Below are 72,089 nucleotides of genomic sequence, written 5' to 3'. Positions count from 1 at the left end.
TAAAATGTCAATTTCCACTGAATTTACTTCGGGAAAAAAATCCATTTGGTTGGGCTTAGAAAGTAAAAATTCACTAACAATTATGATATGACATTTTTTGAAATCTATAGCAAAGAATAATATAAAAGGAATTCACAGAGTATTAAAAATTTATATTCTGCCTTTGCTGTGAGAATATGTTCAAGAAAGCCTTTTATGCAGAATCAAGTAAAGTTTCTTTAAGAGATTAATTTCAGATGCCCCTGAAGAGTTGTAAAATTCCAGGTTGTGTGGAATATATTTCCACCTTCTGGCAAACCCTAATCTGAGTCTCAGGTTGGTGCCCTAACTCACCTCCTGTGCACACTCTTAAACCTGATATCCGAAATCTGTTTGCCTGCCAACCATCACAAAATCCACAAGCTGAAGGAAGGGCTGCTTCACACTGATGGGCACTGCAGCTGTGCTTGGGAAAGACACCTCAAAGCAAGTCTGTTCCAAGTACCACCATCTCACCTCATTGCAGGCTGCCTTTCAATTTCTTCTCATTGGCAGTTACTATCACGGGGTTTTTCTGCTGGACTAACACACTGCTCCCAGCACACAAGTTGGGTAATGACTGTTCAGGCAATAAAAAGACCTATAATCTCCTTAAAATTGCTAGCAGGTATCTTAAAAACAGCAAGCTCATGACTATGGAGAACAAAATAAGACTTAAACTTTACTGATCACTGAAGAAGAATGAGCAGCCTTAAACAGGGAGTTGCCAGCAATCATGATAAAAGCAGTATGATACAGTGAGGCAGTACCCCAAATTCTCTGATTCTTGTTGTCTCTTCCCTATCCTTTGGTAACAAAGTAAGATACCTCCTGCTTATTCACTGATAGATGGCTCCACTTGCACTGATTTTTTGAATGCAGTCATCTATTAGCATCCAGCACAGCGGATGTGGCAAACATAGTCACATTGGTGTGTATCACTAATGACATCATCTGGAGATTGTCACATTTGCTGGGTATCCATAATGAGCTCAATGCAAAGGATCCAAGCTCACAGTCAGATTTTGAATGAAAAGCATGAGACTCAGTGTGCCACCAAGACACTAAATGTAGCTGTCTAGATGTGGTTGTCTACATTTGAGCAAGACGTCTAAGCTCTCATTACAGTCAGTTGATATCTAGGGTGTGATTTACCTGCCTACACTCCAGCCACTTGCGATGCTGCCTGTGGTACCCACCTGGCTCTGTTGCCAGTCAAGGAGGTGTGGGTCTCCCAAAGGTCTTTTCATATATAGTAAGAAGCCTTGTGTAAACACCTCTGTGTAGGTACTCGAATCTAGGTGTCTCAGTTCAGAGCGAGAATGTCCTTGCCAGCAGTCTTGGTGACAGTGACATAAATAATAGATGCAGGGTAAAAAATTTCTCTTCAGCTGGAATTCATGCATAGTCACTATACCTGCTTAACCAAACATAAATATTCTTACATTCAGGTAGTATTCTCAAATTCATTATTTTCTTTGACACTTTTTTCTAGTTAACCCTCTATAATGGAAACTGTTAAGAGTCCAGCCCTCTGAAGTGATAACAAATAACTTCATGCACAGCTGATGTGTACCATGAAGGTCTTCAATTGTGTCTTCCCAGGACATTTGGTTTCTAGTCCTGATGAGGCCTTTGAATATTATTCTGAGAAGTGTTACTCTGTTTACATACTTGAGTTTCAGTTCTACTATTTAATATAATGAGACATTTCAAGGAAGTGTCAAGGAAAAAAAAAGGAAAAAATAGGTTTTATGTCCTCAACTTGAGGGTTTAGAGCACCCCCTATTCTTTTTATTTTTATATTGTAAATCTTTATGATTGAAACTTTGGATCTCACATTCACTGATTAAAAGAATGGTCACATTTGCAGGCACTATCTAAGCTCTTGATTACCAGAACCATAGCTACCTTCGCTCACTAAGACAACGTGATTAACTTCATCTGAGCTGATGAGTTGGGTAGTTCTCAGCCAGTCATTTCACAGCTAGTCACAGAGTGCTGAAATTAGCTGTTAGGGTAGGTCCAGACAAGCTGTGGCTCAAAGCAGGATCATCAGAATATGCAAAGGATTCAGTCTATGTCTTTCCACTCCTCTCTTTGCTGCCTTGAAAAAGTAAAGTAAGCTTCATATAGTGTAGCCCAATCAAAGGATAAAAGGTCTTTCTGTTGGGTGATGCTTAACACCCTAAGGTGCATAAGATGAAGTTATGCAAGGTGGCTGGACCAATTATGAGACCATCTGGGGACAGTCTTATTACTTCCTTGGCAAAATTAGCAGCACATTGTGTTAACGCTACTGAGAAACTGATGAAAAAAGCTGTCATTCAGACAAATTACTCTGTGCCCCTCCTTGTTCAGTTCTGTTTGTCACTGCTCCATCTGGCAACGGCCATCGGTATGGTACAGGTAGGTCTAGATGCAATAGTACTTCTTCTGCTGATAAATGAAAATAAGGCTTCTGCAGTTACATAGACCATACTCATAAATGTGACTGTTGCATGTGTGGTTTCTGAGGTGCAAATATCATGTATTCTTCCCCATCTGAACAGATTCCTTCCAGTTTGTTAAACATCTTCCCTCTGGAGCACAGAAAGCGGTTAGGAAACTTTGGTTTGCTGCAGTAGTAATGGTGTTTGTGTTTTGATGTTTGCATGAGAATTATATTAGGAAGCTTATTTTTTCATCTTAATTTTGAGTTAAATAAAGTTTTATTGTCTTTCCACTGGTGTCCTAAGGAAGAATTTGGCTCAATGTTTTTAACCTTGGGGTTAATTCACATACTCTGGTTTCAACTGGGAAATGTGAAATCCTTGATTACTCCAAGGCTTCTCAGAATTGACCAGTCTATGAAGACATTAAGCCTTCGGCCTTTACTTGCACTGAATGACACTTTGTGGGTTGACTAGTATTACTGAAACGTATGACCCAGATGTTTAGGCATTTGCTTCCTGTTGATTGCAGGGCTGCAATGCAGCTATGAACATTTTATCCATCTGGGCTAAGTGAAGGGACATTCCACAGAGTTTCTGAGGGATGTAGGACCAGAGCCAGCTGGAAACAAAAGGATAATAGTGTCATTAATAATGGCTTAAAGGCGTTGATTTCTAATAACAGCTTTTATATATATTACAAATCGTGAAATATCACCAAGAGGGGAACATGTTTGAAAAACATTAAAAACTATTTAGAAGAAATATAATACTTGCTTATCTAGGGATCTTGTTTTGTCTTGTTACCTTTTACGTGATGGGGTTATGGTAATTGTAATGGGACTGCAATAACTCCTAGTAGTCCCTCTTTGCTACCTCCTATGAAAGTTCTTGAAAAGAGTGGTCCTTGAATAATAATCTTGTTAATGAAACACTCCAAAGGAGAACAGCTGCCAAGAATGGTGTCTATATTCTTGACATTATAGAGCAGGGGAGAAAGCTCACTTTTTGGCTGGGATTGACTAGAGAAGCAATATTATATCTTCATGCAAATCATAAGGAGTCATCACCAAATGGGAATGTTTCCAGTACTCTCCTGCACAGATCTGTATAGCCAATATACACAGTGATTTAGAAACCAGTGAAACTAAATAAACAATAATGGCAGGTCAGTTGGACCACCGCAGTTTCACACAACTTGGTGAGCTGGGCCTGTCAGAAGAGTGTGTTTTAATACAGTCAAATGCAAGGTCATATATGTAGGAACAAATAGTGCAGGCAAGAAATTGGACTCCTAAGAGGGATTCATCTCACCTAACTTCAGATGCCTGAAATGCGTCTGTTAACGTCTCAGCTGGTCATGCTAAATTCCCTTTATAGTCAGTAGATAGAAATAGCCACCTCCAGAGTGCAATTCACCAAGCTTAAGCTAGTTGTCTAAGTTCTACCAATTACTCCTAAAAGTGTTTATTGGCTTTCACTGATTAATTGTAGGCATCTGGCCTCCCTTTATAGTCTGCCATGGGTAGATTCTCCCTACACATGCTTCAGGAAACCAGTATTCTCTTTGCTGTTGATCAGAGTAATTAACCATAAAAGAACACAGACAAGAGTGGGCTCACAGCATCTTTAATTACTGGCATGTTGTAGATGCTGTGAGATCCTAGTCCCTTTGGTAATTATTTATTATTATTATTATTATTGGCAGTATTAATATTGGTATAATTTGTCTTAAGCTTAGTGAGGAAGCTCGTAGAATAGGAACATGGTTTTGTCTTTTTGGAGGCTCACTAAGTTAGGCTTTTGAATCATATGCATCTTAAGAGGAGGGCTTTGTTGACATGGGAGCAAATCTCAATCTCCAAATGTAGGAAGCAACAGGTTAGAAGATGTGATGAGGTGGATGTTAATGGGATCGCAGCTGTTCTTATTCTGCAACAGGGACTTAGGAGTTTGGGAAACAATTGTCATCGTCCACTTGTAAAGTACTACCACATGTCTTTTCCTCTAAGGCCTTGGAGGAGAGGTCTTGATATGAGCTTTGTGAGTCAGCAATGGTAGTCACTCCTGCTCTACAGAGTATACTAATGAATTCAGAAATGCCATGCTGGTTTATATAATCTCTAACATAGAAAAAATATTAGTAACATGCTATTAAACCATGAAACAGAAATCATTTTGGCTGCCTAATAAAATCCTGACAAGTTCAAGAACCTGTTCCTTTTCAGTCCTGATACTGTGCCCAGGACTTTTAGGGTAGGTTTCTTTCAGCAGGTAACACAGCAGGAGCATCTCAGAAAATATTCCATGCAATAGTGAGTGTATTAAGGAAGTAAATGGCACAATCAAGTGGTTTCCCTATTGTTTTCTTGCTCACAGCTTTTCTGGCTCAGCTAATAATGTAAATGTTATTGATATTGTTTGTGCATTACCATTCCTGCACAGGCCATTTGCTCTAATTTTTCAAGATTTTGTAGCAGTTAATCTAACAGTTTATACTTCATCAGAATTCCCATTAAGATGTATGTGTGTGATATCTGAATAATGATTAAAGAATTGGGCATGCATATGAGAAAGCTGATGAGTTGCTACTTGTGGTAATAACACTTGCTGTTCTTTTATCCTCAGCCACACAGCATTAGATGTTGCTTTTACAAAAAGTCTTGTCTTTGTCAAGCAGGAGATAATCTCGAACCTCTTTTTTTAACCATCTGTTCTTTGCTGAAGCTTTGTGAGGTGCCCCGATGTCCTTGTTCTGGCTCTCCTTTCAATGCTCTGAATTCCTCTCACATCTTTAGGCTTCAAAGAAAAGCACATGGGGCTACATGGTGTACATTTGTCAGCCCTATTTCTTAGGTGTTCTTTCTGCTCTTGCCTCTGATGTTTCTGTTTGCTTTTCTGCAATATAAAAAGAGGGAGACTTACAGGGTTATCAACTGCAAGAATACTTAGTCCATAGACATACTTACTATATCTCAGATTTAGAGGACTGTTTCTTCTGGGAATAATTCAGTCCTCCACACATTGGAGAAGCTGTTTTCAGATCCTGGTAATCAGAACTAGATCAATTCAATTAATGCCTAAACAATATTGCTGATATTTCTCCTGTATTAGCCCTCGGAAGGCCAAAAAAAAGTTCCCACTGCTATAAGACCTGCTGTGTTAAGGTGGGTGACAGAAAATGTTTTTTCCCATTGCTTAATTGAATGCCAGCACTGTTGAGAACTGATAGCAGCAGCTGCCAGCAGAAGCCATTTGTAGAACACAATGGCAAGTTTTATCAAGCCTGCAAAATCAGAAGCTATGATATGTAATGAGAATCTTGAAAAAGTATATCAACAATGATACAAAATCCATACCAGCGTTGTGGCAGGTAGGAGGCTTGTCCAATGGACAGCGATTGTAGGAAATGGTATAACACTGTCCAGTTGAAAAATGCAAACTTTATGACTTAGACCTTACACTTCATAGCATCCAAACTTTGCACCCTGGAACAGCCTGAGTGTTATTAATATGGAAAATCTGACTCATGACTGTCTGAGGTCCCAAAACAAGGTTTGGAATGAAACCTGTATTTATTTAAGGATATATTTCTTGGCAGCATTAGAGGAACATTACCACAGATTCTCTGCTTTCATGCTAATTTCTACAGTAACAATAGTTTTAGGTCAGAGTTCATACTGAACTTTTTAAAGGAAAAGCAAATTAAACTCCCTTTTAAAATGAATACCTCTTAAATATTCACAGAGTTATATCTTCCTTGCTAGGAAACTTTTAATAGTTTACAAAAATTGTAACAATTTAGTGCTAGATCACGCATCTGTGAGCAGCACAGGTTGTACTTGCAGTATGGGAGACTGCTGTGGAAAGCAGCAGCTTGAAAAAAAGACTCAGTTGATTAAGGAGCAGTCAGTGTGATATAATGGCTGAGAGAGTTAACATGCATAGGGAACATATGACTGGAGTACAGGTCTGGTATGGCTACTCTGTAGGGAAGCAATGAGGTGTGGGGAACCCAGGGTCCATTTTGTGTCCAAGAACTCCAAGGAGATGCACTTGGTCAAGGAATCCATGAATGACCTGGAGTGTGACTCCAGTGAGACTTTTTTTAAAGTAAGAATCATAATAAACTCTCCCTATTTATCTTAACCAAGAGAAATTTTAAGGACAACTTGATAACAGACTTTAAGTGTTCCCATTGGGATGAAGTCAGATCAGTTCAGAGGGAGAATATTCAATCCATTCTTAGAAGTGAGGAGAAGAGAATATTGGAAGTCAAAGGGGGGAAGTCTTTGGAAAATCCTGAGATCTGTATTATTGCAGGACTGTGTCAAAAAAACCTTTTTCGGCCTTACAATATGTGAATGTAGCCTCCCCCCCCCGCCCCTTTCAATTAACAGATTTGCTGTTGCTCTTTAAAGAAAAATTGAGTTCTGTTTTTCAAATCTAGTAGCACTGCGTTGAAATTGAGTCAGCATTAAATTTAGACACTGATACTTTCTGCCTTTTAGATACTGAGACTTTCATCTTGTTTTCATGAAATACTTACCAACATAAAGGTATTTAGGAATAAAAGCTCTGTGTAACATATTCCATCCTGAATAAGCATGTTAGCACATAGGATAACTCATGGATAATTGCTCTTCATAGCTCTATCTGCAGACATGTCTGGAAAACTTTTTACTTCAGTTTAACATTGTGAAGTTGTCTGTAAATGTAGACTTATATTTTAGCTATATATTCATATTCAGTGAAGGGTTCAAGTTGAAAAGTGTAGTGCAGTCCACCTCTTCCTGATCTTTCCTGGCATTTTCAGTCTATGCCAGGTTCCACAGTGCCAGTGAAAATGTTAGGGTCAATCTGGAACAGTGCTGGGGAATCAGTCCTGCATGGGTCTGGTTCTGACCTGCCACTTGCAACAATGTCCAGTTGTACTTTTGTAAAGCTGGTGAGTAGTGGCTGAACATTGAGTTACAGCAGAGCTTTGATTTCTAGAAATGAAAAGATAAGTTAGAAGGTGAGAAGTTAATTTGAATGCTTAACTTATATCCATCTGACAGTAGAGTGCTGTTCACAAGGAGTTTGGCCCAAAACATCTTTGGATTGTCATAGAAATCACAAAGTTTAAAGGAAATGTGGTTTTTTTTTTTCTTACTCGCTACTTACATTTTAAGTCTTTTGAACTAATTCTTTTTGCAACCATGAACATTAGAATTTGTTCTTAATAAAGTAAGGCATAAAAGAATGGGGAATTTAAGAAAAACTTCAACACTGCTAATAAAAATTCTAAGTGTCATCAATACCTAAACAAGGTCAAGTCAAGGCTCTGCTCTCTGCTCTTTATTTTTCAGAGAATCAGTACTTCCCATTCTGTACTGTCTTATGAAGTACTATGCCATCTGTCTACCTCAGCATCTTATTGGAATCTATATAATCACTTAAAGATGAACAGGGAAGATGTTTTGGGTCCAATGGCATTATACAAACAAATTAGCAGGAGCTTGTGATGTTCACAAAACCAGAATTTCTCTATAAGGTTTTAATATGAAAAGCTAATACAGCCCCTTCCATCCCACAGCTAAAAGGCAGAATGCCTTCCTCATTAATCAGGCTTCTCTTCAGCTTAATAATACTTAGCTGTCACATAATGCTTTGCATCCCTCAAGCACTGTACTAAAATTAAGGATCCTATTTAGTAGTTAGACATGTAACTACCTGCTAAGGGAGTGCTGATGATAGCAATCATAAGTACAAGTGTTTTCACGTTTTTAAAAAAAAGGAGGAAAAAAACAAGGAAAAAAAAGAAAGATGCTTAAAATAGTCCCCACAATTTTAGAGGACTCTTATTTTTTCCTCTTCTACAGTGATTAGATATCATGTTGATAAATGCCTTGGTACCTCTGAAGAAAAATAGACCATCAGTATGTGGTAATTTTGTCTGAGCTTCTAGGAATATCACATCTGAAAAAGCAACAGGGCAATAGTTTTTATGTAGTCATTTCTCTTATTCTTGTCTGGGTCATTTAGTGATTTTTGCTATGTCTATATTATTAGGTAATGTGGAAAAATAAGATCTATAGAAGTGACAGTTGATGTTTAGGGCCTGACATCCACAATATGCACATTTCAGAGGTTTTATATTAGGACTAAACTGGTCCCATGACCTGAGTGCCCTTTACAGCTGGGGTGTATTAAGTACACTCCCAGAAGCACATCCTCCAGTTTAGTTTCATCGAGAAGGAATCCAGGTCATGCACTCTGAGACCACTCCATGGTGCAAATCAAAGCACAGCGAATAGAGATAATAGGAAATTTGCTTCAAAATCTCACTCTTCCACTGAACTGAAACACTAACGTAGGCATCCCTCTGGGACTCGGGTGGAACGTACTCTAACTCAACAGAAGATCCTGTTCTGGCACACACTGAGGAGCCCATGTATCACTTTGAAGAACTGGCTGGCTTGTTTTCAGGGAAAAGGAATATTCATCTTTCATTACAGTTTGTAAATAAAACTAGAAACAGAGGTGGGAGAGCTAGACTAAAAGACATTGATTTAATAAAGTGTTTAAGCATGCACAGTTCCTAGAAGTCACGTTATTTACTTCTTCGCTGAATCTGAGCCCCTGAAAGTTCATGTTTTAAAAGACTGGGCTATCTACAATACTGTTCTCCTGTGGTAGTTCTCAAATATCAATTCCTGCTGTGAATTTCGCCATATGTTGCCATATGGATGCCAACATGGAACCTGCTAGGCCACTGTGCTGCTGCACAGCTTTCCCCAGAGTAAGGCAGAGCCACCCACTGCAGTAGATGGCTGTGTAACAGTCTGCCCCCAGCACGAGGTCTCCAGTCCTAATTTAAGTGAGAGTGAGATCAGGTTTTGAACTAAAGCATGATTAACAGCTATTTCAGAGTGCTAACAATAGCAGTTCTAACTTTGGGTAAAAGCCAGATTTGAATGGTGTGTTTAAGGCCCATCTCCAGCAGGAGTCCCCAGGGGTCTTTAGACTCTATAGACATCTATCTAGGCAAGAGTTGTTGATCATTGACCAGTACATCATGAGAATTGTTCACAGCCAGAAATGCGCATATGAGGGAAAGCCTGAAAAAAAATATATAATTATTGACAATAAATATAGGCAGCCACCAAAAAGAGAGAAAAGTAATTTAATGTTATGATATGATAAAGTTGCCTTGAGTTATAGGAGCCTGGAAATCTCACAAGCTGTTCCTGAGGAAGAAGCTTCTTTCTCATTGTTTTGTTTAAAACCTGGTAAATATTCTGAGGCAGGGGGCTTCCATCCTTTAGAAATTTATAGATTTGTTCACAGTTTATAAGCCTATAACTTTGCATGGTCTCATCCATACAAATGTTCAATCCCTTTTTGAGTCATGCTGAGCTCCTGGCTGTGTTGCTGCCTCATGAGAAGATGTTCTATAGGCCAAGCAGGAAAACCACATTTCCTTTTACTGGTTCTACATCTGCTGCTTTTCTGTTTCCCCAGATGTCCCCCTGTTATGACAAACTAATGGAGAAAGTACACAGGAGTGTTCAATTTACCACCTGACTGCTCCTCATTAGTTTGCATGTCTCTATTTTGCACCTTCTTATTTATCTTATCTTTATCTAACAGTGAAATAAACAGCCACATTTATTTTTCATTTTTTCTCAGTTCTTGAGAGTCATTTCCTCTGGAACCACCTTTTCTCTGTTGTGTCATCTTGCTGCAGGACAACCAGAACTCAACACATGACTTCAGGTAAGACACGTACCTCCACACAGTCTATCATCCTTACAGGCCACCATGATATAACCCCACAGAAGCTCCTAATCCCAGCATAGGTCTCCTGGCTCAAACAACCTTCATCTTCCTCTCAGGGTGCTCTATCAGTGTTATCTCTGGCCTCAGTATCTTCTTTCCTTCACACAGCCCCAGCCCTATTATTTTCATACCCTCTTTACCTGCTGTCTTGTTTCTGCTGTGGCTTTAATTAACCTCCTTGGTGCTCTCTGACCATTTTATCAGAAAGGATGAACTGCCAGAGATTTTAGGCCTGTCTCCCCACTACCACACATATACCCTGTTATCTTCATCAGCTGCTAGCTGTTGAATCACTCCACCTGTTTTAGTCCCTGTTTGCAGATTCAGTATTTACTCTTCCTCCCACTTTGCCCAATTTCCTCCCTGTAACTCCTAATAGTAGTCCAAGTCAGTGTTTCTCTTCACACTTGAATGTCCTTCTTCTTGTTTCTGTTTTCCCCATCCTGGTTTTGCTGTTCTGTATTCAAAAAACCTGCTTCTCCCACTATATAACCCAGGTGCCTGAAAGACAGGTACAGAGAGGACAGGATACCTCCCAAGCCCAATACCCATCCCTTTCTGGTACTGCATATACTCAGCTGCTCTGGGGTTATGGCACTGACATCCCTTCTGCCTTATAGCTGGTGAGAAGAATGAACATTGTGGTGTGGGAAGAGGATATAGGGTTCAGACAGCATCAGGAGCTGGAATAGATTCAGGAATATGTCTTATAGTGTGTGTGAAAAACAATTTTCAAAAGTTCTTTTTGGTAAAATTTTCATCGGGATGTAAGCTCTTGCCCCACAGAATAGCTTTATTGCTGCTCAAAGAAAATGTCACTATGATTTTTTAACATGGATCAAATAATGTATTATTTCCTCCAGTTTCAGCCTTGATGCAGGCTGAACTGTTTCTGAAAGAGAGAACAGGTCAAGATCCATTATTAAGAATAAAAAGAGGGACTTACAGTGAAAGATGTCAGACAACCTGGATAGAGGAAAATGTAAAGCACAGCCACAGTATGAAAACTATAAGTCAGAAGTTGAAGTGCTACAAAATTTACAAATTTCTCTTAGAGAAACATTTATTGAATGCAATTACTCAAATTCAATGAAATTATTCAGTTACTCTCCATGAAGCACTTTAACATCACTTGAATTAAACGGAGAGATTTAAAGACTGCCTTTTGATACTTGTTTGTTAAAATCAATATGTTCCTGAGGCAAGTTTAGGTTCTGAGGAAGACGACTTTTACAGTGGAAAGGAATTCCATTAAAACCAGAAAAAAATTACAATCACCTCATCTGTTCTTCATTTTTCCTTATGATAAAAGTTAACAATGACACCAATTCCTTATTCCAAACTTTGCAGTACTGTCCAGGCTGGTCATAAGCCTTTGTGCAAGGATAGGCTGCTTAAAAAGCTTCAGTTTTTACATAATGAACAATGTAGACAGTTTGTCTGTGGTTAGATCATTAATATATTTGAGGAAACAGCAAACTTGAGTATACAGAATGGGTTATGAGAACCAAGAGACTGTGTTCAGTGCAGCCCTGTTCCTCAGAGACAGTGTACTTCTGTTGTAACATAAAAGGCTGATGTTTTTCAGGTGAAAGCATGAATAATAAAATTCTGTGTAGTAAGAAACAGCTTGTATTCTTAGGATTTCCTGGCACTTTCCATATACAATGCTTTGGTAATGTTTTATATTCAGGGCTCACATTGCTCTGCATAGTTCAGTAAATATCCACTGGGTGTTTTTGAGTAGGAGGCTGGAAAAGGGGTTGCTCAGGTTGAATGTTGATATGAATTTCACCTAGTTTTAGATATCTATACTCTAGAGGTTTGTATGTGAAATAATCCTCCTAGGACATGTTTATAGTGAGCGCTTGGACTATTTTAGTAGCCTGTCTTAGAAGTGCCTATTTCTCTGTATAGTACTTAAGATATTCAGTGACTGCAACATGAGATAAAGGCATTCATATGTAGCCAGATGAATGCTCCCTTGGTGCTCTTCCCCTTTAGAGACTCTAGTGTCCTATAATTTTATACATAGACTTGAAATTTGGATTGGAGGGGTCTGGCCTCCAAACCAGATGTGCCATTTGTAATTTTTGAAAACCTGCCCAGTTACAAGCCTTTTGGGAAAAAATGCAATTTACAGATGCTGAGACTTGCTATAACTTCATAATTAAGTCTTTTGAGAGGTCCTGTCTCCTGTACAGTCCTATACTGAGTGTTATTCAGACAGGACTTCTTTTTTTTTCCTCCAGTTTTTGTTGTTATAGACCCAGTCCTGCCTGATTCCCTGTGCTGAGTCTCTTAAAGCTCTCAAAACTGATCCCTGGCAAGCAAGAAAGAAGTTATTTCACTGAAATTAGAAGAGAATTAGTTCTGGTTGGGAATTGCATACCAGCACAAGCAGCCTGTAGGTTGGCAGAGGGATGAAGAAAGAAAGGAAGGTCTGGACTGGCAAAATGAAGCCATTGAGTAGAAGGTGGTAGGCTGGGAAAAGAGGTTTTCCAAGGAGTCTTAATATGGGGGAAGAATTAGAGTTGACGAAGCAGGAAGGGGAATCAGGCTGAGAAGGGTGAGAATGGGAGTAGGATGAAAGAGGGCTTCAATTCTGGTTCCTCCAGGGCAAGAATGAAGGGCAGAGATAGGCCTGGGACGAAACAGAGAGGGACAAAGCTGCAGGCTGATTCCTTCCTGGCAAGGAGAAAATTAATCCTAAACCTCCTCTGTTGTCACCAACTATCTGTGAAACTCATTGGCAAAGTGCGTGCCTCGTTGCCCTCCAGCAGTTTGCAGCCAGAGAAATGGTCTGTTGCTGCCCTCAGTTACTCCAGGTCCTGAAGTGGGGAAGGCTGCAGCAGCAGCACTGTAGTCCTGGCAGGACAGGTAGGACGTGCCTTCTAAGTTAATTTGCTTCCCATTATAATGTTTTCTGAGGAGTAAAGGCTTTTCTTTTCCCTTTAGAGAAATTAAAATCAATTGCACAGAAGTAAGAAAATGATATCATTAACTTATATCAATAAACATATGGCCTTTAGAATTATGGTCATAGTGTATTTTCCCTATTTCATTGATTCTCTCATATGTATTTATACCATTATTGTTGACTATCTGGATTATCACAGCCTAGTGCACTATTGCTTTAAAGCACAGAGTTAATATCTATTGTCCCTAGTAGTTCTTAACTGACAAAAAATCATAAAAAATTGAGCAATGATGATAATATTTGTCACACAGAGATGCATGGAGCTGGATCTTTGCCCCTGCATCTTCCAAAGCTTCTTGGGAAGATTATTTCATTGTTCTTCATAGTTTTAAGAAGTCACTTGTTGAAGTTGAAGATGGAGATCTGCAAATGTGGAAAGAACCACAAAAGGTAGTACAGCTGACAGGCTCTTACCTTGCACCAACATGATTTTGAACCGTGCTCTTGAATCTGCCAAAATGCTTAGTGACTTAAGGCTGGGCTGCAGTCCTGACCACATCTCTGTACATAGATGTTCTCCTTGGAGAATTTGGGCTTCTCTGGACCTCTGAAGGGAGAGTGGGCTGCATCTCTGCACTCCTTCGTGATGACATGTAAGAGGTTTTATGGAATTGCTACATGTACATGTGATCTTAGTGCCATAATGTTTAGGCTTTGATTCTTTTTCTTGTAAACTCTTTGTTCATGTGGGAAAAAACAAACAGACAACCCAAAATGCAAAAAGAACTGGAACAATGAACAAGCCCCTGAGGAGACCAGAGACCAGCAAAGGCAGCAGCCTGATGAAAAGCCTCAAGGACTCTGCTTTGCATTCTGCTCTCATCCTGGGTATCCTAAGGAGACTAGCTGTGAAGGATCCTGGGAAGACGCACCCTGTTTGTGAATGAATAGCAGCTCTTTCCATTTACAGCCGCTTCGGTTCATTTCCCTACATAAGCACAAAAATAACCACTTTGGATCTTTAGTGAAGGGAGGGGGAGGAAAAAAACCTCCCAGAATTAACTCAGGGAAAGAAAGCCAGGTGCCATCTTTGCATTATATCCAAATGAGATGCAGCTGTTTAAATGTAAATATTAAACAAGAGAGAAGAATGCCTTAATTAGCCCTCAGAAGGAGACAGGAAAGCTGTAAGAATGCACCTGACACTAAGCAGTATGAGATAAACTCATTCCAGCTGTCATTGAACTGACTGTTTGAAGGCAGAGCAATGCTATTTTGTGCAAACAATGTAAAATGCTTAGGGAACTGCAATTAGCATCAACATGCATAGTGTAAGTGAATGCAGCCTGCTGGTGTTTACTTGGCTTTGAATTGCTAGGGTTTGGAGTAAAAAAATAAAATTAGCTATGCATTGCACACTGGAGATTTTATTCCAGGCTTTTATGCATTACTGAGAAAAAGGCACAGGAGAGTGAAAAGAAGAGAAACCATCAGTCTGACTTTAAAAGAAGATATGATACTCAAAGGTCATTCTGAGTTTTCTCCTTCCTACTTGAGCAATAAAATGTACAGATTGGATCTATAAGAGAAATTTTCATACAAGTTGTCCATCACATAAATAAACCTGAAATATCCCATGCAGTGTGTCAACATAACGCATCTTGCTAGGTGGAAAAAAATATAGATCTGATATTTAAAAAATAACTTACACAAATAGCAGAATCAAAGTTATTTAATATAATCAAAATCTCTAGTTTATGTATTTATATATAAAGTAATACATATAAATTATCAGTATATAAGTTACTGATTGTATGCCAGTGCATACAAGAAATTGAGATGTATAGAAATATTACTCTACCCAATATATTCTTGTTATAGGACATAGTCTCCTCTCAGTAACCTTGAGTATAAGCCAAAATTTTGTATGTTTTCTATACTCATGGGAGTTCACCTCAATACTCAAGGTTTTCTTATCTAATCTCTCACCGGAATTACTTTATTAAACCTAACATTTCATGCAATGGGACAAAGCTGTACATAAAAGTTCTTTGTTAATTTTTGCCAGATCTTCTGTAAATAAATATCACTTATGGAAAAGTAAAGCCCCAAAGGGATTGAGTCTACAAGTTAAGAGATTTACTTAGTGATTAAAAATCTAAATATAAAGACCTTTGAAAAGAGAAAAAACCAAGCATGTAGATGGCCTTTTTCCAGTATAGTTTAAATCACTCATACCACCTATTTTGATTTAAAACAGGTATATTCCTGATGTTTTGATCCATTAGGTGATACTGAAGCCAAATCTTTTGAAGTTTTTTTGAAGGCTTATGGCTGCAAAAGAGGAACTAATAAGCCTTCTGAGACATCAGCATTGTCAGGATTAGCCCATTTTTGCTTGCTTAGGATAACAGGGGTACAATGCAGGGTAGGTCTATGCTAGCAATCAGAGGCAACTCTGGGAGGACTTGATCTGGCAGGCACAGAGCAACACCAATCAGAAATAATGACTAAATTATACTGGCTCCTGGCCTGTCATTCCAGCTATCTGGTTAATCCTACCTGCTCACGAGACATGCTGTTATAGCTTGCAGCAAGTGTTAGAGTTGTGGCATTTTTTTTCTTTGAAATTTGACAAGCTCTCTCATATATACTGAGATAACAAGCCTGGAATACAAAAAGTCATAGTAGCTATTGTTCATTATCGGATATGTGCACATGATGGGAATGACAAGGCTGGGAACTTTCACTGCAGCACCCACAATTCGGTGCCACATCTACAGGAAACATCCATTTGTAAACACAGCAGCAGACACTGTGGCCCCAAATACAGTATGTAATGATTAATTAATACTCCGGTTGCTGCTTGGTTTGCAGACTTGCCAGACAGACAAGTACTGCAAAGCATCTCTTCTTCTGTGGAGCAGGGTGGCTCACTTCAGGAGAATGAACAGTTACATTTATGAGACCTGATTATTCACATATTTGTACGTGAAATGGATCCTCAGCTAGCAAACTCTTGCTTTTGTGTGCGTGTTGTAAAAAACTTTATATTACCTATTCATAATATTAACAGATCCCCACATGAGGGAGCAATTGATAAGAGATAGGTAACATCAATAGGCATATACAACTGATGGAGGAAATTACATATAGAAAACTGGGGGATTTGAATGTATATGATGTCTCTTGATTGGCATGGAAAAAACGAGGATGCTGAGAGCAGGCACCCTTTAACCCTGTTCCAAATTGTATTATGTTAGTAGTATGTAAAATACTTGCAAACACTAGAGAGAGAAAAAACACTATGTCTAACATTGTAAACTTTCTATTAAAGACTGAATGTGGGAGGGAATTTGGGATCTGGTGTTTTGGGTCATATAGCTGGTTATTGGCAGAGGTAGGAATGGAAATGAGGTCTCCTGACTTCCTGCCAATATACCATGTATACGAATATACTGTATATGCCAATATACCATAGCCAGCATGGACTTCAGCACAGACAGGTATTCCAGTGGAGAAAAAATAGGTTTGAACTGGGATAAAAAGCACCATTAAGAAGAAACTACTGAAGGAAGAACCAGAAGGTACTTACATGAAATAGCCAATAAGCAAAACAGTCACAGTGAAAGATATCATATTGTCCATTTAGGCTGATAGATCTCAGAAAAAAAAAGCCTTTTCCTGATGATGCAGCAGAAAGCAAGAAACTTCCTCCTTCCCAAATTAAACCTAAGAAAGTTTGCTTTTGTTTGAGAATAGCAGCAATTAAGATGGATTGTCTGAAAAGTATATTCTTTTCCTTATTACCACGGATGAATCATTGCAATGACTGCATTGTCTTTCTCTATATTGTCTCCATAAACTAAGAGATCTATACTTACATATTTTTAGTCATTAAAAATGGCCCTGTAGTCCTTCATTAGTTCTTCGTAATATCACCTTCCAAAGGAAAACATTCTCATTATTTTGTAGGAACAACCTCAAGTTTGCCAACTGCTTAGGTTGGTTAGCCACAGGAGTACCCTCCAAACTTCTGTTCAGATGCCCAGTTGTCATGTTCACCCTGAGTGTGCTTGGCCTGGCTTTTTGACAAGGAGCTCCCAGACAGATGCTCATGGATTTTGCAGTCCACCTAGCCAGAACATGATGCCAAATTATATTTTGTGGCTCTTCAGAAGCTGCAGGTCTTGTACCATTCATGTACTGTCATATACTGACTCCCAGCAGCCAGGAAAGATGCCAGCTGTGCCACTGAAGACCTGACTGCTTTGGAAGGATGATGTATTGGTTGTAGCCTGCACATCCAAGACTGTAAAAATGATGCGCTGACTTGCACCTTGATGAGCCTACAAGATTACAATCATACTGTTAAGAAGCGCCCAAACTCCCCTTATGGCTAGCCAAACCTATTTGGATACCCATCTTCTGGAGACCCTCTGCAGGGAGACTGTGGTTGGGTCAATAACTATACATGACCTCTTTTTACAAGGAGGACAAGCTACACACTGTCAGAACACTACTTACTATGAAAGGTGGGTTAGACAGAAGCATGAATGGCCTAGGCCAGCCAACAGACTGCTGTTAGAGGAGATTGAAGTGGTTCCTCTTCCCTAAAGCTGATGGGAGACTGCTGCTATCCAAAAGACCTCTTCTAGCCCATGGTCAGCTATCAGACCTTGGTCCTTGCCAGTAGACAAGGTGCACAGGATAGCATATCTCTGTATACATACGTCACCAAGAGTACAGTTAGCTCTAAGTCCTGCTGACCTCCAGGAGCTGTATATATGCTCTCAGAGTGTTCTGGCCAGAAAGGTTCCACCTGGGCAGGCACACAGACACACACCTGCTCTTTTCCTGGCAGACCTATAAGCTCTCTCCAAAGAAAGTGCATTCTGATCTAGAAGAGTGCTAAAAGATGTTAAAGAAAAGGTGGTTGATCATGCTTACGCAGCTGCACATCTTGTCCTGTGTGGACTGCCCTGCCAGGGGCAGAGTGACACCCCAGACAGGAGAATCCCCAGCCTGTTTAAGGAGAGTTGAAGAAGGTGCCAAGACAAAGTGACTGTGATACCAAAGAAGAGCTGCTACCAGTGACAGCAGCCAGGAATATGCAGGGACAGACAGCAGGCCAAAGAACCCAAATTGACACCTAGCACAGAGGTGACTGCAGCTTCAGACTGTTGTCCACAATGGGAATTTCAGGGAGAAGAGGGCCTGGAAGGAAGGATGGAAGATAAAACCAGTGAGAGGGGCAGGCAAAGGCAGAGGAGGAGCACCCAACAGTAATGTCATGTCATCTAAGGGTGTAGTACGGCTAATTTCTAAATGACACTATTTGCTCTCTGCTGGACTTTGAATGAGTCTTGCTCTAGAGAAAGGGTTTACTCCTATCACAGACCAGGGACAGAGTGACATTACTACTGCACCTTAAGGATCCAAAACTGGTTTGAGCAACCTGGACCAGTCCAGTGTGGGTGCTGTCATGCCATGTTAGATGGGATGCCAAAAGATGCCCTTTTCTGTATCAAAGAAAGTGATAGTTACCAGAGAATCTGTGGCAGATACAGCTGCTGTGCAGCAGAATTGTGGCAGGCAAAATCTGTCAGAAGAGCTGACATCCCCAACAACATTTCATTTGGAGTGCATGTATGAAGCAAAAACGAAGAGCATCGGCCAGGGTTGTGGGGCAGCTCTTGAGGGTGACCTAGAGAGGAGTGTGGATGTAGCTACTGGTAACAGCAGGGTCTCTTACAGAATATTCAGTGAGGTCTTTTCCAAAATAACTACAGTTTTCCACAACAAGATGCAGTCACCATTAGATTTCAGCCTGACAGCTGGGTTTATAAATCAGTTTTCCTCGGCTGCTGTATAATATACTTAGCGGCGATTACTCCTGGCTCCATGGAGTAGTTCATGCTATTATTAAGTAACACTGGACAGATTAATTGCTATTATTTACTTCCTTCTTTGATGAACTTGAGTCCTGTGCTGGCTGATGAATGATGCAGGGGATTATTACAAATGAAACATAAAATGAAAAACATTATATTCACAATTTCAAATCCTGTAAAGAAAAAACACTGACCAGTATTTAATAACGCTGACCAGTATTTAATAACAAGATAAACACTGAAAGATTCCTGCCCACCCTTTGCCTCCCAAAAAAATCTGACAGTTGTCCTAAAGAGAGTTTCCAAACTTGCCTCCATTCTTTGCTCCAGTGAAGGAAGTCGTCGTGCTTCCAGAATTTTTTATGCCACAGTAGAAGACAAGGGGCCAAAATTAGTCCTTTGCATTTCATAAGGAGTGAAGGAACTCTTATCCCAGTTGGCAGTCACAGAGCAAGCACCATTGGCGTCTCTTTCTAAGCAAGGTCTCCCAACACACCTTTAACTTAATACAAAGAGAACAGTCAGAAATGCTGTGGGGATCACTGTTGCTATTGCTTTTAGATAGAAAGAGTTTGTAGGTGTTATCTAGGGTGTAAGTACACTTCCATGCTGTAAATGTAGTGGGCTTTTGACTTTCCTAACTAATAGTTTCTTAAAGAGTAAAAATATTTTTGTCAAGTTTCTGCAGGAGAATGGGTTGGGGGAGTAATGAGGATGTTTGCATTGTGAAGAAGACTTTGTGCTAGTGTTGAGTGAGTTGATATGTCCACATGTGGCAGGTAATGTGGTTAGGTTCTGAAAGTCGTATAACTGTGGTATTGATAAGCTTTTGTACAAATGTAATGAAAATTACTTTTTATTTCATGTAACCAGAGGAGCTAGTTTGGGGATTTTATGGTATTATTTTCTTAACCCTCCACACAGAATTTGAGGTCTCTTTTGCTTTTTGTTATTTCTGTTCTTGAAATTAGTTATTTGAAGAGTGTGAAAGCTCTGATTTTTTTTTTTTTTTTGCCAGTGGGCAAAATACCCTTCATTTGTCCTTTCATTGACTTCCTTGATCTTGGATAAACCTCATAATTCTCTCTGAGACACATTTAGTATTTTTCACAAATTATAGGCTGTATAATAATTGTGACTATTCCCTAAAGCTGTATTTTCAAATGTTATTTAAATTAAAAACATGAAAAAAATGGGGTTTTTTTTGCCACCTTTCTATCCATTCTGTCATCTCCACCTAGACACACGACTGCTGGTTCCATTTCCAGTGCTCTCTCATGCAGGCAGCAGACTGAAAGAGAATAAATATATCATCCACTATTATACATCATTTGACATGCCATTTCAAGCAGTCTGTTTGTCAAAGCAATTCATTTGTTTAGATTTTGGAGGGATAAATGTTTATCCCATAAGGCCTCAATCATACAACCTAGACAACCCCAATTGCCTATTTGACTTGAAATTGTGCATACAGGCAATGGAAAATCTGGTCTTGAGGTGATGGGAAATTGTGATGAAAAAGAGAAAATGACAACATTTCAGGATGTAAGTGAAGTTTTCACTAGAATGTTGACTGCTGAAGATTTTTTGAATGACTGAGACTTGGCTTTGGTAAACCAGGTAGTTTAGTATGAGGACTGGCTACATTTCAGGAAATAAGTACATGAGCTAGAAAAAGACTTCTCTCTCTCTTTTTTTTTTTTTTTTTTGGTGGCAAAACTGCAATATAAACTCTCTTTTCTGTACTGTATTTTGAGATTTTTAAATAGATGAGAAACAAACTCATCTTCTGTGACATTCCCCTTATGTGTGAATACAATTGTGATGTGCTGAAAAAGGTGCTAGTGATGAGCCTACATCTTACATGCTTTTCATCTATTCTCAGAATGTTCTACAAGTGAAGTCAGTACTATTATTTTCTTTATACAGACTAAGGGAAATTGAGGTAAAAAGCAGGGAATTATTGTACTCAGGATTATCCAATAAGCCTTTAGAAAAACCAGGTTTGGAAATAGGTCCTTCTTGAGTTCAAGAAAAACTGAAGTCAATTTAACTGTTAATGAAAATTATTACTGTGGGGCATTTTAAAGGAATGCTCAGAGATACCTCTGAAGATGCTATGCATAGCACAGCCTTCATTGAAGATTACATATTCATTATATGTGCAAACATACACACACACAAGTGTGTGGATATTAGTATATTTTGATGTGTTTTAGTTGGACTGAACTGTTGTTCATGTGTTAGAGAATTTATGTGTAGGCATTTCAAAGGAAGGATTTAACACTATCCAATTTATATCTTAATGAACCAGATAATCACCTAGTATAAATAAACACAAATCTACTGAAATAAAAATCTCAGCCCCCTTCTCAGGTCTGACTGGAAGAGTAGTCAAAGCCTAAAGCTTAAAAATGGCTTAACTCACATTAATTTGTCTTTATCTAACATAGCTTTTTCCTCCTGTATTCTTGGACAGTGTGGAAATCATCAACCTGCCTGTCACCTGGACTTACAGCCCAGGCATGTCACTGACTTATCTGCAAATCTTCAGTGTTCATGCTCAGTTATTTCCTCAAGTTTTTTTTCTGGATAAAGTATCATCTTCACAGCTGAAATTCATCTAGACTAACATGATTTTATTACTCAGTTCTTGCAATATCCTTTTCTTTTGCACTGAATAAATGAGATTTGTCCTCCTGCTATCCATGCAGAATGCTGTTACAGTGATAGCCTGATATTTGGCTATATAGCCCTTCCAATGGCTTACAACTACAGCATTAAAATAGGTAATTTATCCTCACACTCACAATCTTTCACAGACTATGCTTTCCCTGATCTTATGAGTGCCAGGAGGCCAAATTCTCATTGTCAGTCATTTTATGTTGCCAGCCTTCCTTATCCACTGGTTACATTTCCAAATCTTACATATCTTTTCTTCCATTTTTGCCTTTCATGTTTGTAAGCAGCTCCCTTTAAACAAAGCTGCCTCATTATCTTTCTTCCAGTCCCTCCTCCAAAACCTGTAAAGATGCTTACAAAAAACACAACTTTGATTAGATTGCAGCCATGTTATGGCTACTCCCCACCATGCACACCCATGCTGTCCCACTGTTATTCTGTACTCCCTTTTTCCTTTATGCCTTCTTCTTGTCTTCTGTCCAGATGTGTAAATACTTGCAGGCAGAGTCATCTTGCTCTGTTTTTGCACTGCACTGAGATCCTAGTTTATAAGCACAGCTGAGGCACTGCACAGTTGTCTGGCTTTGTCAATTCTAAGGAGAGCAGGATCTGAGCACAGGTGGTATATCTGGCTGCCATGTCACCCTTCCCACCTTCAAAATTTATTGATGGAGGGAAAAAACTTTTGGTGCATAAGGTTTAGTCTCCCCAGGGCAATCTACTCTATGTGAATGATGCCAAGAGCTCATCTTTGAGTTACTTGCAGATGCTGAAGCAATGTCAAGAGAATGTGAACTGTGCAGACCTTTAATGGTCATTTTGTGGGTGCAAGGAATGAAAGGCTGGACCTTTGCCAAAATCAAGTTAATATGTACAGTGCTAGAAAGAGCAACTTAGAGCTTGGGCCATAGGTAATTAGTCTCATTAAGGTTGCTTCCCAGAAACGTACTGATCTTATTTTTCTAACTGAACTCCATACCTTATTCTTGCCTGTATTAGGAGCACCATGACTGTGTCACCAGAATAAGAGACTTATAACAGGCTCACCTTTGTCTATATGTTTTGTAAGCGTTCTTCAGCAGATGTGACTTCTGTTATCTGCTTTAGGCTCTTGTACATATTTTCCAAACAAGCACAAGTATATGACTCCCATTAATTTATAGATAACTGTCAGAGCCGGGAACTCTTCCAACAGACCTTATTATAGATCTGTTTTATCAGCGGAGTTTAAATTAAAACAGCTGTAAAAGTACTAGGATTATTCTCTTTCTCTCTCACAAAGATACAAGCATGTTCTGAACCAAGATCAATAAAGAACCTGACTCAGAGGCTGTGTTACATTTTATGTTAATGTACATCATTGGAAAATGATAGCCCTGCTTCTGCCTGGTTTAGGATAGCCAAGGATTAGGTCTCTGCATCCTTTCAAGGATGAAAAATACTAAAAAAATGCAACGTTTGTTTGGCAGTTCATATCACCCTTTCACAGCACTTTTTTGTCAGATTAAATTTCAAGAGTTAGTAACTGAGTAATGTAAAATCTGTTGAAACAGTCTAGGTTGTTGTGCCTGTGCTGAAATTTCAACAGCTAACAAGGAAATGTATTGTCATGCAAAATCTCTCTCATAACAATTTAATCCAAAAGGTCATTGGAATCAGGAACGCCAGTGCTTTGCTTCAAAGCATGGAAAAAAATTTGAAAAGAAAAAGGAAAGGGACAAAGGGATTTTTGTAAAATGTTTCTTGAACAAAATTTGTGAAGTCAATCCTCTTGCCAGCAAAGAAAGATTAAAAGCTTCTGGAAGCTTCCTAAGCTCTCAGTCAAGTTCATGATACTATTTTGTGCCCTGAAGAAAATTTTAGCCATTTGTTTAAGCAATGAAGTTTCCATCTGTTCTGTCTTGGTTTAAAGAAGCAGTATATTTTCAAAACCTCAAGGCAATGTTTACTGAAAGCATAAAATGTCCCTGAAGTGACATCACAGAAGCAAAATATAGATGGCAGAATTTTAAAGCTCACAATCACAGGAAAATGCAGTTACATCCACACACATGCATAATTATATCTGTATATATAAATAAAGAATAATCAGGGACAGAAAGCGCACTGGATTTACTTTAAAAATAATTGACCAGTTTCAGCTGACTTACCTGGTTAGCAGAGAATCTCTCTAGGTAAGATAAATGAATTTTTACTTTGTGTGACAAGCAAAAGCTCAATTAAACATCAACTTACATGTACTTTATGAAATATTCAAATTATGGATTGCACTACATCTTTACTTAGCATATATGTAATGTGTGCCTAGGCAATTTTGGAACAATAAAGAAAGTCTCAAGATAAATTCTTAAGCGGGTTAATTGAGGCTAATTTTATTTATACTGTATGCCACCTACAGAAATGTTAGTAAAAAGAAACTAAGTGAAGCCTGTCAGTGGAAGTCTCCAGATAACAGATATCAAAATACCTGGGTAGTTTCCTGAGTTTTCAGAATGATGTGAGTGAAGTCTGACTCTCAAACTAACTTTGCTTCCATTATACTAAGAATTATGTAAATTATAATACCTTGTGGCAACGGAAATATAAAAATATGCAGTACCTTCCAAAGTCCCAAGCATTTGGGGATCCATTGAGAGCTGTTCTTGCAGTACGCATTTAGGGATTTGTCTCATCCATCTGAGGGGTTGTGTATCATGCTGCCTCATTTACCAGTAGAAGACAATGGCCCTCTGTATTCTGAATGCAGAGACAGATTTTCTACTTGTTGACAGACATGTAATTTTACTAATTTAGGGCAGAATTCAACCCATCATATTATTATTGGGATACTTAAATAGTAAGCCCCTGATTCCCTTCTTGCATAATAAGCTGAGGACTACCAAGATTTAACCATGACTATGATGACTGAGTCAAATAGTCATGATGCAAAATATAACATCAATAAAAATCACTAAGACAGAAAATCAGATTAAGTGGAGCATTGCACAGGAGCCAGAGGAAAAGCTGAAGAGACTGAATATGAAACTTAAACTCGCACCACTTTTGAAGAACATGTTCAGCTACCATGATAATAATCACAGGGAAGAGATCTATTTCCCAAGTTCATAGTGGGAGTACCTATTTACTCATCTAGGGACAAAATTGGGGGGCAGCAGGGGAGGATATGGAGGCTAGGTGTATGTTTAAAGTAGCTAACTCAGTGTTTAAAGTAGCCTGAAAATTGTGTATGAGGATCCATCACCATTATTGCATTTGCTTATCTTACCAGCGCCCAACTGCATCTTTCCCCATGCCTCAGCTCGATCTGCTCCCTTTACTCAGTCCTTCAGCCTCAGCATCAGTTGTGGTCCTGGATGCTCCTCCTGCTTCCTGCTCCAGGGTCCCCATCCTTCTTCGCTGGGTGCTGCTATGAAGGAGTTAAGCTGTTTTGCTAAATGCTTCTGTTTCCTTTCTCTCCTCTTTTTTTTCTTTAAGAGCAGACCCATGGGAGCAGAGGTTGGAGCTCTCTCCACCTTTTGCAATAGCCCTCCTGGCTCTTTTGCTCCTGGGCAGGCAGCAGTGGGGCAGCCAGCCAGGCGGATAAAAATTCTCCAGAGGGTGAGCTGGAAATAGGCAGTGACCCACTTGCTGTTTCCAATCTGTGTTGCCCAGTTCTCTGATCTGCCACAATCAAGACCATTTAAAGCATTACTAAGTACAGTTAACATATACTGTGTATACACTAGAGGGTATATCCAGCACATTTACAAAGCTGGCATGCAGCTTTAAGCTTAGTCACTATGCCAGCATGCCTAAAAATGTTATGCTCATTCCCTAAACCTTACATCTGTATATTAGCAATTTTATGCATCCTATTGATCTATGCATGCAGATATAAGCCTAAATCCCTAGGCTTACATATTTATATGCTTTGTGAGTGTGCCATGCTGTACCATTACCTGGTTTCTCGATAACTTCCATTAGATTTGTGCTGTACAGCAAAAGTAGTAGATACAGTATTTGAATACAGTATTTTTTAACAAATTACTTTTTAAATCAAGACATTGCAGTTTCTGATCTTTGAGTCCAAATAACATAGAAAGAGTTTGTAGAAACATAGTAACAAGGAATTATATTCACATTTAAACTTACCAGCAACAGTTCTGTTTCTGAAGTTCCCTTGTATTACACATTTTCTCCCATAAAGTTGTATGTTTCCCTATTCGGGGATGTTTTGTGTGTGTGAGGCCTGGGTATGATTTGTTAAGTGTCAGTAATGTTACAAAGAGTATTGATTTTGAAATGTTTCCCATGCAATGCTTGGGATTTTCAGATGAACCATTTGATTTTACTAGTGCAGAGGTCATAGTTCATGTTGTGTTACAGCATCATAAATGAAAGGCTCAGAGAAGTTGCATTAAATTTAACCCATAGTAACCAAGAATGACTCTTTACATCTATCTGTGTCTGTTCAGACAATTAAAAATACTCCAGATATTTGGGAACTGAGGAAGTTTGACATAATTTGTAACCTATCCACTGTACCAGTCATTGAGTTTTGTAAGGCCTTTCTGATACTAACAGCAGGGAGATATCAAAGATGAAGCCATTGCAATTTGAGATAACCCATCAATGACATACAAAGAATTAGTGATAAATATGATACTAAAGATTTTTTCTGTAACAGAAGAAATGAGGTTGAGTAATCACTTATGGTACTATTACTAATCCTAGGAATTGTGAAAAATAAACCATATAAAGAATAAAGCTAAATATTGTAAGGAACTGAAAGAAAGAATGCCTCAAACATTCACCAGAAGTCATGAAGCTAGGAAATACTCCTCCAGGGATGGAGACTACACCACCTCCCTGGGAAACCAGTTCTAGTGTCTGACCAGTCTCACAGCAAAAGAAAAATTCTCTTATGTTTAAATGGAATTTGCTGTGTTTCTGTTTGTGCTTATTTCTCTTGTCCTGTCACGGGGCACCACTGAGAAGACTCTGGCTCCATCTTCTTTACTCCCATCATCAGGTATTTATAAACATCAGTATCAACCCCCTGAGCCTTCTCTTATCCAGGCCAAACAGCCCCAGCTTCAGCCTCTTGAAGGTGTTTCAAGCTCTTAACCATCTGAGGGGACTTTTGCTAGAGTCGATACAGAATGCCCACGTCTCTCTTGTACTGGGGAGTCCAGCACTCGACACAGTACTTCAAATATGTCTCAGCAGTGTTGAGCAGAGGGGAAGGATTACCTCCCTGACCTGGCAATGCTCTGGCTGATACAGCCCAGGAAGCTGTTAGCCTTCTTTTCTGTGAGGGTATATTGTTGGCTCACTGACAACTTGGTGTCCACCAGGATCCCCTGGTCCTTTCCTACAGACATGCTTGCCAGCCAGTTGCCCCTAGCCTGTCCTCATGCTTGGGACTTGGTATTTCTGTTTGTTGAACTTTATGCCTCTCAGCCCATTTCTTCAGCCTCTTGAGATCCCTCTGATTGTCATTATGCCCATCTGGTATATTAGTCGCTCCTCCCAGTTTTGTATCATCTGGAAACTTTCTGAGGGTGCACTGTCCCATCATCCAGGTCAAGGTGTTAAATCAGGCCCCAGTATCAAACTCCGGGTAACACCACTAGTGTATCCCAACTGGACTTTGTGCTGCTGATCACAACCATTTGAGCTCAGCAGTTACTCCAGTTTTCAGTCCACCTCAGTGTCCATTTGTCTAGTCCACAGTTCGTTAGTCAATGAGAATGTGATGGGAAACAGTGTTGAAAGCCTTGTTAAAGTCAAGATAAAAAATATCCACAGCTCTCCTCTCATCCACCAAGTCAGCCATCTCTGCTGAGAAGGCTACCATTTGGTCAGGTATGATTTTCCTTTCAAAAATATGTGCTGACTACCTGCAATCACTTCCTTTAAACGTATGAAAATGGCTTCCAGGAGTATTTGCTCCATCACCTTCTCAGGGATTGAGGTGAGGCTAACTGACCTGTCGTTCCCAAGTTCATCCTTCTTGCCCTTATTGAAGATAAGAGTGACATTTGCTTTCTTCCAGTCCCCAAGAACCTCCCCTGATCACTATGGAATTTTGAAAATAATCCAGAGTGGCCTCGCGATGTCATGGATCAGCAGGGTCAGCACTCCTGGGTGCATCCCATTAGGTCCCATGGACTTGATTATTTTCAGTTTGTTTAAGTGTGCCCCAACCTGATCCTCCTTCACTAAGAGGAGTATTCCTTGCTCCAGACTTCCCCTCTGGCCTCAGGGGCCTGGAATTGTTGATGACCAGTCTTACCAGTAAAGACAGAGGTGTAGTAGGCATTGAGTACCTTGGCCTTTTCCGTGTCCTTTGCCACCACGCCCCCATTTCCACTGAGCAACAAACCCACATTCTTCCTTGTCTTCCTTTTGCTGATGAGGTACTTGTAGAAAACTTTCTTATTGCCCTTCATTCCCTCACCAAATTAAACTGGCAGATAGGCTACTGATTTCCAGCATTGGAAAGCCTTTATATAAAGTTTACTTGTTAAAGAAGCAATTGTATTCCTCCTTTTGATAGAGACCAGGGGTTAGAAGTGATTCTGCTAGGAGTGGACAGAGAGAGTATGGGTGTCTTGGCTCTCTGGTGTAGTCTTGGTAAACATCACTGCAAAATTTTACTTGTGTGAGAGATGTTTTTAGTTTTAACAAACATATGAAGGGAATGGAGTCACAGATGACACTTCTTTTCTTCTTAAAGTAATACTGAAATTTTAAGCCTTTTTTTTTTTTTTTTTTTTTTCTGTTTTTACTCCAGTGACTTCATCAGGAATTCTGAATATTTAAAACTAATTGCATTTGTCTGCATTTCAAAGCAAGTAATTCTTAGTCAGGCAAATGCTGGGTTCTTCAGTGCAAGTCTATCCTTCATGATAAAAAATGGTGCAGAAGTAACTCAGGTAGGTGTATATATTTAGGTAGTTGAACAACTCTCAAAATGGGTGAGAAAAGTCTCCACAGCTAAATAATGTACCGTGCAAGCTGCTATCTCTGAATGGTACTGTGGTGACTGAACACTCTTCTGAAATTAGGTTGGGTATCTTTAATAAAGAGCTTATGGGAAAGCATATGTAGAGAGCTGGTTGCTTCATCCAAAGTATTACTTTGTCTAGGCAGTGAGTAAAGCTTACAGTTTTTCCTTGTCTAGTATTTCAAGTATCTAGACTTTTTCTTTCTAAACATTTCAACATCTCATGCAACTATATTTACCCTCTTGACTATTGCACATTCTCTTCTCATTTTGAACTTGCTTCACTTAGTTACTGAAAAGATAATTTTCATTGTATGCTACCCAAAAAAAAAGTCCAAACCCCCAAGCAGTGAGTCCCTCTTCACTTATGCTTCCCACCATTAAATAAAAGCTATTTATCATTAAAGCCTTCTGTAGCCTGTTGCTGCTCCAGCTATTGTTTTTTGTAGCTGCTGTTGAATCATTGCTCTCATCCTTCCTGCATCTGTCATGCTGCTTCTCATTGATCTGTAATTCAATATACAGTTATCAATGGCTTATTTTCTTGGGAAGTCCTGGGGTCTTCAGGAATAATCTGTCCTAGGACCACTCCTATTCACTGCTTCAAGAAATTACTTATTCAGTGTTTCGCATATTTGTATGATACCAACCTAAAAGGGTTGTAAACTTTTTAAGGGCAGAATCAGAATCCAAATAATATAAACCTGAGAATGTATGAAAATCAACAAAATGAAATTTGCTAAGGGCAAATAGAAAGCATTGGCCTTACGATAGGAGACAATCAAATATATCAGCCTAATGCAAGGAATAACTGCTTCTGTAAGTGTTCAAGGAATGTAGGAATACAAATCATCAGCACAGTGTGTCACTCTGTGTATCATGCAAATGTCACCAAGGCGGTATTAACAGAACTGGTTTATTTAACATGCCAGCTTGTTTGTCTCTCCAGTAGGTGTTCACTTGATCACTCAGCTGGTGTTCTCATCTCTTATACTGCATAAATGTCCCAGAAAACACCTCTGAACTGAGTACTGAAGCTTTTAGCCATTGCAACAACAAAAGTAATGGCAAAGATGGATGAAGAGCATGTAACTCACTGTTTTTTTTTTCCCAGGGTCCCATACAAAATGCATTCTGACACCTCACTTGTAGAAGACCTCTCATTTAATGGATAAACTTTTTAAGGAGTCTTTACAACAGTCTGCTGCTTAAAATCACTGGTAGTGGTATTAAAAATCATCCACCTTGTGAAACCCAGGAGTGATTCTTGGCTCCCAGCTCTGGCTGTGTGCTATGGCTTTGTCCCAAGAACAGACCAGGACAGGACTGGCTATCCACAAGGTCTTCCCCAGCATCTTAGCTTCCTTGCAAAGGCCTTGTAGGGTATGAAACGGGGAGAAGCCATGGTACACCCCAAAGCAGGGACTGGGGCTGCATTACACACTACACAATATATCAAGTTCAGTCTGATTCTCTTTCCTCAGTATGTGTCCTGGATGGGCCTCAATAAAATGCAGTGCTGGGATGAAATACAAGTATGCAGGAACAGTTGTAAGCTGTGAGGCTTGAGGTGTAGTCTAATATCCTATCCCCGAGAGTAACCAATACTGAATGCCTAGGGAAGAGTATAAGAAAAAAAGCTTGGAGAACAGTTACAACCCAGTAACAAATTTCAAAGCATACCACCCAGAAGCAGGAAAAACAGGAAAATTATGATTTTGCAGTAATTATGATTTTGCAGTAATAAGAATATCTTCAGCAAACACAAGCAAAGGAAAAGGAACTCTCCTTTAAAGATCTGACCTGTTAGATCTTAGGGTACCTCTTTCTGTCTGTAATTAGATGAAAACCAGTTCTGCAGCAGTTCCACACATTTATCTCCCATCTGTTTATACTAATAAAAAGTGTACCCGCTAGCTGAGAACTGGCTTTTTTTCCCTTTCAGATCTTCACTCTGCATTCTTCAGTTCAGAACTCACCAGGGGGCTAAGTCAACAATTTTTAACCTTCAGCAGATTCCTCACATGAATCTATGGGTTTCTTCGCAAAGTTTTTCCAGAGTCTAGAACAGGCACCTTCCTTAAAGTTCTTAAAATATCTTAATATATATAATCTATTTTTACCTTTGGACCTTCCAGATTCCTCAGGAAGTTTACTTTTTACATAGGTGTAAAGGCATTCCAAATATGGAATATACCTAGTTTATAACTTCCCTGATAGAGCCAGAAACTTACTATGCAAACTTAAAGAGTAAATTCAGTGGACATTAGCAAAGAAGCATTACATTTAGCTACAGAAAAAGGTTATTGCTTAAAATATTTAAAATATATAAATGAGAAGATGAACAAAACATAAAGCACATTTTTTTCTCACCATCTCCATATCTGGAACTCTGTGGAGAACTCACTGCAATTCTCTAGTTTAAACTCCAGAAAAGGTTCAAGTGCATCTCTATATCATTAAATATATATTCTAATCCTAAACCTTAACTTCCTTTGCTTCTGTAGAGATTTTATTAGCAGCCAACTCATCAGCCTGTTTGTTACACAGTCTGTGCATGTAGAAGACATTCTAACCCAATGAGCCAAAGAGAGTTTTACAACATGAATGTTTAATGCTCCTGGTAAAACTGAACTCTGGTGCTACTACTGCCGTGTTGTGTTTTCCCTCTATTGTTGATCTTCAGATATTATTTCATGAGTTTTATCTCTAGAGATTTTGAAGTTCTAGGCTTTTGGCCATCAGACAAAGTCACTGGCCAGGTCATAGTCTAATCAGAAATACCAAATATTATTGCAAATGAATTTCCTTCATCATCACCTAAAAGGCAAGAGATTAAGTACATTCCTGGTGTAACTTTGGTGAAGAATGCAGTAGTCCTGTAGTGCAGCAGTAGATACTTAGTGCTTTCCTGTAATGCAGAGAAGTCAGGAAAACTAGCAGGAATATGCCCAAACTCCTGTACAGTTTTTGTTTGAACACAACCAAGGAAGGACTTGGTATATTAGCATGTAGCTCATGGCTACCTCTCAAAGCACAGCAATTCTTGTTTTAACACATTAAGATACGGCTATAGAGGCAGGAGGGGGGAGTCTGCTCTTCAGCACAGTCATAAGAAGGAATCAGAGAGTTTGCATACAGTGACAGCCTGCCTTCCCATTTTAGCTCTCCCACCCAGACTGACCAAAGAAAGGAGCCTCTTTGCCCCCCATATTCCTTCGTGCTCTCTCAAGGGAAGTCATGATGTTTGAACCTCTGCTGAGACCATATCTACTGTCAAAGAGCACAAAGAAGAGGCCTTTTTGGTGTCATGCCAACTAGAGCAAATGCTGCCTCAGACTTTCTGAAAGAGGAAACAGATATTATTAGAGCTTACACATTGAAATAAATGGTCAATAAAAATTCATTGGAAGACTGTTTTTACTATCTAGAGTGTAAAAGGTGTTGTGTTTAAATTGTACATTAAAATAAAGCTTGCATAGAATTTCCATTTGTTACAGCAAATTTTGTGACAGATGAAAAAACGTTTTTTCATCAGAGGTTGCATTAATGCAATGTGAATTTTTTCAGTGACACTTTGCCTGTGTACTTACTTGATGGATGGAAGACATTTATTTACAGATGATGCATAACTACCCAACTATCTACGTATCTAACTGCCTTTAACACGTCAACATACAATTGTATTTTTTCATATATATTTCCACTGTGGTACAAGCAGAACTTTCCACAGACCCAGTAAAAAGCCTATAATAAACACATAGCCCCTCATTTTACTTACAAATACTAATTCTCCCAAACCCTTGGGGATCTCTTTCAAAGGCTGAGGCTGGAACTCAGTCCTGATGCTACTGTAGTGGTCTGGGGAAAGGTCTGCTTCAGTCCAGGTGAAGAGAGATTTCCCCTGCCCAGTAAATAACTCACAGGCAGTTCCCAGTCTCTTAAATCCGTTGTCCACCTCAGGCCAAAAGTCTTTCGTGCTGTGGTGATGCAAATAAAAAAATAGTGGCATTAAGAACAAGGAAATGGCACTTTCAATGCTTCTACCAATCACCTCTCATAGTTGCTATCCATAAGGAGGTAATCACTTAAATCAATGATCCTCATGTCATTTCGGACCTCAGAGTTCATAATCAGCCACCCAGACTGCACCTAGAAAAAAATGGGTCTTTATCCACTGAGCACACAGTACCAATTCCCACAGCAATGGTAAGGAACACCACAGAATTGCCACATCACTCCCACCTGGCCAGTGCATGCTCCTGAGCAGCTTTGAGGGTTGCTGTAGATAAAAATTACTGTACTGACTTAATGTACTATAGATTCATAGATTCAGTCAATGAGTTTCTTGCCTTGACTTGGTAATCGGTGCTTTGCATTTAAGGCAAAGAATGTTCTTGTCAGGAGACAGAAAAATGTTCTCCTAATCAATTACACTGTGTGTTCATCAAAAACACCAGGGGACTCAGCTGCATCCTTGGGGAGGAAATTCAAGTACCAAATTTTAGGTGACATTTTTAAATGGCAGGTACAACAACTCACAAATCCCATACTCTCTTATTTACATAAATAATTGGTGTTTAATTAATAACTTGCTGAGAACACCAATCTTGCCTGCATACAGTCCCATATATGCAACCAATATTTTTAAACTGATGGAAAACAAGGAGATGCGATGCTCCTAGATGAAAGATTTGAGCTATTTCTGTCTGAGGTCTGAGTTATCACAGGTGTCAGCCTGAACTGTGGTGAATCTGTGGATGGCGTAACCCCTTCCATCCCCCCTTCCTGGACCTCTCTTATCTGGCAGGGGACATGAAAGGAAAACTGATGAGGCAAGGCAGCATCCGACTGTGCAGAGAGGGTGGCACAGGGCAGCTGGGAAGCAAGATCAGGTATGGGTGCATGTCTGTGAAACAGGCTTAATTTACATTCAAAGATAACACAACTGTCCATGAGCCTCAGCTACTGTGTCCACCCTCCTCAGCTGTCATGGCAGTTGACATGGGTCACTTCAGCTGATGACTCTGATTTTTGCAATTCAGATCATGACGCCCTCTTCCTCTTGATCAACAAAAAGATGGATTTAACTCAAGGTGGATGTTCTTTTGAAACTTTAATGATATCTTCCCTCTTATTGTGTGAGCACAAGATTTTTCTAAGCTATCTCTTAAAAAGAAAAATAAAGCCAATACATATGGAAAAAAAGACATAGACAATCACTGATGAGAGAATTGGAAACACGTACACCCACAGCACCTCCTCAGCTTTGTGGCAGTGTTCTCTAATGTCTGGGTTAACATGTTTTCTGCCATTTCACTTGCACATCTGAAGCCTCAAAGTTTCTTCTTCTCCACAAAGACAGAGATTATAACATAACTCCCAAAAGGGGATTCTACCAATATCATTTGTCTTCCTTAGATTTCTACTTTCCTTCTTCACATTAAACATTTCCCCGGTTGTCCAAGTTTCTAGACTGTTCTCATCTACCATATCCCTTGAGTCAGCTCACAGCTAAGTTATACACACTTGCTGCTTTTAATCTTTCTTTGGTTTTATTTTCTTGGTGCTTGGTGAGAGTAAGTGTTCAGACAAAAGGGTTAGAAGACATTTTTCAAAATATATATTGCACTGTGCCCTGGCTCTGTTCTTTTTTGGTTTTAATGTTATGGGGAGGGAATTACCTACTGCAAACTAGATTGGCTTCTGAAGGGTCTGCCCTTACCTAGTTAAAATGGTAAATTTTTGCACTTTTTCTGGATATTCTGCTCAGTTCTGTTAGAAGGTGAAGCAAATGAACTGAACCTTTGAGTGATGTTGTTACCCTGGAGAAAGTAGGCATCTACAAGCAGGCTTATCTTTCAGTACAAAACAGGGTTTGAAGGAAGCAGTTTTTCACTCATGGGAACTAACAGAAGTAATTAAGACAGTTAAAATATTGAATTTGCTCAACAATATGCCAAGTTGTTTAGGAGTTGACCAGTATAAGCAAAGGTTGCAACTGCAGGCATATGACAGACACAGCTGAAAATTCAAAAAACAGATAGAAAATAGAGCTATATGTTGTCATGACAAGAATTGAAGAAAGAGATATCCTTCCTCCTATGTCTGGAAAAAGAGGCTGAGGACTGTGAGAAGGGAGGCTGTTTCCTCAGTGTATCCACAGAAACAGTCAGCTTGTACAGACAAATAAACAAAATTGTATCAAAAAATTTCCAGGTTTTATCATCAGTTTCTTCTAATGCAAAAAAAAAACCCCAAAACCTGACTCTGAATATTGGCCAGATAGAAAGCACAATATATGTTTTAGAAGAGTAACATAGGAAACACAAATAAACAAGCATGGCAAATTATGCCCAGTGTGTTAGGACTTTCCTATGGCTTTTCTCCACCAGCAGTCCTTCCTTCAGCTGCCCTTCGCTGCTCTGTCAGCCTGACAGAGGCACTGCTTTGACCCATTGCAAAACACACATATGTTAGTTGGCTACCAGTATACATATATTGATTAGCTGACTGCTGCCAGGAAGGTGTACTCAAATTTAATTGCACAGGAGTGTGTCAGAGAGGGCACTAATTTGGATGTCTCTGTTATGCCCTCCTGCTGGTTTTGCTAAAATATGTAAGAAATGATTTATTAATTGCTAAAAGGTACAGGCAAGAATGAGCCCTCTAACGTTCCTGCCATAGTGGATTTTAGGAAGAGTGGTTCATGAGCTCTCCCTAAACTGCCTCTCCCACTGCCACTGACCAAGGCAGTATCCCAGTGGGTAGATGTGCCACTGCTGTGAGCTGGGAGGGGATTTCTTATGTTCTTAAATGTGAGGCATCTGTACCTATCAAATGTGGTTGAAGTCGGCTGACAGCTTTCGAAGTTATGGGGACTGTGGGAGAATTAATAGGAAGAGAGACTGTAAAAGCTTAATTTCCTTAGAAACCAGGCAAAAATATTCCAACCCATTATCTCTTTATGAATTATTTCTGTAAAGATTGCTTTTACATGCTTAAAATACCTAAGCTACCCTGGCAGAAAACTCACATTGTACAGGATTTTCATAAATGTTTTGAGATTATGTCTATTTGCTTGAGAAACACAAGAAAGCAAGAAAGAAGGTACAGATAAATACAGAAACTTTCTTTTACCTAAGTCTAAACAGTGCATTTCTCTGTTTAGTGTGCCAGCTCCTGACATGAAGGTAGAGCACAATTCATAGTTGCTCTGCTCTCACTCCAGATCACTGTGTCTTCACAAGAAGAGCAGTATTGAAAGGGGTCACCTCTGAGGCTGCATCCTCTAGCAGACCTTTCATACACTCCATCACTTGTGGCTAGAAATTGTTAAGAGTCCTTGCAGCGTATCAAGTCTGTAGTGTATACATCTTCCCATGCAGCAATTCCAGAGCATTTATTACTTTAATTCTGAAAGGAATATCACTACTGCAAAGACACCACAGGAAGTAATTGGCTTTTAACCAGTCAGTTTGTGCAGCCTCCAGCCTCCTTTGTGGTGTCTCTGTGGAGGTACGTTGCACTTTTAATTAAACCTCAGGATTCTTTTTTTTTTTTTTTTTTTTTTTTTCTTCTTCTGCTATGACATGAACAAGGTTTGTGGTTTGTAGCAAGGACTAGTATTTTCATATGTTCTTTCAGACGGTTGTGAACCTTAACTCAGGTCAATCAATCAGGGAGTCTATCAAATACATTGAGGTTAACACTGATAAATCCAGACCCTTATTAATTTTATACAATTAACTTCTGTAGAATTTCTTCTTTTTATTCTTATTACTTTAGGACTTTATTTGAAACAGTAGTGGAAATCTAACCAAACCCGAACTCTATTAACCTAGTTATAAGCATGTATCCTCTAGCTTCTTTTAAAAATTGTTAAACATGTTCAATATTATAATAATGCTTGGAGCTTGGGTGATTCTGTATATTAAAAACTGAGAGGTAGGTAATACCAAATTTAAAAGAGAAGATAGATGTACAAAGATTCAGTGGTGAAGGGGAGACACTGGGAAAAGTGGGAAAACATCACCAAAAAGTGATTAGCCTCTGCTGAAAGTTTATAATTACTACCTTTGTATTTTTTCAGACCTGAATTACCACTGACTGGCCTTAGAAAAGGCTCTTTCAAATACACATGTTCAGAAACATTCAGATTCCATATAATATCCAGCCTGCAGAGCAGAGGGCCAGTAGCTCAACTTAATAATTAATGCTGGTTGCAGCGTTTATAAGCTGAGCAGCTCAGCTTCTTATTAGCTATCCTGTGATTTTTCACGACATGCAAATGCTACTTCATTAACAGCAGAGATTTATTCTTGCTTATAGGGCTAATGAAGCTTATGTTTCCCCTTTCAGGAACACTCATGTTAACAAAGTATGAAATTTTTTGGTACAGACGACCACAATGATAGAAATAAAGACATTTCTGTGGTGAGGATAATCAGGGACAGTCCTATGTTCTTCAATGTCTACAGATTAACATTAGATCTGTTTTAGAAGATATGCTGTCTCTCAAATTTAAAGGTCTAAGGGAAAATATTAATGGATGAGGTTTCTTAGCATGACCTTTTTACCTGATAATCAGGGACTGGTAGTCCCTGATAATCTTTATATTTATGAACTGATGCAAAGTTCTTTTTGAATTTAAACAAATGACTACTTGTACATACATATATTTCATCTAAAAAGATGTATGTGCACAAGAAGCAGTTTGACAGAGGTACTGGTCTTTCAAGTTAGTACCTGAAATTTTTCTCTTCTGTGTGTTTGTGTTTAAATATACAGCCTGCCACTACATAATTAACATAAAATTTTGATATTTTAAATTCAAGTATCCCACACTAATCTGGATATTGAACAGGTTTAACAATCACAAAAAGATTTTAGGCATTAACAATTAAATAGATAACATAAATATTAAATGTTTATTATTTCTGTAAAAATTTTAAACAAGTCTTAAAGCTAGATGGAGGCTATTTCTGTATTTATTTTAAATAGGCTTTTAAAATTATGTAAGAATCATAGGAGGAACACTAATATTTAATATTTAAAGAAAAGTGTTAATATTTAAATGCTGAAATATATTTCCTATTTTAAGGCAAAAAAAATAGATCTGTACTAAAATAAACTAAAATAAAGATGAGTAACAAATTAATCAATAACCTCTATTCTAAATATCCTATTGCTACTAAATATTTATTTAATGACTAAAAAAATTAAAATTATATTATATACAAATCAACTTGTGTTTAATTATGGAATTCTTATTAATATTGTTGGAAACCTATTATTTTGTAACTCTCAGCCTTGTACTGGATGTGGTTACAACTTCTACTTAGACTGAAAACTTCCAAAAACATCTCACTTGAAAAGCAAATGATCTGGCAACAGCAGTAACACACAGAAATGCTTTCTTAAATTTCTCATTTTATTTTGATTGTTGAAAAAGTTATATTTTAGATTTTTGGATCTAGCTAAGCAGTACAAAAGAAGCAAAATTAGCTTCCTGGCACACATATTTTGAATTGATCCCTTTTTCGGGGTTTGTTTCTGTTCCTAGTTGTTAGGAGAGTCAAAATGTTTTGGATCTGCAGAACTTGAGCTGGAAAAATGTAATGAGAAGAAGATTTATTATGAGAAAGCCAGCGTGTCTGTCTGTCTTTCTTTCCCTCATTGGTAGGCATTTTCTGAAGCATAAGACCATCTTTTTCATGTCTTGTAGATCATGAGCAGACCAGCCAAAACACACAGGACAGAAAAATCTAACTAATACCTTTTTTTTTTTTTTTTTTTTTTAAAAAAAAATGTTTTCATGCATGTGAATTAAGTCATCATATTCTGGAGGTTTTCTGTTGACTTCAAGTAAATTTGCCAAGCCCTGTCAGTGTCTGTGTATGAATACCCAAAGATCTTTAATGCAGTTTGCCCTTTTATGTTGTCAAAGTCCTTGAAATGCTTCAGTGTAATTACGTGTTTCAGTGAACAGCACAATGCACACAGGTAGGGTATTCATAAATGCTCTTTTTCTCATCTCCCTCTTACTATGGCATCAAAGCTTGAAATCATTCCTACTGAAATTAGGGGAAACTCCCCATGGCTGGAGAGTGTACAGAGAGTGGCTTTATAGGAGCAAAGTCTTGCTTCTGGCATCATGGTGCTGCTCTGAAGGATGCCAGCAGGACATCCAAGGCTCTGGCAGATGCAGGTGGTGGTGGTGGTGGCTGGAGCTGGTTCAGGGCTGAGTCCCCACAGAGCCCCTCTCACCTCTAAAGGCACTGACTCTCATGCCAGCCCCCAGCCTGACCACCGTGGTGGGAGTGCATGGATGGAGGAGGGGTGTGTGGGGGACAGCTCTCCTCTAATGGACCAGGGGTGCAAAGCTGCTGGAGGTGTAGGGTGTGAAGTCTCTTTCTCACCACCTTCAGGCCAATGGATAAGGATCCCACCAAAAAGAAACTTTCTTGATTGCATGTATGAATAGTGTCCCCTGGGTTATACTGTAAACGCGTCTCCTCTAATGTGTAACAGGGAATAATTTCTCATTGTTTACTGACCAGAAGAATGCAGTGCACTCAACTAAGAGTGATGCTGAGCTGATATTCCTTCCAAATGATCACCCAGAAAGAAGAGGATAGGAAATGGAACATATTTATCTTATAAGGAGAAAAGAAAGTTAGTGAAATGTAATAACAGGATAAAAAGAAAATAACGATACATATATAGTTAAGAAGCATACTAAAGTTAAAATACAGTGAGAGAAAATAAATTTAACCCTTTGATCTTTTAACAGATAGACTTTGTTTTCAGTAAAATTTGAATATTTAAAAGATAATATTTCCTAATTAGCTCTTTCTTTAGCCGTTAGTTAGAATATCTACAATTTTCATGCTGGGCAATATAATCTAGTGAGATTCATGTGTCTGATAGTTCTCATTGTGTTACTGAGTGACTTCTGCCCCTGCATGATGCTGTGGTGAAGTCTGCACAGTCTGTGCCCACCTGGAAACCGAATCTAGCAGATGCCAGAGAAAACCCTCCATGGTGTTTTATAACAGGATATTTTGCCTCAGAAAAGGAAGAATGAAGAAGATTTAAGGCAAAGGCTGACACATGGAAATCCTACCGTTGGTAACAGCAGAACAGCCATGCATGTGCTGAGCAGGGAACATGGCACATCCTTCCATTCTGCCTGAGGTGTCCTAACAGAAATGGTCCGCAGAGCAGGAAAAGGAGCCAGGGACTGTGAGGAAGAATTTTAAAAACATTTTTCTCCTATTATTTCTTCCCCTAGACAAAAAAACTGCTGCTCCATGGTGGTTATGAAAAATGGCAGCATATATTATAGAGTGGAGATTTTTCTGCCACCGTTTTCTTTAAATATCATTTTTACATTCATTTATATATGGAGAGGAAACCTGTGTTCTTAACTGAAAAATGCTTTGGAAAGCAATACTCTATGGGATCCTTTACTGCAGGTACAGCATCTGAGCTAGATGCTCAGGCTACTTCTTTGATCAAGAGTGGTAGACTTTTCCAGAAAGAAATTCTTCTCCATCCCACCCCCAACCAGAAGACCTCTCACTCTCCACTGAATTTAAGGAGAGCTCAGCCTTCCAGCTTAGACCAGATGCTTAACTTCTAGGCAGTTAAAGTGAAGCAAGATAGTCCCACAGATAGTAGGTGGAATAAAAATATCTGTGACAGAGATACTGAAGTTTTACAAGGAGGTAGAAGCAAGCAGAGTGGGCTTGTGTAGGCAAGTATATAGTTTATTCCAGATGGTGTTTTGCTTCAGTAAAAGCTGCAGATTCTCTTAAAGGCACTTCTGTGCCCCTCAACATAGCATTTGAACAATTTGCAACTGATATATTCATAAAATTTATAAAAGACATTGCTAACAGAAGAATATATGGTGGATGTCATGAAGCAGTGGTCTTGTCAGGACAGAGATGATGGAAGAGATATTGGTGTAGCTGCATTAATAGTGAGAGGACTTGGGAACACATGGCCAGCTGCAGTGAGGGACCACAGCTGGGAGCCCCTGAAGGAAGCAGTTAAACACACTCACTGGCCACAAATGCAGCTGCTGCTGGGACCAGTCAACATTGAAGGAAAACCTCTAGTGAACACACAGGACATTCTGGAGAAAATTCCTGGCATTTTCAGCACAAACTTCTGTAGAAATTATTCTATCTACACCTACAATAATTCCTGTCTCAAAAGTGTGTGCATTTATAGAAAGTGCCTGGGGAGCTTTTTAATTTGTTTTCCTGTTTAAACAAAATTCATTACCCGGAACCATAAACAAGGAGTTTAAGAAGGCAAATAGCAGAACATTCATGCACATGGATACACAGATACACACACACACACTCCAAAAACATTTGGCCAGCTAACACATGATGTGCCTTTTAAGTATTTTGTTCCCAGAAAATCTAATATCTTGAAAACTTGTGTTCAACGTCACTCCTGGGTTTCAAGTGTGGGCAAGAGACTGTGGGAAATACCAAATTAATCCTTCTCCGCCTCTTATTTCTTTTAAACTGTCCTTCATTTATTAGTACTTTCCAACTTGCATGTAAAGATAACATAGGGAAGAGAACTCCAAGACAAACATGTCAATCTTTCTATATTTCCATCCAAATTAGAGAAGAAAATTGAAACAGGACTCTTCCTTCATGACTGAAAACCCTATGAAAGCATATTAAAAAAATATTAGTTACAGAATTAAGAATCCACATTTCAATGTGCTTTCCCAGACCAAAAAATGTTAGTAGTACAGTAAAATCTGAGATTTTCTGTTAATGACATTAAGGAACCTGATCACAGTAATGCTGTAATTAACACAGAAATTGTGAATAATGATTAAACATGATAAATGAGGAATAGATGTGCTTTAAACTGAAACCCCAACTATAGTAAGGACTAAGAGTGCATGATCATGGTTCCAAAACACAGTGTGCTGGAAAGTTGACTAGTTTGGAGATCAGCTCAAATACAGCTTTTGACTGCATGGCCTCGACAGCCTTATCTATAATAATAAATTGCCAACCTGCCATATAATATGAGTATTTCTGCTGAAATTAGAGGCGCTCATTGACCTGTGTGTTATGAGTCACTTCCCAGTTTTTACTTCAGTTTTTCTGCTCAGTCTTTGTCGTTTCTTATACTCCAGACTAACCTTGTATTAGAATTTGTCTTGGTCATTGGTACTGACATTAGTGTAATAAAGGATATAAGTAATAAACCAATGCAGATTGTACCCAAAATTACATCATTTCAAACCAACATGATCCACATGTACTTAGATTGTTTATTATTAAAATGTGAATAAAACTTTAGTTATGATGTTATCACAGTTTCTTTTTTAAAAGAAACAACAGTAGAGTTTGTTTCTGTTATTTCTGGCAAATAAGGAACAAGTATGACTTTGACTCCCTTACTCACAAAAGCACAATGTGAAGAATATGTTTTGTGATGTAATGTTCCTAATGAGTTACATGTGTCTTTGGCTGCCTCTACCAATGTGGCTGTGGAAAACACTGGGTTATGTCCTTTCCCTGGCTCATCCAAAAGAAAACAAAACAGAACATTAAAGGTTCATGGTGCTGTAGTATGGTTTTATTTGTCCTAGGAAGCGTATATCATGTACTGCTGCGAAGAGATATTGCTCTGTTCTCTTAAAAGACAAAAAAAGCAGAGATGACTGCGCTGTATGACTAATAGCAGAGTTCTGAGGAGATACTTCAAACTCAATTTATAAAAGCTTTTCAGCTCAAAAGGTGACATGAAAGTTGAAAAGGATAAAAGAAACAGTATTTTAAATGGAAATTTAAAAAGTGCCTTTGATACAAATAAGAGAATAACAGCAATTTCTGAAACACAGTAATTCTATCCAAGTAAAGATATTTTAATGATTATGGGTAATAACAGGTAGTTTGCAACTGCAGAGTCAGTCAGGTACATATTAAATTGATGAAAATAAACCTCTAACAGTCGCCTCTGTGTGTGACAACGAGAAAAAAAAATAAAATTAGAGATACAGAGTCAAATAAGGTTAAAAGAAAAGAGAAGACAGAAGAGAATTAATAATGAAGTAAAATAATAAAGCTAAATAAGCTGAGAAGAAGGGTTGTCTTGGCCCTCAGTTTACATGTTGCCCTCTTCGGTGAGTAAGAAAAAAAAAGAAATAATATAGTAATAACATTTTGCTAGACTTACCTCACAGGCATGTTGTAGAGCTTCATTAAGCAATATTCCTATGGTAGTCAAAGGTTGAAAGCACTATGTAAGCATAAATTTTATACCACTAATCAAGTGGTTCAAATCAAACCTTTATGTCCAGGCAGAAAAACCACACGGCATTGCAGAAAATTGGGAAGATTATATTTAAGACAAGAGAAAAAAACAGAGAAAAGGCAAAGCAGATGACAAGGAGTAGAAAAAAAAAAGAGCTTTGAGTAGAATATAAAGAAAAATATTCTCTCACGCAGGAGATATAATGGAGGAAAAGAATGAGCGATACTGATGTCACAGTTTGCTTACTGCTGAGATTTACTTGCTGAACTGAGGTGACCCAGTCAGGATCCTAAGCTGGGATCCAGCCAGCCAAGCTGGCAGCCTTTTAAATTATCAGTTACCCACCGAAACCATCCTTCTGAAACATATGCCTGAGCTGTCTGACCGTGAGCAGGCAAGAGTGAGTGCCTCTTCTAGAGGAAGAGCCAATCTGCCAGGGTCCATTTAAAATTTCAGTTGAAGTTTCATGCTTGAGGTGGGGGCTGCTTTCTTTTGTTGTTTCCTAATTTAGCATGTCAATAAAGTGTCTGTAGCCTAAAGGCTCCAAGTCTGCAACCTGAAATTAAATGACATGGTTACTGTCCTCTTAAATGAGTAAATTAACAAGCTATATGGCTGTTGTGTGAAAACAGAACCACAGTTTTCCTCAGCGTCGGTGCTCTGTTTCAGACACATGTATCAGACCTTGGATTTAGGGCTGGCTGGAAAGTGGGATTTTCCATCTGTGAGTGCCCATATTGGTAGCTCAGCAGCAGAGACACAACTGGGGGAGGCCCAGGTCCCTGCTTGACCTTGACTGGAAATAGTTGGCTCACAAAATAGGCTTGAAACTGTCTTTTCTGTATCTCCAGGGAGTCCTTCACCTTGCATGCATGCTTTCTCCTCTCTTACATGACAAAACTAGCTGAAAGATCCTACTTTCATTTTAATATAGGGTATAAGCAATTTTGACAATTTTAACCTGAGAGCTTAATTAGTTTCAAAAGATTCTCCTCTTCCTGAACATATTTGGGGTTTTATATTTCTTTCTAAATCCAGGAAAATGAGATCAGCAATGTGAGTGTGTGAGTGGTTTTGTTGCCACTGTATGAAGGCCAAGATGAGAAAAAATAGTATTAAAATGTTATTAAAGTTTTTTGGTTTTAGTCATTGTTGACCACACTGAAACAATGCAGAATAGAAAATATAATAGCTAGAGAAGTACAGCATCTGCATTTCTATATTTGTTCAAAAGAGAGAGGGAGATACTTCACTGTCAATTAATAATCTGAATTGATATACTGAAGTATGTATCACTGAAGGAGGTAGAAGAAGAAAATTTGCATAAACTCAAACTTGTCAGTGAGGGGATGTGGAGAATAACTGTGTGAACTGGCATAGCATCCTCTGCGACTTTCCAGACCAAAACACAGAGGTTATATGAGGATCACTCTTACACTCTTATGCAAAATAGAGCACAAATTGAGCCTTCATGGGTTTCCTCATTTCCAAATAATTCTTTTCTTGAATTGATTTATCTTGGTATGGACTCATGTTGGCAAGACCTTATTAAATCCCTGTGTACATTAGTTAAATCTCCACAGACAACAGAACTGCTTCTGTTTGACTGTTTCTGTGGCATGTTCCCATAAAAAAATGTATGAGATTGTTAATGTGACAGTCCTTCAAGGCAAAGTCTATTTCATCAGTCAGGAAGAAATCTTTGTGGAATACTACTAGAAGAGATGAATGTATTTTAATTTTACGAGACTTTCATTATGAAAGGAATTTGAATAATTTAATTTGAAAGCATGTTCTCAAGTGATTTTTTTAAATAGTTTTAAATTTTGTTTTTTGCTTTTTGTTGTTCATTGTGCCCTATAAGAAGTTTGAAAATAATTTACCCCCACAGACTTCTTTCCCTTTTCCCACAGAACAAATTTTATTTCTTTTCCTCCTGTTGTTTCAATGTAGTCAAAGTGATTATGATGACTTTTATTTAAACACAATATTTCAAACCTATGTGCATAGCACTTTCTGTTGCCAAAATACTTTTGCTCTGAGAGCAACCAAAATAAAAGCATCATTTTAGTGCTAGCTGGTTGCTGTCACTCCTACAGGAGAATCACAAAAACGATGATGTCTCTACTGTTTACACAAATCAGGTACCCACTATTTGTATTGCTTTAGGCCAAAGCAGATGAGGAAGAGAGGGGCTCATCTCCCTTGCAGCCTTATGGAGACACCATGTTTAATGCAACAGCAGTAGCAGGATTTCTGGCTGTAGTATACCACTAGCTTATGTTCAGTGAGGAAAACGTAATGTGATGTTATCGTGATATTCTTGTCACCTGAGCTCCAGTTTTAGCCAGGATCATTCAGAGGCTGATAGCCAGCAATAATGAATGCTGAAAAATTGGAGCTTATTCACCCCAATTTGGTCTTTGATGAATCTGTGCAACACTTTCTGAGATTCCAGTTTGATACTGTAACATGTTCAGCAGCAACATTTGGCTTTTTCTTCCTCTTCCTCTTCCTCTTCCTCTTCCTCTTCCTCTTCCTCTTCCTCTTCCTCTTCCTCTTCCTCTTCCTCTTCCTCTTCCTCTTCCCCTCCCCTCCCCTCCCCTCCCCTCCCCTCCCCTCCCCTCCCCTCCCCTCCTCTCCTCTCCTCTCCTCTCCTCTCCTCTCCTCTCCTCTCCTCTCCTCTCCTCTCCTCTCCTCTCCTCTCCTCTCCTCTCCTCTCCTCTCCTCTCCTCTCCTCTCCTCTCCTCTCCTCTCCTCTCCTCTCCTCTCCTCTCCTCTCCTCTCCTCTCCCCTCCCCTCCCCTCCCCTCCCCTCCCCTCCCCTCCCCTCCCCTCCCCTCCCCTCCCCTCCCCTCCCCTCCCCTCCCCTCCTCTCCTCTCCTCTCCTCTCCTCTCCTCTCCTCTCCTCTCCTCTCCTCTCCTCTCCTCTCCTCTCCTCTCCTCTCCTCTCCTCTCCTCTCCTCTCCTCTCCTCTCCTCTCCTCTCCTCCCATCTCCTCCCATCTCCTCCCATCTCCTCTCCTTTTTTTTGCCTTTTTTTTTTTTTTCTTTCCTTAAAGGTTTTGTATTTTCTGTTGGCTGTGTGCTTTGATCTGCTCCACAGTGTAGGTCAAAACATGAGCCCTTGCCAGCACAGATGGTGAGACGGTGAACTGTAGTTCTGGAGTAAGAGACTGGACTATGATGGAGATTTCTTATGACTGAACTGATACTGAAACTTTTCTTTTACAGAGATTCTTAACTATAGACTCAATTCTACAGGTGGTCCTGACCTACTGAGAAATGGAGATCTTTTCAGTGCAAAGACCTAACTGAGAGGTCAGGGTAATTTTCTTGATGATTATGGGATATAAACAAGCTCTTTAAACCTTCTGCATTATTGTTACTCAGGTCTCCATCTTGATTTATCCAAATAAAATGTCCAGCCATCTTGAACTGGGGGCAAGTGTCTAGGTTTGTTTTTTGTTTTTTGTTTTTTTTAATTCCATGATGCTATAAAAATCCTTGTTTCCTGAGATGAACTGCACCTCTTCTGTTGAGTTCCAGTCAAGGAACTCAACTCCATCAGAGAAGGCTGTAATGGGACGGGGAGCTTCTTTGCTGATTGTCTACTTGAAATGGACATCATACCCAATAACTTTCTCAGTCTGTACAGAGACTATAGATTAAATTTTGGGTGCTACAGAACTCTGAAAAGTAGAGGTTTAAACAATGAGTTGGATTTTAGAAGATTCATGTCATTCATCAGTAACTGGAAAACATTTTCCCATTTTAAAACAGATTTGTCTTGAAATGCTTTTCCTCATGGAACTCACATGTATAATCTTAACTTTTCTTGAGAAACCTATTATTACTTTATAGGCAAAGACAGATGAGACAGCTCTTTAATTGTTTTAATGCATTCAGTAGATCTCACACTATTAGAGCCATTAGAGCAATGTAAATAGTATAGGAGTTTATCATTATTTCTAATGTACTTCAGATCTGGGGACCCAAGAGCACGACACTGCCACTTTTGAACAACATTTGGTCAGAGGTATATTTATAGTTTGAAATAATTTCCATGGCAGCTTACTTTGATTTAATAATTTTATACATTTATGCAGTGTGCTATAGTTGACATGAAGATATGTTAATCCATAGAGTCTGTTCCAAGTTTCTTAATTATCCAGTTTTATTGTTAATGTCTGAAATCTGCATAAATTCATCTTGCAGTATAAATCTGAATTCAGTAATGCCCTCAAAATTACTTCTGATCTATAAATATTTTCAACTAGAAAAAACCTTGGCAACCTCTTTCCTTAAGTCAAGCTTTAAAAAATGTGCTTCATTAAAACAAAAGTTTTCAAAGATGTATGTCCTGGAGGGTTCCTTTTTGTAACATTCATAGCTCTCAGGACAATGCATTATACTCAGATCCATGCCCATGGGTTTTGGTCTGAGAATGTTGTAACCTTGATCCCCCCATTATAGTCTCAGTGATAGACCTTTGTCCCAGAAGAGAAATAATGCTGTGCAAATTGCTCAGGGGTTCACAGAATGATGGCTACAGCTGATGAGGTATGACAAGAAAACCCCACAAACCAAGGCTTTTACCAGAGGACCTCATGCCTTGAAGAGAGAAAGAAAGAAGTCAGTATGTTATTCAGCTTTGCTAGGTTCCTATAAATGTTCCCTTAGATCCTTAGAAGTAACTTTGTTTTAAGGAACAAGAGGCCAATTGTCCATTTGTCAGTACCCTCATCTATGCTATTTGTTTTTGTTCCTGAGCTTGTTTCCCTTTTCTTTCTTCATCCTTGAATGGAACTTTAAAAAAAAAAAAAAAAAAAAAAAAAAAAAAAGAGAAATAACTGAACGCTAAGTGTTGTCCATTCTCCCAAACTATCTAACAGCTTTTTCATCCCCTCAGCTCTCTATTCTTTTTCTCTCTTATATCTAAGTTGCCCTCCAATTCCAGCAACTCAGAAGAAATACTTTTGGGTCCCATAGGACATACTCAGTTTGAAAAATTTCTCCCTTGTGTAAGTATTTGTTGGATTTTTTGCCTCAATCTCCAATCTCCATCATCAGAGAAGTAGGTAAAAGACAATGCAATAACAGTAATACTGAATGTGATTTTGACAGAAAGCCTATGAAATCTTATCCAGTAAAGTGAGAATTTGTAAAAATCAAAAAAAGTGGGACTGTTACAGAAACCGGAACTGGTTCTGGCAATCTTGTTTCTTATAGCTTCTGCATTTCCCCCGTGATTTCCTTTTATTTATCTGTGATTCTCCTTTTATTCTAGATTTTTTTAATTATTATTATTATTATTCTAGAGGGTTTTTATTCTCCTTTTATTCTAGATTTTTCCGGTTCCTTTACTTCCTTATGTCTATGTCTCTTCTGGTGCTTGTGTACAGGATTCCCACAGAGTTGCAACAGGCAAAAGAAAAAAAAAATCAAGTGTATTCTGTCACCACTGTTGTGAAAGCTCTGTCTAGAGGAGGGAAAGGAAAAACAAAATACTGACAAGGAAATTCATTGGTAGGGGAGTCTTCATGAAGTGAACCAAACCTTTCTTCTTTTTCAGACAAAAATACTTTTACCCATCAAGCTGCCAGCTCTCCAATATAGGTTTATGGAGCCCAAAATCAAAAGGGTTTAGGGAGATATAAGGGTTTAGGGAGATATAGAGGACATTTTCTTCTTGGAATTATTCCTCCCTCACTGAAATAGGCCCACTCCTTCCTCATCGAATAACCTGTGGTACTTGCATCAAGAGAAGTGTTGCCAACAGGTCAAGGGAGGTGATTCTACCCCTCTACTCTGTTCTTGTGAGACCCTACCTACAGTACTGTGTCCAGCTCTGGGTCCCCAAACATAAGAAGGACATGTACATGCTCAAGGGGGTCCAGGGAAAGGCCACAAAGATGATTGGGGGCTGGAGCACCTCCCCTATGAGGACAGGTTGAGAGAGTTGGGGTTGTTCAGCCTGGAGAAGAGAAGGATCTGGGGAGACCTTATAGAGGCCTTCCAGTATTTAAAGGGGGCTACAGGAAAGATGAGGAGGGACTCTTTACAGGGAAAGTAGTGATAGGACAAGGGGTAACAGTTTTAAGCTGAAAGAGGGTAGATTTAGATTAGATATAAGGAAGAAATTCCTTCCTGTGAGGGTGGTGAGACACTGGAACAGGTTGCCCAGAGAAGCTGTGGATGGCCCCTCCCTGGCAGTGTTCAAGGCCAGGTTGGACGGGGCTTTGAGCAACCTGGTCTAGTGGAAGGTGTCCCTGACCATGGCAGGGGGGTTGGAACTAGGGGATCTTTAAGGTGTCTTCCAACCCACACTGTTCTATGGTTCTGTGATTTGCAGAACTTCTACTAAAATCACTTTCCCAAGTGTAAGCCAACATCAAGGTATCATGTTTTTTTTTAATTAGTTACAATATCAAAGAGTTTCTCAACATGACTCCGCTATGCTGTTTTCCAGATGGGATGGAGTTCTGTGAAATCTCTGTTCTTCTTGTGCCACTAATTTTGCCTCATGACTCAGAGACTGAAAACCCTAAATAATGTTGATAATCTTCTGCAGTCTCTTTTCAGTTTAGAAACACCTTTCCTCTAATGAAACATGTTATATGCTTTATGCTTTGTAGGAGAGATCCCATGATTATTTTTGATACTAAGCCTTCACTCCATGACTTCATTTCATGTTTACCGACATTGCAAGTTGTTCTTCTGATATGTATCATAGAAAAGGATTTAGAAATCCAAACTTTGTATATATTATATGATCAAAATATAATAAAAAGTATAATTTTTGGAATCCACAGAATATTTGTCATGAAAGCCTAGCTGGTTTCTCTGTGAAGTACATAAGGAATTCATAGTTTGGCCAGACACCTACCTTTAAGTGTCCACATTTGAGCTTGCAAATAGATACCTAAACTGTCCCTATAGTCATCATCCTATATATAGGTGGTTGCTGCCATACAAGATACCGAAAGACAACCAAGATATTTGTAGATGCTTGGCAGATGGAACACATGACCTTAAGGAGACACAAAGCCTCAGAGTCAGCAGTTGGAGGCTAGGCAAGATACCTACACTGACTACATTGAAGTGATCTCAGTGAGACCAGACACTTATCTGATATATAGGCACCTACATGTAAACACTAAGATAACTTACCCCCAAATTCATTCCCATTCCAGTCCACCTTTGGGTGGCCATTTCAGAAGACTGATGTCTAGCTGCTGCTGAAATAAGGCATGGATCCTGCTGGTCCTGTGTCATATCTGCCAGCTCTTCGCAGATGTTTCAGGTACCCTAGTTGTATTTTGGATACCTATGTATGACAATGGAGTCAAACACATCATGTGTGTGACTGGCAGTGCTTGTGTACTGTGTGGGTCCAACAGCATTGCTTTAACATCTGTAGAAGACAAAAAGATGTCTCTTGCTCTATTAAGGCTTGTGCACAGAATAATTAAGTAAATGCTAAACTTTGTGTGTGTTGGTTAAAAATGAAATTTACTACCACTATGCATATAGTGTTATACATTATAGTGCAAACCAGCTCTTCTAATTAATATGCTGAAAAGGTAATAAGCTGCTGTGCATGTTCTATGTGGCTGTGATCTATAGACTGCAGTGAATAAGTCAGAATTTTCCCGTGCTCCTACTCAAGTGTGTAGCTATTCGCTACCTTTTGATAAGAGCCATGAGAAGAACCCACACTGAAGATGCACACACACACTCCCATGTGCACACAAATGTACAAGTGCCATCCAGCCAGGGATGGATTAGACTTTATTTTATTTTCCTAATTCAGTTAAATTTTCAGTTGTATCTTCTTTTTTTTGTGACTCAAATTGTGTAAAGGAGCAACTGTGTAAACAGCAATCAGTGACAGAAGTAACTTTCATGACACATGGAACACGTTAAAGAGTAGCACACATTTTTAAAAGCATGTGCTAAAGCATGGAATTTGTTTTATCTTGAGTTCCTTGTCACCAATATTAAAGAAAAAATCAGTTCTCTTCAAGAAGCTCAAAGGCAGCAAAAACATTAACTTTCTGCACTAGCTGTCAAGGTGCTCATAAAAAAATCTAAATATCTATTGACCCTATGGTCTCAGAGCTGCAAATAGTCTGTACATAATAGAATTGCACTATAAAAGCTATATCTGTTATGAAAAACCTCTTTATGTATGCATAAATTATTTGTATTAGTAGCTGCAGTTTAGAAAAATGAATATTCATATCTTCAGTAACGCTAAAGCTGGACAAAGTGGAAACGTCTGTTTGGTTCCATATCAAGGACTAGGTTACATTATCCAAAGGACTCTCTAAGTTCTTTTAGATCATGGAAAAATTTCAGCCCTATGAACTTGAAATGGATGGAATCTCATAATAGGAGCTACTTAAGGTCTGGAAGAAATCCTAAAGAAGTGAAGTATCATTCTAGAAAGCTGGACACCCATCTCCATTAGAGGGACATTCAGCTAAACTATCAGGTTTAGGGTTTGGTGTCTATTCTAAGGTAGTATTCTGGCTTTACTCTTTCCTCTTGCCAAAGACAAGTTGCTAAGATGAATGACTTAATTTCAGTTTGGAGGTGCTCACAGACACTTTGCTCTGTTGTAGACATTGTCATTGGAAGGCATTCGGACTTTAAGGGTGTCAGAGCAACCCAATATTTAAGGAACATATATGCATCCAAAAGGGCTGGTCACCAAGTCTGTATTTAGATTGAATGGCTGGGGCACCTCATAGTGAGCCCCTGAGACCTGATGCCCTCTCTTTATTGTCCCTGTAGGGATCCCAGCTGATGCGTAGGTCCACAAGACTTTAAAAAACATGAGTACTTGTTTGTGTCCACCTTCCAGCCAGATGTGGGATGGGACTTAAGTAGGGGGTATTCCTGAGCCTGCTCCTCATGGAGCAGATGATAGCTCAGCTGTCCATGAGGCTTTTACACTATTGTATGCATAAGAAAGAAGCTAAACTTTCCCAAGCTATCAGCATGGCATCATTCACAAGCAGATGGTCCCTATTCTGTAAGGTACCAGATGCCACCACGGAAGTGATGAGCATGTCTTTGTGAAAAGAAGGATCACTGACAATGTCCCATACTTTCTGGGAAGATTTGTATCTTTAGAACTTCATAAGCACACCCACATTCACTGGAGGGTGTTGAAGTTTGTAATTTTATAAGGGACACCTGTTTCCATTGTTTGCTTTAGAAGAAAACAGGCTACTGCTCCTCTGCTTTTAGAAAATGTGGGTAACTATGCACAGAATACAGCTAATTTGCTATACAGATTATATTGATTGTACACCTTTAACAGGCCAGCTGAATTTGATGAGGGATAAATAGCATAATTAATTAGTGACTGTTTCTATCCATAAAACTAAATGATTGATTTCAGACCACCAGAGACTGCAGTGCTTTTGAAGGATCTATGCAGCATTTAAGTGCTAACATGCTGTTTAAACTCTGTACAGTACAGGGCTGTCTGAATCCAAGCCTTGAAGTACAGTCATGCCTCCATTTTGTATGAAATATTTTCTAGGTGCTTAACTTGAATCTCTCTTGCATGCTTAAAAGTGTGAGAAGTGTCTCAGTTCAAACACCTCTCACATCTCACCTTTACAAAAAACATGAGTCAGCAGAAAAATGTCCAGAAGCTGAGACCTCTCCTCCTAGTGGGACTGTCCCCATAAGTGTGGAGACTACTGATCCAGGTTACTCCTTTTGTGTGTTTTCTCTCTAGACTCACTCATTCGTTTTTGTGTGGAAACCTGGCTTCATCATGGACAAAGAGTGGCCCCATGTCCTGTGCAGAGAAGGCAATCATTTTAGATGTTTACCTGTGATTTTTACTTAGACATGAGAAACAATTCTCAGCCAGTGCTTCATCAAAAATGATATATTTCTACAGAAAAAGTTTTGGTTTACATGAACCAGCATGTTGCAGAAAATAAAATGTTTTGCTGAAATATTCTTATCTCACTCTAATAACAATATTGTATAAATTACAAAGCTGCAGGCCAAATGCCTGCCATAGCAGGATTTATATCTTTGTATACTCTCCAGCTCTTTGTCCAACGTAGTCCTGGAAATCAGTTTTCCCACAGTTGTCTTTGAGATTGCTCCTGCTTTGCAGACTCACTTATTTTCAGCTCCTCATTTCAAAATTTATCTTTTCTTAATTTCATGCTTTTGCTTCATTTGTAACCATTACATAGGTTCATAGCTAATGGTTAGAATGTCAATGCAATATCGTGCTGATAAGATTGACAGTATCAGGGCACATTACTTCTTTCTGAATGTCTTCCTATACCCTTTGTGAAAATTAATTTATGTCTGATTGGGGATGTCAGGTTCTGCAGCAATGCCACACAGCTACATCATGTTCTGACTCCTGGCCGGCTTGGCTTGTTAAAGCCTTTTAAAAACTTGGCATCAACCTGCATTGGAGCTGTGAATCACTGTTGTAGAAAAACAATCTTTCTGTCAATTCTGTTGATTTTAAAATGAGTCTGGTCTGATCGGACCTTTCACATATGGAGGTGCACAGCTGGTTCTGTTACTTTCAAATATGTCCAGAAATATGCCCACTGGGGCTTCATGGGGCTGAAGGGAAAATGTTATCTCATGAAACAATTTTACCTTCTGAGGTGAGATATATCAGCTGGTAGTGACAGCTCTGCAGAAACAACAGAGGTAAAATATGCTACAAAGATTTTCAGCATATTCATATTTAATTACTGTAGAGCTTAAATATTATGTCATTTGGAAAAAAAGAAAAAGAAAACTGAGGAATGAATGAATTCACCTTGTTTGTGAACCTTTAAAAGGAAATTGCTGTGGACTGATAAAAGGAGCTCAACCAGTACTTTAGTTGTTGAAAATGTTCTTCCACTTTCTGCTCTGCACGGATGACAGATGATGCTGGATCTGTGCCCTGCTGCATTAAATGCAGGATTATGATTTAAGGACAGTAGCTTTATTTTCTGCTGTTGTGGTCACAGTGTAGGCTGAGGTTATTTTCCAAGGGATTAGATATATGCATGAGTGTGCATATGTGTACTGGCATGATGTTCATAGCAGGGATTTTAAGGTTGTCTCTTGTACCTCTTAATTTACTAACATCTCAGCTTTAGCTGAGTATTCAAAATACTCAGGACCAGAATCTTTGTTCAGCACTTGGGACCAGGGCCCTGGCAGGCAGCTAAATGCTGAGTGGATATGAAAAGTGTATTAAAAAAAAAAAAAAAAAAAGGAAAAGGAAAAAAAATACCTCTAACATTTCTTGAGCAGGAGAATCTGCTGCTATTCATGATGTGTCCGTGTGAAGTACCTACTGCTGGTTGCATGTATAACAAGAGAGGGTTATTTGACCAAAGGTAATCGTTGTTGTTTAGAGAGAAACAGGAATTTCTGGGCAGACTTTATGTGATTCTTTATCTTACTCTGAAAGACCTTGAGCTCACTGAAAGGCATGCCCATGTATATGTGGCCAAGTACTCTTTGAGAAATTTAATGCTTACCTTACCTTTACCTTACCTGTGCTTTTTCCACAACTGCTTTGCTGTTTTGAGTTGTCAGGGAATAGAACTGCATGTAGGATACAGAGTGTAGGCACACCATGGAGTAATAATGTTTTTGTCTTCTTTATTCCCTTTGCTATTTGAGGATAAAGACAATTTCCATAAATGAATGCAGATTCATAGTGTCTGTAGTTCCGTCAAACAAAGAAGACAAGTGAGGAAAACTTTGCCCCACCATTTAAAATGCTACACATGCCTCTGCAGATGTTTACTTTTTTTTTTTTTTTTTCCCTCAAAACTATTGAAAATTAGTTGATAGACAGATATAAGTAATCCCTCTGGGGTCATATCATCAACTTAATTTAGGAGTAAAGTTAAACTCTGGTTTGATTAGTGATTCTCTGGGAATCTTTAACTTGAAGAATTGCTAATATAATTCTCAACTTTGCCACCTCTGCCAATAAAGTATGGGCACAGAGTGTTCCGACTACCCATAGGGTCACTGACACGCTTTAATATATATAAGGGTTTTTTTTTCAGAAGACATGAGATATTTATTCCAAGGGTGGTGGAGGGGAGGACACCTATTACTGTTTGAATTCTTAAAATAATATATTGTCCTTCAGTACATTGCAGGAGTATTGGTAAATGTTATGCTACAACTCAGGGAATATGCAGGCTACCAAGACAAACTTGAATTCTGCCTCATAACTAGGGCCCACATCCCAGGGTTTAGCTTACACATACTTTGAGCAATTTCCTCTGGGAGGAGATTCTCATTGTCTAACTCCTACAGGATGAATGGCTTGTTGTGGTGCAGTTTGACAGATCCCTCACTCAACCTCTTATCTGCAGCAGTACAAGAAATGTTTTGAAGTCTAATACGGAGGTGGCAAATAGACGTTAATGAACTCATATGCCACTATTTCAGAGAAGCATGACAGTTTACAGACTAGCTTTCCACAGGAAGGTCTTCTTCATAAAAACAGAACCAGCCTAGTTTACCTTTCTCTGACATAGGTTTTGCCTTTCTCCTTGGCCTCCCAGAGACATTTATCCTGCAGGCTGATGTTACCAGCTCTTCTGTTACCTTGGGAAGAAAAGGAGGGTATATGGCAGAGAGAGGAAGAACAGACTTTGGAAGGGACCCACCTAGAACAGCCTGGAGTGGAAAGCCAGTTTCCCGGCATTCTGGTATCCCAGTTTGTACAGAATAGAGAGTTTCTTCTTGTTCTTGGAGTTCTCATTTTTGGTGTTTCAGGGAAGGTTTAAAAGACTGAGGAGTTTCTTCTTCATGCAGATGACAGATGGGTAGTGGCAAACAGGTAATGGAAGAAAGACATGACGAATGAGGCAGCTAACTTTGTTCTCTACAGCTCTCCTTAGCATCTAAAAAGCATAGTAATTCAGAGAGTGAATGTAATGTAGGTCCTAGTATATCAGTAGAGAAAGTACATAGTAAAGCTACGGATCTGACTGGAAGGGGGCAATTCCACTTCTGAGGTTTCAGAAAAAAGGAATAAACTTGTGAAGTCATGCTGGCTATCCTTTTGTTTAATCTTCATTTGTCTATTTATTTGTTAATTTATTAATAGATTTTGAGGTAATAGGCCAGTTTCAAACAAATTTAACAGAAGAGATAAGGTATCAAAACTGTGACATTACATTATGTTGAGCTGGATAATGGAAAGGGTCCTTACAGGTAGCAGCAATTAACACATCACTTTTCATCTACTTTGAAGGTCCAAAGGTCAAATTGCTTAGCACCTAATGCATACCTCACTTGTACGTATTTAAATCACTAAAAACATCTTTTGCCTCTAGTTTCATCCCAGAAGCAGGAGGGAAAAAGATCAGGAACAAAGGATGCAAGCTCATAGCAACCCTGGCTGCATCAATTTGCAGTTTGTGGACTGGTTTCCTGTGCATTAAAATAAAAACCGAAATCTTTCAGTTTTGGAATGCACAAACACCTGAATGACACACTTGCATGTTCCAGAAGTAAGAACATAATAAGAGCTGTACTAGATGAGATCAAATGTCCAGTTAGAACCAGCAAGGCTAGTACTCTTGTTTCGATCAGTGATCATTGGCAGATACCTAAGGAAAAATACAGGAAAGGATCAGGATATAGTGATACTGATAGTGATACAATGGTTATTCACCAGAGCTCTCTTCCTTCCTCCAAGGGCTGATGGTTCCCAGGTAACAACAAGGGGATATCTGCATTTAGCAGATCTTGGTGGATTCCTCTCTTTGCTTTCTCAATTTGCTTCTAGGTCTCACACAGTTTACATCCAGATCATACAATAAAGAGATCTGCAAGGTAACTGTGCGCTGTATGAAAAACTGTATCTTCTCATTCCTTTTGAATCTGCCACCTGATGACTTCAGTTGATGTGTCCTAGTGCTTGTACAGAAAGGTAGTATAAACAACTATTCCTTATTGGATTTTCCAATCCACACATTATTTTCCAGACCATTCTGGTATCCCTCTTGCACTGGTACCAGACTCCTGGTACTTAAATACAAGCCATTTCATATATTTTATCACTCTGTGTACTTTTGACTGTTGCTTTACTGGTTTGGGATTGTGGGGACTAGAATTGCATACTAGATATACAGTGAAGGCACACCATGGAATAATGAAATTTGTTGTCTTCTGTGTTCCATTTGTTATTTAATCCTGGGCCAATCTGGAATTTAAACATATTTCTCCCCTCCCCTGGTTGGTATGGGTATTCATACCCACATACTACAAAGCCAATCTTACTCACGATAAAGAAACTTTTCTAATAGATGTTAAGTTTAACCAAAATATAATTTGGAAAAAAATGTCCCAATCAGTTCTAGTTCTGAAAAGTTTGAAAACCTTTTCTTTATTTGGGGAGGACATAGTTTGGGGAATGCAAATGCATTAGACTGCAGGAAATCTTTGAATCTAATTTTAGTTTTGTTATTGGCTTCACAATTTCTCTTTATTAAGGAAACAAGTGTTTATATAGGGAATGGTGAGCCTGACTTTCCTGTGTGACCAGTCTTCTCAGTCCTACTTCCTCTACTAACCCACACATATACAGTGAAGAAGACAGTTGTTCTTTCTTTGTTTTAGACAACTCTTTTTTTATAATTTAGACTTTTTGTTTTTGTGACAGTCCCTGTGGCAGAATGTTGGCTATCCCTGTGATCAGTGATATAGCTTAAAACTACTTAGAGATGAATGCAAATTGAGAAAAAGCTCTATGCAAGTAATTGTAGCCAAATACATAGACTCAGCTATGTTGTTTGGAAATTCCTTTATGTTTTCTTTCAATCAGCTGTTAGGAAATGATACAATACCATAGCTATCTGATTTGGATGAATTAAATAACTGAAACAGCAAGCTGCAGCAGTGCAGCCAATAAATAAAGAGCCAGTATATTTTTCTAAACAGAACAGTTACATATAAATTTAAAACAATTTAAAAATTGTTAATATGAATGTCAATGCTGAGTTTTAATTTCATTCATAGTCCATCTATAATGAGATGAGGTTTAAATTCTGTGAACAGTGGATTGCAGTTCCAGTTTATTTTGACTGACAACCTAGAAAACAGAAACTGCTGACTGAAATTTAGACAAGTGCCAACTACACATTAAAGTTTTAAATGTAGAAACCTGCTTACTAAAGCTGGTAAGGACTAATAAACTCTTTTTTACAGGATACATCTTTCTTCTTGGTCTCTAAATAACAGTTTTACATAGTTCACCATTGTGTTGTTTCAAAGAATTAGTGCTTACAGCATAAAAAAATGTTTTGCTTTCAGAATGAGGCACATTTCTTTCTTCAGTGCTTGCAGAGAACAACAGATTTTGGTATTAATTATTTACAAACCATTTATGAGCCAGGATTTGAAAGCCTTAAATGGTTAGAAAATACCATTAAGCAACTTCTTTTACATCCCTCTAGTATTTTCACAGGATGGATAGTACAGACAGACCCAGCCAAGGTGCTTTTGTTTTCATAATGCCCTTCAGTTCTTGTGAATTTGATCTAACTTCAGAATGAGATCAGGAAGTCACTGAAAAAGATATAAGGGGGGTTTTTTGCCTCTCTCACCTTATCTGTACATTTACTGACTGGCAGAATGTAACTGAAAAGCTGTTGTTGATAGAAAATAAACAGTATAATCTTAAAAAAAAAAAATGCTAATTTTAATTTCAGGATGGATTGCATCCTGACAAAATGTACCAAAAGATTTTTTTCTCTTGAGCCACAATTATGTTCCAAGAGTGCACTAAGTACATAGAACTTATTATTATTCCATGTAGTGAGGAGGCAGTCTGTAAAACATATATCACTGAGTTCCGTCCACAAACTCTGCAAGTCTCAAAGGCATTTTTCAGAGGCACCAAGGCATCACTGAGGAGATACTCTGACACAACATAAGGAGTGGTGTCTTCTCGTTACCTCTGAACGTTGTCATGTGTGTGTTCAAACAAACAAACAAAAATTATACTCATATCCAGGTTTCCACTGAAAACTTGACCAACAATTCATAGAATCATTGAAAATCTGGAAGGAAGCTCTGAGTCCTCCAAACTCCTGTTCGAGGTCAGACTTGTTTCAAAATTGTATGAGATTGATAAGGCCTTGGGCAAGTTTTGATTATCTCCAAGGAGGAGATTCTCAAGCCTCTCTTAGAAACCTGTTCTAGCACTCAATCCCTCTCACTGTGAGTATTTTTTCCATAAGTCCAACTTTTATTGCTATAATATCTAAGAGTTACCTCTTGTCCTTTTGCTGGGCACCTCCTGAATGTCTGGCTCTGTCTTCTCTGTAGCTTCCCTTCAGGTACTGGAAAACTGCAGTTAGATTCCTCCTCATGCAGTTTCTTTGGGTTTAATAGACCAAGTTTCCTCAACATCTCTTTATTGCATGGAGACAAGGGGCTCCAGGCCTCAAGTTATCTTCCTGTGTTGTTGATCCTTCTTTACTGGGACATTCAAAACTGGACACAATACTGCAGATGTGGTCTCAGAAGTGCCAAACAGAGGGGAATAGTAACTTTCCTTGCCCTGCTGGTTACACTCTAGTCAATACACTGCTGGATGTGGTTAGTCTTCACTGCTGGTAGGGCACACTGTTGTTCAACCTCCTGTCTACCAGGACTGTCTAGTCCTTTTCTTTGAAGCTACTTCTTAGCCAATAAGTCTCCATACTGAAACATTACACAGAATTATTCCATTTCAAATGCAGGACTTGACATTTGCATTTGAACTTAAGTTCCTGTCAGCTCGTTCCTTCATCTTTATGAGAGCCCTTTGATGGTAACCTTCCCCTCCAGCATATTGACTATTCCCTGCAGTTTGGTGTCTTGCAGACTTGCTGAGAGTGTGTTCTGTCCAGTGGTCCAGGTCATCAATGAAAGTGTTAAACACTAATGCCAGTCATAACTGGTAACCAGTTGGTGTTTGAACTAGCTACCCTTTAAGCCATGATCCACAGTATTTTACCCATTTTGTAGGTTACTCATTCAGTTCATATTTTGACAGGCTGGCTACAGATTTACTATGAAAGAATATGTCAAAAGCCTTGCTAGAGTCAAGATGAATGGTATCTACTGCTCTACCCTTGTCCCCTGAGCCAGTCACTTCACCTTCTAGATCTGCCCTTCGTAAATCCATGTGGGTTGTTTCTAATCACTTTTTATCCTTCAAGTGCCTGAAATGGCTTCTGTAAAGACTTGTTCCATGATAGTCCCAGGGACTGATATAAGGCGACTAGCCCATGGATTTTCTCTCTGGAAAAAGAAAATTCTTTTTCATCTTCTTGCCTTCTGTTGAGGATGGACATAAAGTCTGCCTTTTTCCAGTCATTAAGGACAACCCGTGATCACTACAGGTTTTCAGAGATGATAGAGATGAACTTCACAGTGACATCAGCCAGAGCCCTCAAGTCTCTCAGATGCATCCTGCATCCCAAGGTCTTGTGTGAATCCTGCTTATTTTCATGTAGTGCCTACTTCTATTTTTTTTTTTTTTTATTATTATTATGGTGGATAGCACTTGTCCAAACATTGTGCAGCACTTCTGTCCCCTGATTTTTCTCTGGTAGAGCCTGAGTGTCTCTGAGCCAAGTGAAACAATGATGCTTACGTATTCCCAAAAGAGACTAACACTTGAAAATGTGAAATTTTGCCTCTTTATTTTTTAAAAATCATTCACTTGATCAGAAAATAGTATTTACGGCATGATCATATCAATTACTATAGCATGACTATGCAGAAGAAGCATTATTAGCCTATGAAAATGCAATGGATTCCTTCTATCCTTGTCCAGTGCACACTGCCAGAGTGTTGTAGTTTAACACCGGCCAGTGACTAAGCACCACATAGCTACTCGCTCACTCCTCCTCATTCCCAGTGGGATGGGGAGGAGAATTGAAAAACAAGTAAAATTCATGGGTTAAGATAAGAACAGTTTAATAACTACCCTAAAATATAATAATAATAATTATAGTAATGAAAAAGGATATAACAAAAAGAGAGATAAATAAAACCCAAGAGAAGACAAGTGACGCACAATGCAATTGCTCACCTTGTACAGCTTCTTGCATACCTGCTTGCTGGCAGAGCGTGGGAAACTGAAAAATCCTTAACTTAGGATAAACACTACTTAGCAACAACTAAAACATCAGTGCATAATCAACATTATTCTGACTTTGAATCCAAACCACAGCACTGTACCAGCAACTAGGGAGAAAATTAATTCTATCCCAGCTGAAACCAGGACACAGAGGAATGAAATCTTGTCTCATGTGACCTGAAAATATATCAGTTTTATGTCTAACGATAATCTACACACACACAATTCCAGGAATAATGACAATAATAAATCTACCCTTCATTAACAAGTGGTGAAGGTTGCTTTCATATTACTTGTGATATAGCTCTTTCCTGAAAGTAAATACAACCCTTCCCATCCCACTGCCTTCTTGTATCTGCATTGCCAGTAAATTGTTCTGAAATTGCTACATGGCACTGCTGGTACCAGTAGGATTTGTAGAATGAATTAAGGCAGGTTTTAACTAATCCATATGGAGTTGAATGTCCTTGCTTTTCTTGTTATTGTTGTTGTTTTTTAATCATCTGTTCCACAGACAGATCCAGATCCTGTAGTCATTTGTAAAACTCACAAGAATTTCAAGTTCATTCAGAGAAGATGGATGCTGGGGGGAAAAAAAAAAAAAAGAAAAAGTCTTAGAAGTTCCCCAAGTTCATTCCTCACCTATCTGGAAAGCATTTGTATTTTTATTTTGAGTTGTTTTTACCAATGGACAGCCATCACAGTTATTTCATAATCTAACATTTTGGCATCAGCAAGTTTCTCCTAGTTTTCAGCTAGCATTTAGTTATTCATTATTTCATTTACTTATTACTAGATCCATCACATGACTCACTGAGAAAACTGAGCTCCTCCTTACAAACACACCTACAGAGATGTCTTTATGGCTTAAATATTAATTGGCTAAACTGATCTTAGACTGAGCATTAGTTGTCCTCTATAAATTCAAACTTTCTTCTCCTACTTTGTTCTCCCAAATGCTTTCCAAGTAGGCCATATCTATTAAGAGGTACTTAAGAAAGGATACTCAATAGTTTCTAGGATACAAGTTCACAAATCTAGTGAACAATGAGGTCCATTTAAAGCTTTTGTGTCTTTCACAGTTCAATGCAGATCTCTTGAAGCTCCATAAGCACCATAAAAAAAAGTTCTGTTTGCTAACGCCCTATTTGCAGGTCTGTGTACCTGCTTTCTACATTTTTCCCTGGTTTTGGAAGGAATTGTTTTTGACAGCCTACTCATCAGGATGATTAGCAGTGCATGTGAAGCAGTAGCAAACACCAGCTCTTAACTTTTATTAAGAAAATAAATTACCCTAGAAGGTAGGTTAGCATATACTGATAGAAAACATCAATCATAGTTTGTTCAGGGTAAGACAAAGTGCAGATGAGTGAGACACAGTGGAGTATTTTGTGATGAGGAGAAATGGAGGTTGATAAGGTTTGTTTGAGGCTTCTAGGAAGAGAAGAATCCTGAGTGTGGCTATAGCTAAGATCTGTGAATCATGTGAGTTTCCTACTCTACTGCTTCCAGAGGAAAAAAGGAAAAATTAAGAGAAGTCAAGGTCCCACAAAATGCTGAGTCTAGAGTTCACATCATAAACCACTGTGAATTGTAATTGCAACCTGAGTCCAATACACAGATCTTCTATCGGCTACATGACTGCTCAGGATTTCTGGAGAGAACAGGATAATTCAAATTGTTTCCACTCTGAGATGCATCTCCGCACATGAAGTCCATCTGCCTTAACCCTGCCCAGTCTACCAGGAGTAAAAAAACTCTTTTCATTTTACAAGTTTATTGTCCAGTGCATGCAATGAATTTGATGGATCTCAGTTCTGACTTATTCCTTGCAAAAACAACATACTAGATTTGTATTATCTATCAAACTGCAGTAAGGACAGCAACTGCATGGACCAAGAAGACTAACAAAAGTTGTATATTCCCCACAGATCATGACTGAGTCATGGTGATGGGACAATATCTATAAGAAGTTAGCTTTGCTGCTGCATTACAGATACACTCTGAATTTCATTTTCCAACTATCACTCTAGCACCTTCTTGTACTACTAAAGTCACAGAAGACTTTGAAGATAAATGTTATTGCCTTGTGCACTTTTATATGCAAAACTCATTCAGTATAGAATATCACACAAGACATTCCACAAAATTAAATAGCTATATTAAATGGTTCAGTGATCCTTGTGGAAAATTCCTAACAAGATCCTGAATTGTTTAAGATTTAATTCTACCAGTTATAAGACTGTTTCATTTTTTATCTTGCTGGAAATGTTATTTTAGAAACAGGAAGGTTTATACATCAAAGCTCTGGTTCCAACTTTTCTAGTAAGATCATAAATGTCCTGTTTGTTTCCAGCTGCCTTTCAAAGAGTCACAGTGTACTTTGCTTGCCTAGTATTTTTAAAGATGTGGATTGGAAAGTTGATGTTCAAGAAATTGTCCCCAGAATAACAGGCTTGCTTTGAATATGCTTTGTTTCATCAGCATTCAGTGAGAAAAAGTGGAAGGAGAAGTCTTTGCGCAAACACAGGTTAGGAGAATAGATAAAAGGAGAGCAGTAGGAAAAGGATAAGTTTGTAAGTGCACTGTGAATATAGACAGAGCTCCCCTTCCTTTCTTGTCAAAGAGAGCAGAATAAGAAATAATTGGCTTACTTTGTATGAGAAGAAAAGACAGGTTCAACATTAAGAAATCCTGACAAACCTACAAACGGTTAGATAATGGAGGTAGCTGCTGTGGGATGCTGCAGAATCAATATTATCGGAAAAGTTCAAAGTAACGTTTAGCACTTCTATCTTTGATGGGTCAGGAGAAATCAAACTGCCTCTGCCCATCTGGGGACTGAATGCTAATAATATAATTTATTTTCAAATACTAAGGATGGAAACAGTATAATACAGATGAACAATGATCGTCTTCCCTCAGAAAAGCTCAGCGTACCTAATTTGCAGTCAGTGCCAAGAAGCCTGACCTAATGCACAGAGATCCTGCCAAAATGCACAGAGCTTAGGGCAGGACAACAGAAAAGAGGCTGGAAAATGAAGGGTCAAACTACAGGGAATGATACATAACAAAAGGCAGCATGGGATACGGAGAAGAAAGAGAAAAGGGAGAACAGGATTGCATGATACAAGGCAGTGAGGCTTTACTGGAGTTCATATTAATTTCTGGCTTGTTCTTGAACATTTTTTATATTAATATGCTGAGAAGAACTTATACAGCATCTGGAAGTGATGAATTTTCAAGAAGATAATGGCATACTCAGGTTGGGATATGGTTCACACAAATTAAATGAGATACAAAATGTACAGCAGGGCTGCAAGAGAGATGAGAGAAAATAGTCATGTCCAAACAGAGAAATGAGATGTTCAGGACTCCTGTCAACTCCCAAATTCCTATGCCAAAAAACACTGAAGTGTGTCTGGGGCACAGCTGTACCACCAATGCATTAAACAACATTAAACAATGTTCTTATCTGAACAAGGCAAAACTCACAATATTAGGGAAAGACTACACAGTTGTCTGATGAAGTAAGGCCTTGAAAAATTCAAGTCTTTCCTAACTGAGATCAGCTGAACTGAAATTCCAGCAACAGATTGCTGTTATTAGTTTGAACTTTAATAGAAATGCACTGGGAATCCTAACAGCTGGTCTGTACCATTCTGGGTACAGATTGGATACTTCACATCAGACACCACTTTCATGACCTTTTGAGAGAGACATAGAAAACACATTAGAAGAAGAAGAAGAAGAAAAGAAGAAAGAAGAGGAAGAAGAAGTGGAAGAGGAGGAAGAGGAGGAAGAGGAGGAAGAGGAGGAAGAGGAGGAAGAGGAGGAAGAGGAGGAAGAGGAGGAGGAAGAGGACAGGCCTTTGTGAACTGAGTCAAGCTTGGGAGAAAAACATTCTTCCAAACCCTTTATACAACCTCATATCCCTTCCTTTATTGTTTTTGATATGTGTATGTTCTGGGATATTTGATCCAGGCATGAAGTCTTGGTATTCTGCATTACTTTTTGTAGAGCTAATAGTCCACTTCATTGATTTGAAGTTAAATGTAATTATTACTGCCACCCTTCCTATTTTTATCAAGATACAAAAATATTTACTCTCCAACCTCTAGATAATCTCTCTTATTTCTGTGAAATTCTAGTTAAAGACATACCTGAGCATTTCAGCATTATGACAACCACACTGTGAGGAAAATCAGGATAAAATATTAGGAGTGAGTAATTTACTGTTAAAGAATGCAAGCAAGCTACAGCATAAAAACTTGGTTTTGTGCCTGTTGGATGTATCCCTTTATTTTGCCACATGCATATTTAAAAGGCTATCCCAACCTGGAGCATGATCTCTACTTGTCCTTCACTGGCCAGGGGGAGAAGAGGGAGCTATGCCCTTGTCTTGCATCACCCATAACACTGTCATCACTGAACTGAGGCACTGGCTGCACCAGGGATTCAGCCAGTTCCCCTGCCACCATCAGAAATTATTGTTTTTCCATACACAGTATGGGCCAAATGCATTAATTCTTGTTTTCCTTCAAAGTGCTGAGGTCTGGCGGGAGCCAGAGAGAGGACATTGGAAGGGTACCTGCCAGTGCTACAAGGTGGAGCAAAATTTCTCTCATAGCTCTGGCTGGAGAGCTTGACAAATTTATTGCCATGCTGATGACCAGATTTAGGGTCAGGAAGGAGAGGATGTTTTTCAGATTAGATCAGAAAATATTACCTATGATTTGCCTTCCTCTTCCAAATTTAACATTGACTGCTTGTGAGTGTCTGGGCATATTGCCTTGCTTTTTCGGTGGCACTTCACTCTGCCCTGCCACTTCTATAAGGCAAATACCATATTGGCCTCCCCAGAAAAACATGTTTTGCTTGTTGGACTTGGAATAGGATAACTGATGTAAAAATAGTGTCCTATGACAGCTGAAACAATGGGTCTGGGTGATTACATATATTTTTCTGGCCTCTGTGAAAATGTGTCAAAGTAATCCCTTCCACAAAATTGCTTACAGTATAAACAGGCCATGCCCATCTACTTCAAAGTGAAGTTTTGATCTTGCTTACCCTGGTTTTAATTCTGCTCTCCTACAGCAGTGAGCAGAATGACACTGCTGAGATCTAGTTTTAGTAAGCGACGAGTAAGATCCTTGTAGTGAGGTGCACTGCTCTCCTCTCACCATCTCTTAACTCCATGAAATTCCTGCCTCTGTGGTTTTACCATTCCTGATCCATCCAGTAACTTCAAAACCCTGTCATCACTACAGAATTATTCCCTAATGGGAAATTGCATGGGATGGTGATAATTATCTCATCACTTTCATAAGCATTAACTGGATTCCTGTTGTTATGCTTTAGAAGATTTTCTATCTTCCTACTGCCCTTCCTATTATCCTCTCTTCAGTGCAGCCCTTAAATTATGAAATAACCTGGCTGAAATTCATATTGTGATACAGATTTGGAAAGAATGGCACTGCTAAGACACTCATTTTCTGTATCAGAATATAATACCTCCAAACTGTAAAAACCTTAAGACAGCAAGTATGAAACAGTTTCAAATAAGAAAAACTTGTAGCTCAGAAAATGTCAGAAATTTGCTTACAAAAGGAGAAAATGATCAAACCTAAAATTTATGTTTGTCCCTTATCACAGATCCACATGTCAAAGAAAAATGTATCATAAACAAATACACATATAGTAAGGAATTTAAGTTATCCCAGCACAAACAGACTATTTAACGTATTGTATTTTTATTTCACATTTATTTTGTGAAATCACTTGATTTTATCATATGACTGCCATCATAAAACCAGCTTTTCCTGATAAGTAACATTTGGCATAAATCCAAAATATGATTTGTCCCTTGTTTTTCCAGGATTAAGTGAAAAAGGTATAAACTCTCTGTAACACTAAATGAAAAATGCCAATGTATCACTCGTAATCACTTTGAAAAGTGACCACCTGAATGAAAAGAATAGCCTGTGTGATTACAGATTCAGCATCATTATTCAAGGACAGGAGAATGAGAGGAAGAGATGTCTTCAATCTTATATAAACAAACAAGAAACTGAATATGTCAGAGACGCCAAAGAAAGAGATGGGACTGCCTTGTCTAAAACCCCAAAGGTGCAGTTAGGGCCCTTAGATGATTTAATATCTTCCCCTGGAGAGAGGGAACTCACTCTGTCCAGATACTTTTATTGTCCCTCCCTTTCAGACTAATATACCCTCACATATAATATAGAGGAGGGAGTGGGAAGGGGAAGCACAGCACAGTTCTGCATTATAGAAGATGCTGACCACTGAATTGGTGTGGGGGGATAATTTCTTTGCCCAGATAAAACCTGTGGCATTAGAAATCTGAAGCATTTGGATAGAAGAAAATAAATCAAAAAGAAGGAGGCAGGAGTAGTTGTGGAAGTAGGTTAGTATGGTGTAGGCAAAAATTTTGGCAGAGGTACATGGAAGGAGGGATTGTTTTGAAGTCAACATGTGTGATAAAGCTCAGTGAAAGAGAACAGGCACAGGATATTTCATTAGAGGGAGTCAGAACTGGGAATTAATCTCACTCTCCATTTGTGCATTACTGGCTTTTCAGACTTCTCTTCCCCCATGAATATCTATTCACATTTTCCCACTTCACCTGCATTTTTCTCACAATTAATCTCATTTTGCCATGACCTTCACAGAACTGTAGATGCTTAGTCTTCAGAAAATATCCATGTGTACTATCATCTGCTGATTTGCATGACATGTTATTTATGTCCTTTCTCAATATGTTCATTAAGATGTTAAGTAAGTCCAAACACAAAGGTGACCCATGTAACACTTGACAAGACATGTACCATATGCCTTTAGAATAGATATTTATCATTATTCATTATGCCTTGTTTCCACCAAGCAACTGTTTTTCAGTCTATGTGTCAATATTACTGTCATTGGCACTATGATGCTATAAACAAAATTTCATGAGATAGTATGCACAGTAAAACCTCATATATTATACTACTTGGCTTCTGTTTGTCTGCAAGTTTTGTCATTCCATTGAAGAAGTAATCGTTTCTGACAAGAAAGATACTTTTATTTCTTGTTTTCCTTTGTCAGTGAAATGAAGGTCCAAACAGGAGCTTCAGAGATAAAACAGCAGTGCCCCAGGAAAAGCCCCGATCTCCTCACTTGTAGCCAAGTGTCCATCATTGGGCTGCCACAGCCTGACTCTCTGGGCTGGCTCTCCTCCTGATCTATTAGCCCTGACTTGACAGATTGCCTGGTTTTGTCAGGAGGCCTGAACTTGTCCTTCTCTCCCCAACACACACACTCTTTTCATCAAGTCAATAACATAGTGGCTAGGGAAGACTGGCTCCTGGGTAGACTTTTGTGTTTGATATCCCTTTGGTTGAGGAGGAACCTCCTCTATCTTCCAAAGTGACTGCCTAGACCTCAAACTCAAATTTTGAGGTCTGCAGTTTCAGATTAAAAACAAATCTAAATGATCACACAAAATTTGCATTACTTATGAATTGTATTCCACAATCTTACAGAAATCTGTATCACACTTTCTTCTTAATATTTAGTTTTCTTCAAGTGCATTCTTTATAATCCTTGACCATTCTTGCCACAGACATTTTAAACAATTCTGGCAATATAATATGTACTCATATTTCTCTGGGTAAGACCAATGGAAAAGTTCCATTAGTAGTGTCAGAGGAAGGTATTTTTCTTTCCATTCCATCCGTATTTCTCAATTATCAGAGTAATTGATATTGTAGTGGAAAGACAGTCACTTTCTACTGCAGCAACTGGACAGAAAGAATGACGCCCCTACTGCCCTTGAAAGGAGAATACATGCCTTTCACATTACTTTTCCTATTCACTATAAACCACAAAGATACAGGAGTCAGCTTGTCTATATTTGACATTCCCCCTAAAGTTATTTTGGCTTTTCACTTAAATATACTTAATTATTTATCTGTATAATCAAACCTGCACAATCTCCCCAGAAGAAATAAATGACATAGTTTAGATATGCAAAGGATGCTTAGTTTCTGAGAAAGAACAAAGCTTTTACAAACTCTTCCCAAGAGAACATAACATTGGAGAGAGATCAAAGGAGAAAACCCAATCCAACACTATTAGATGGATTAAATTTTGTGTGTAATCTTGCAGTGGTATGGCTCAAGTTTCAGCACCAGAAAGGTTTTGTGAGCATTCCCAAGAGAAAAAGGAAGGAACTGGCATGATTTTTTCAAGATATATTCCAAGGGCAGACATAAGCATATCTGCAGTTTGGAGCTTTCTGTGTACTTCTCAGCACCATCATCCTGATGTGAGAACTAGATCTAATGCTCATTTGGGGGAGGCAGAGCTACAGTCCTTAAGCACAGCTGCTTTAAGTTCTTTTCTGGGGATTTTTATGACTTTTTCTTCTACCCATAGGGATCTGAAGAAACCATTTCTGTGAAAAAATTGTCTTGGTAGAGATATCTGAGCATGTTCCCTCCTAACAGCTCTGCCTTCTTTATGTTCTTTACTGAGCTAAGTCAGATTTATTCATCTTTGTAGATGTGGGAGGGAGACATGTTGCCTTAACAGCATTCCTTTCCATGTTTGCTCTTTTGTGAACCCTTTTAGGGGAAGAGAGTGTGCCACCCTTCAAGCCTTCCTTACCTGAGTGATACTTGCAATGTGAAACACTAGTAACTTGTGCATTTCCAATTTCCTACTGTAACAGCCAGTGTATGTTAAGAATTTCTGCTCCATGTAACTCTTTTTCCACACTGTTTTACTAAAGAATTAATAGCTACTCAGTTTATGGAGCAGTAATTGCTTTATCACAGTCCTGTCTTAATCTGTTCATATTTGCTCTGCTGTGTTTACAAGAAGAATGATAAAAACATTGTAAGTTCTGACAGGGGACACATTTATTTACTTAAAGTATATGTAAAGTGTTTATTTTTACTGTTCTGTCTCAGTTTGAGACACAAGGCTTTACGTTATGTATTGAAATATGAATGTGCCCCTTGTTGTTTTAGTCTGCATGTGGGAGGTTAATATCCATAAAGCAAAGTGACAACAGCGAAGCAAAGCAAGGCCCCTGGGACATAAAGAAGTATTGATACAAAATGTAGACCCTCCTCCTAAAAAATATTTCAGCAGGACATAAAAGACTACATGACAAAATAACATAATATACATGCTCTTGGATGGACATCTGTGATGAAAATTATTTTTCTTTTTTCTGGGACATAATAACAAAAGTATATAATGTCTGCCATGAGGCATTATCATATTTAATCACATTTCACAAGCTATTGTTTCTGCACAAAGCAGCGCTTTTCTAGTACTGCAGGCTATTTGGATATGTCTCACAAAACTCTGCAAGATATTTACTCATTGAGAAGTGTATGCAATGCCTGGATTAGAGTAATTTGATATTCTTGATACAAAAGAACCACTGAATGTCACAAGGAAGTGCTAAAGGATGACAATACAGCTATGTGTTTAAAATTTCCAGTTAAGATAATTACAGTTCATCTTTATAATCGTGAGCTAACTGGATAATATAAACTAGGGAAAGTTGTTGAGTCTTATATCGAATAAAGCATGCTCAACTAGCCTGGAGAAGCTATGTACTGAAACATGCTTTGAACTGAGATACCCACAAAATGTGATAGGGATTTACAGTAAAAGAGTTAAGCAGTTCAGAAATTAGAAAAAAATCCAGAAATGTAGTCTGGAAAGTCATTCTAAGGAAAACATTATCCTGTCAGTCTCCCTTGCTTTCATCTTGAAATTTCATTCTCAGATGACTGCATTAAAACATTGTTTCTGTTAGAACTACACATTTTAATGCTGTAGATATTCAGATAATGGCAAGTGGATTTGACCTTAAAGAACTTATTACTTCAATCCTCTTTTTATTACACAAGTCATCGGCCTGCTTAATTTCAGCTCAGCAAATCACTACATAAATATATAGTAGGTTTTCTACTTAAACAGAAATGTGTTTTGAATTTTTGAAAGAGAGGCAGCATTTTCTTGATTAGGTTTAATGATATAATATACAGAATCATGTATGCCAGCTGAATTCCAACTCTGAATCTACAGAAATGTAAAGTGGTGTTTTATATATTTTATATGCAAAACATTACATTAATATCACATTAAGGTTTTATAGGCAAATATCATGAAGAGTCATACAAGGACCAATAGAAACAAAAGAAATCAATCTCTTTTTTTCTATATGTCTTGCATTTTGCCTGGGCCTGGATTACTTACATTGATTTTTATTATTTTCTATAGAAATTAGTTAAATCTCTTGTGAATTTATTACCCATTGATCAGAGGATATAGACATTTTGTGTTGCTTACACATATTGACTATGTCATCAAGCTTGGATAGAAAGGTTCAAGCTTCTCTATGTCTCCCTGACAGAGAGGGTTATGGTATTCCCATCCATAAGTGAGTCAGACTATTAAAAAGTCACAAGACTGACCTAAAACAAAGACGTAAACACCCCAGATTTTGGGGTTGTTTTTCATCTGTAATTTTCAACTCTTTATGGAGTACTCAAGTAATATTTTCAAACTTCTGGAACCACGGAGGTCATAAAGCAGAGAAGAGAAAACAGGCGCTTGAGTGGGATGACTACAGATACAGCTGGCAGTGATGATTCAGTCCATATGCGGATTGTAAGACTTGATGGGATGAAGAGGCTTCTCTGAAGATTTGCAGACAGACCTTGAACAAGAAGATCCAAAATGCCAGTTTTTGGAGATAGAATTAAATTTTGAACTTCAGTTATGGCATAATATGAAAAGAAAGGAATGTCAGAAAATCTCACAAGAAAAGGAGAT

The sequence above is a fragment of the Strix aluco genome, chromosome 2 (assembly GCF_031877795.1).
Source record: "Strix aluco isolate bStrAlu1 chromosome 2, bStrAlu1.hap1, whole genome shotgun sequence".
Classification (NCBI taxonomy): Eukaryota; Metazoa; Chordata; class Aves; order Strigiformes; family Strigidae; genus Strix; species Strix aluco.
The sequence above is the reverse complement of the archived record's forward strand: the minus strand, read 5'-3'. Positions refer to the sequence as shown.